Consider the following 72,089-nt stretch of genomic DNA (forward strand, 5'->3'; position numbering starts at 1 on the left):
CTCCATCCTTCCACCTCTCCACCGTTGTCCAGCTGCGTTGGACTGCACTCACCTGGTTCCATTCTTATCTATCTAATCGTAGCCACAGAATCACCTGCAATGGCTTCTCTTCCCGCTCCCGCATCGTTACCTCTGGTGTCCCCCAAGGATCTGTCCTTGGGCCCCTCCTATTCCTCATCTAAATGCTGCCCCTTGGTGACATCATCTGAAAACACAGCGTCAGTTTCCACATGTACGCAGACGACACCCAGCTCTACCTCGCCACCACTTCTCTCGACCCTCCATGGTCTCTAATCCAGTTCTGGGTGAGCAGAAATTTTCTCCAATTAAATATTGGGAAGACTAAAGCAATTGTTTTCAGTCCCTGCCACAAACTCTGTACCCTAGCCACTGACTCCATCCCTCTCCCTAACATCTCTCTGAGGCTGAACCAGACTGTTCACAACCTCGGTGTCATATCTGACCCTGAAATGAGCTTCCGACCGCATGTCCGCAGCGTAACAAAGACCGCCTATTTCCACCTCGGTAACATCGCCCTTCTCCGCCCCTGCCTCACCTCGTCCGCTGCTGAAACCCTCACCCGGGCCTTTGTTACCTCTGGACTCAACTATTCCAACGCACTCCTGGCTGGCCTCCCACATTCTACCTTATGTAAACTTGAGGTGATCCAAAACTACCCGTGTCGTAACTCAACGCCAAGTCCCGTTCACCCATCACTCCTGTGCTCACTGACCTACATTGGCTCCCGGTTAAGCAGTGCTTCGATTTCAAAATTCTCATCCTTGTTTTCAAATCCCTCCATGGCCTCGCCCCTCCCTATCTTAGTTATTCCCTTCAGCCTCACAACCACCCGTCCCCCGCAATAGAATCACAGAAAAATTACGACACAGAAGGAGGCCATTCGGCCCATCTTGTCCATGCCGGCCAATTAAGTGCTATCCACACTAATCCCACTTTCCAGCACTTGGTCCATAGCCTTGTAGGTTATGGCACTTCAAGTGCACATCCAAGTACTTTTAAAATGTGATGAGAGTTTCTGCCTCTACCACCCTGTCAGGCAGTGAGTTCCAGACCCCCACCACCCTCTGGGTGAAAACATTTCTCCTCAACTCCCCTCTAAGACTCCGACCAATTTCTTTAAATCTACGCCCCCTGCTTGTGGACCCCTCTGCCAAGGGAAATAGGTCCTTCCTATCTCGGCCCCTCAGCATTTTATACACCTCAATCAGGTCTCCCCTCAGCCTCCTCGGTTCCAAAGAAAACAACCTCCTCCCCCCCGAGACATCTGCGTTCCTCCAATTCTGCCCTCTTGAGCATCCCTGATTATACTCGCTGCACCATCAGTGGCCGTGTCTTCTGTTGCCTCGGCCCTAAGCTCTGGAATTCCCTCCCTGAACCTCTCTGCCTCTCTTTCATAGAAAATAGGAGCAGGAGTCGGCCATTCAGCCCCTTGAGCCTGCTCCGCCATTCAATGAGATCATGGCTGTTCAAAACCCACCTCTGTGACCAAGCTTTTGGCCATCTGCCCTAATTTCTCCTTCTGTGGCTCGGGGTCACATTTTTCAATGTCTTACAATACTCCTGTGCAGCACCATGGGACGTTTTCCTACATTAAAGGCGCTATAGAAATACAGGTTGTTGTTGTTCCCATTGTTGGAGGTGAGCTCTGAACAGGCCCCGCCCCCTCCACCACACGCGCCGCTCCAAGGTGAGCGCAGGCTCTGAACAGGCCCCGCCCCCTCCACCGCACGCGCCGCTCCAAGGTGAGCGCAGGCTCTGAACAGGCCCCGCCCCCTACTCCGCATGCGCCGCTCCAAGGTGAGCGCGGGCTCTGAACAGGCCCCGCCCCCACCCCTACTCCGCATCCACCGCTCCAAGGGGAGCGCGGGCTCTGAACAGGCCCCGCCTCCTCCCCCTACTCCGCATCCACCGCTCCAAGGGGAGCGCGGGCTCTGAACAGGCCCCGCCCCCTCCCCCTACTCCGCATGCGTCGCTCCAAGGTGAGCGCGGGCTCTGAACAGGCCCCGCCCCCTCCCCCTACTCCGCATGGGCCGCTCCAAGGTGAGCGCGGGCTCTGAACAAACCCCGCCCCCTCCCACTACTCCGCATGCACCGCTCCAAGGTGAGCGCGGGCTGTGAACAGGCCCCGACCCCTCCCCCTACTCCGCATGCACCGCTCCAAGGTGAGCGCGGGCTCTGAACAGGCCCCGCCCTCTCCCCCTACTCCGCATGCGCTGCTCCAAGGTGAGCGCGGGCTCTGAACAGGCCCCGACCCCTCCCCCTACTCCGCATGCACCGCTCCAAGGTGAGCGAGTGCTCTGAACAGGCCCTGCCCCCTCCCCCTACTCCGCATGCGCCGCTTCAAGGTGAGCGCGGGCTCTGAACAGGCCCCGCCCCCTCCCCTACTCCGCATGCACCGCTCCAAGGTGAGCGCGGGCTCTGAACAGGCCCTGCCCCCTCCCCCTACTCCGCATGCGCCGCTCCAAGGTGAGCGCGGGCTCTGAACAGGCCCCGCCCCCTCCCCATACTCCGCATGCACCGTTCCAAGGTGAGCGCGGGCTCTGAACAGGCCCCCGCCCCCTCCCCCTACTCCGCATGCGCTGCTCCAAGGTGAGCGCGGGCTCTGAACGGGCTCTGAACAGGCCCCGCCCCCTCCCCCTACTCCACATGCGTCGCTCCTGAGGATGAGCCGCTACCGCGCCTGCGCAGAGCCTCGCATTCTGGGTCGGCCCGGGCAACCGCGTGAGTCCAGATCACCGGTGGAAAGTGAGTTTTATCAGGGTTTTTTATATATAGCGGAGAGAAACGCGGGCGGGGAGATAAATAAAAAGAAAATACAAACCGCACCGTCCCAGCGCCCTCCCGGCACCCAGCAGAGGGTATTTAAAAATAATAAGAAGAAATGTAATTAATTACATAGAATGGGAGCGCAGGTGATGTGTTGCTGCTGCAATATGTGGGAGCTGGTGGACACCATTGATGCTCACGGTGATCACATTTGCAGTAAGTGTTGGCTGCTCGAGGAACTCTGGCTCCATGTTGAGACACTGAGACACATCAGGGAGGGGGAGAGTTACCTGGACTCTGTGTTCCAGGAAGTATTCACACCAATTAGATTAATTAATTCAGATGTAGTCCGTGGTCAGGGACAGGACGGTGTGACTACAAGTGAGGCAGGTACGGGGATCCAGGAGGTAGTGTTGGAGGAGCCGCAGCCCTTGCTCTTGTACAACAAGGTTTGAGGCTCTTACTCCCTGTGAGGACGGGAACGGGGACTGCGGGGAGGATGAGCAACCTGGCCACAGCACCGTGGAGCGGGGGAGCATTCAAGTGAGGGGAGTTAAAAGAAATGTTGTAGTGGTAGGGGATAGTATCGTTAGGGGGATAGATAGGGTTCTTTGCAGCCGAGAGCGAGAGTCCCGAAGGCTGTGTTGCCTGCCCGGTGCCAGGGTTAAGGACATCTCCTCTGGGCTGGAGAGAAACTTGGAGTGGGAGGGGGAGGATCCAGTTGTCGTGGTCCATGTTGGTACCAACGACATAGATAGGACAAGGAAAGAGGTTCTGCTGAGGGAGTTTGAGCAGCTAGGGGCCAAATTAAAAAGCAGAACCACAAGGGTAATAATCTCTGGATTACTACCTGAGCCACGTGCAAATTTGGCTAGGGTAAATAAAATTAGAGAGTTAAATGCGTGGCTCAAAGACTGGTGTGGGAGAAATGGGTTTTGCTTCTTGGGACACTGGCATCAGTACTGGGACAGGAGAGAGCTGTTCCGTTGGGACGGACTTCACTTGGCCAGTGCTGGGACTAGAGTCCTGGTGAATCAAATAACTAGGGCTGTAGAGAGGGCTTTAAACTAATTAATGGGGGGGAGGTTTTAAGAGAGCGAAAAATAAAAATGACAGCGGAGAAGGCAATAGAGCAAGGTAGCAGTGGGGGAATTAAAAACCAGAGCGTGTCAGGAAGGGACAGAATGTATATAATGATAAAGGTAAAGTAGTAAAAGGGGTAAAAGCAGGAATAAATTGTCAGAAAACATATCTGAAAGTTCTTTATCTGAATGCACGGAGCATTCGTAACAAAGTTGACGAGTTGACGGTACAAATAACTACACATGGGTATGATCTGGTGGCCATTACAGAAACATGGCTGCAAGATAATCATGACTGGGAACTAAACATACAAGGGTATTTGACAATTAGGAAGGACAGACAGGAAGGAAAGGGAGGTGGGGTTGCTATGTTATTCAAGGATGGAATCACTGCAATAGTCAGAAATGATATTGGGTCAAAGGATCAGGATAGTGAAACAGTTTGGGTGGAGGTAAGGAATCATAAGGGGAATAAGTCACTAGTGGGCATAGTCTATAGGCCTCCTAACAGTTGCAAATCTGTTGGTCGGAGTATAAATCAGGAAATAGTTGGGGCTTGTAATAAGGGAACAGCTATAATCATGGGGGATTTTAACTTTCATATTGATTGGACTAATCAAATTGAGCATGGCAGCATTGAGGAAGAGTTCATAGAGTGTATTAGGGACGGGTTCCTTCAGCAGTATGTAACTGAACCAACCAGGCGGCAGGCAATCTTAGATCTGGTCCTGTGTAATGAGACAGGATTAATAAAAAATGTCCTAGTAAAGGATCCCCTTGGAATGAGTGACCATAATATGGTTGAATTCCAAATTCAGTTTGAGGGTGAGAGAGTTGGATCTCAAACCAGCGTACTATGCTTAAATAAAGGCGACTATGAAGGTATGAGAGTAGAATTGACTAAAGTGGACTGGGAAAACAGATTAAAGTGTAAGACGGTACAAGAGCAGTGGTCTACATTCAAGGAGATATTTCACATCTTTCAAGATAAATATATTCCACTGAGGAAAAAGGGGAGTAAAAGAAAAGACAGCCATCCGTGGCTTAGTAAAGTAATAAAGGATAGTATTTGACTGAAAACAAGGGCATATAAAGTAGCCAAATCTAGTGGGAGGATAGAAGATTGGGAAGCATTTAAAAGCCAGCAAACAATAACTAAAAGATTAATTAAGAAAGGGAAGATAGATTATGAAAGTAAATTAGCAAAATATATAAAAACAGATAGCAAGAGTTTCTACAGCTATATAAAAAGAAAAAGGGTGGCTAAAGTGAACGTTGGTCCCTTAGAGGATGGGACCGGGAAACTAGTGGTGGGGAACATGGAGATGGCAAAGACGCTGAACGAATATTTTGTATCAGTCTTTACAGTAGAGGACACTAAAAATATCCCAACACTGGACAAACAGGGGGCAATGGGGGGGGAGGAGCTAAACACGATTAAAATCACTAAGGAGATGGTACTCAGTAAAATAATGGGACTTAAGATGGATAAATCCCCCAGACCTGATGGCCTACATCCTAAGGTCTTGAGAGAAGTGGCGGTAGGGATTGTGGATGCATTGGTGATCATTTTCCAGAACTCCCTGGACTCAGGAAAGGTCCCGACAGATTGGAAATCTGCTAATGTAACACCCTTATTTAAGAAGGGAAGTAGACAAAAAGCTGGAAACTATAGACCAGTTAGCCTAACATCTGTGGTTGGCAAAATGTTGGGGTCAATTATTAAGGAAACAGTAACAGAGCATTTGGATAAACATAATTTAATAGGACAGAGTCAGCATGGTTTTCTGAAGGGGAAGTCATGTTTGACAAATTTCCTCGAATTCTTTGAGCATGTAACATACAGGGTGGATAAAGTGGAACCAGTGGATGTCGTGTATTTGGACTTCCAAAAGGCATGTGACAAGGTTCCACACAAAAGATTACTGATCAAGATAAAAAATCACGGGATTGGGGGTAATATACTGGTATGGGTGGAAGATTGGCTATCTAACAGAAAACAAAGAGTTGGGATAAATGGTTCGTTCTCGGGCTGGCAATCAGTAACTAGTGGTGTTCCGCAGGGGTCAGTGCTGGGACCCCAACTCTTTACAATCTATATTAACGATTTGGAGGAAGGATTTGCCGACGATACAAAGATGGGAGGGAAAGCAGTGAGTGAGGAGGACATAAAAAACCTGCAAAAGGACATAGACAGGCTAAGTGAGTGGGCAGAGATTTGGCAGATGCAACATAATGTTGGAAAGTGTGAGGTTATGCACTTTGGCAGAAAAAATCAAAGAGCAAGTTATTATCTAAATGGAGAGAAACTGCAAAGTGCTACAGTGCAAAGGGATCTGGGGGTCCTGGTGCATTAAACACAAAAAGTTAGTATGCAGGTGCAGCAGGTGATCAGGAAGGCCAATGGAATCTTGGCTTTTATTGCAAGGGGGATGGAGTATAAAAACAGGGAGGTCTTGCTGCAGTTATACAGGGTATTGGTGAGGCCACACTTGGAATACTGCGTACAGTTTTGGTTTCCATATTTAAGAAAAGATATACTTGCTCTCGAGGTGGTTCAGAGAAGGTTCACTCGGTTGATTCCAGAGATGAGGGGGTTGACGTATGAGGAAAGGTTGAGTAGGTTGGGACTCTACTCATTGCAGTTCAGAAGAATGAGAGGCGATCTTATCGAAACATATAAGATGGTGAGGGGGCTTGATCGGGTGGATGCGGTGAGGATGTTTCCACTGATGGGTGAGACTAGAACTAGGGGGCATAATAAGAACATAAGAACAGAAGAAATAGGAGCAGGGTAGGCCAATCGGCCCCTCGAGCCTGCTCCGCCATTCAATAAGATCATGGCTGATCTGATCCTAACCGCCAATCTACTATCACAGAACCATCTCCTGAATCTAACAGAATTAGACACACGAAATAGGAGCAGGATCAGGCTACACGGCCCCTGGGCCCGCTACCCACAGGGCCATGTCCAATCCGAACCTAGATTCATGTCCAAATTCCTGCCCGCTCCCCGTAACCCTTAATTCCCTTTACTTCTTGGAAACTGTCTATTTCTGTTTTAAATTTATGTAATGATGTAGCTTCTACAGCTTTTTGGGGCAGCATATTCCATGGACCTACCACCCTCTGAGTGAAGTAGTTCCTCCTCATCTCAGTTTTGAAAGAGCAGCCCCTTATTCTAAGACTATGCCCCCTAGTTCTAGTTTCACCCATCATCGGGAACATCCTCCCCGCATCCACGCGATCCAACCCCTTCACTATCTTATATGTTTCAATAAGATCGCCTCTGATTCTTCTGAACTCCAATGAGTAGAGTCCCAATCTACTCAACCTCTCCTCATATGTCTATCCCCTCATCCCCGGGATTAACCAAGTGAACCTTCTTTGTACTGACTCGAGAGCAAGTATGTCTTTTCTTACGTATGGACACCAAAACTGTATGCAGTATTCCAGGTGCAGTCTCACCAATACCTTGTACAACTGAAGTAATACCTCCCTATTTTTATATTCTATCCCCCTAGCAATGAAAGCCAACATTCCATTGGCCTTCTTAATCACTTGCTGCACCTGCATACTAACCTTTTGAGTTTCGTGCACCAGGACCCCCAGATCCCTTTGTACTTCAGTACTTTCCAGTTTCTTGCCATTAAGATAATAACTTGCTCTACGATTTTTCCTGCCAAAGTGCATAACCTCACACTTTCCAGTATTGTATTCCATCTGCCAAATCTCTACCCACTTACTTAGCCTGTCTATGTCCCCTTGCAGGTTTTTTATGTCCTCCTCACTCACTACTTTCCCTCCCATCTTTGTATCATCTGCAAACTTTGATATGTTACACTCGGTCCCCTCCTCCAAATCGTTAATATAGATTGTAAAGAGTTGGGGACCCAGCACTGACCCCTGCGGAACACCACTAGTTACTGATTGCCAGTCTGAGAATGAACCATTAATCCCAACTCTCTGCCTTCTGTTAGATAGCCAATCCTCTATCCATGCCAGAATATTACCCCCAATCCCATGATTTTTTATCTTAAGCAATAATCTCTTGTGTGGCACCTTGTCAAATGCCTTTTGGAAGTCTAAATACACGACGTCCACTGGTTCCCCTTTATCCACCCTATATGTTACTTCCTCAAAGAACTCCAGCAAATTTGTCAAACATGACTTCCCCTTCATAAAACCATGCTGACTTTGTCCTATTAAATTATGATTATCCAAATGTCCTGTTACTGTCTCCTTAATAATAGACTCCAAAATTTTACCTACCACAGATGTTAGGCTAACCGGTCTATAGTTTCCAGCCTTCTGTCTACTGCCCTTTTTAAATAAGGGTGTTACATTAGCAGTTTTCCAGTCTGCCGGGACCTTTGCTGAGTGCAGGAAGTTTTGGAAAATTATTACCAATGCATCCACAATCCCTACCGCCACTTCCCTCAAGACCCTAGGATGTAAGCCATCAGGTCCAGGTGATTTATCTGCCTTGAGTCCCATTATTTTACCGAGTACCACTTCCTTAGTGATTTTGATCGTGTTTAGCTCCTCCCCCCCTATAGCCCCCTGTTTGTCCAGTGTTGGGATATTCTTAGTGTCCTCTACTGTAAAGACTGATACAAAATATTCATTCAGTGTTTTTGCCATCTCCATATTTCCCACCATTAATTTCCCGGTCTCATCCTCTAAGGGACCAACATTTACTTTAGCCACCCTTTTTCTTTTTATATATCTATAAAAACTCTTACTGTCTGTTTTTATATTTTTTGCTAATTTACTTTCATAATCTATCTTCCCTTTCTTAATCAATCTTCTTGTTATTTTTTGCTGTCTTTTAAAGTTTTCCCAATCCTCTATCCTCCCACTAGATTTGGCTACCTTATATGCCCTTGTTTTTAGTCGAATACTATCCTTAATTTCTTTACTTAGCCACGGATGGCTGTCTTTTCTTTTACACCCTTTTCTTCTCAGTGGAATATATATTTTTTGGAAGTTGTAAAATAACTCCTTAAATGTACACCACTGATCATGTATCGTCTTACCCTTTAATCTATTTTCCCAATCCACTCTACTCAATTCCGCTCTCATACCTTCATAGTCTCCTTTATTCAAGCTTAGCACGCTTGTTTGAGATCCAACCTTCTCACCCTCTAATTGAATATGGAATTCAACCATGTTATGGTCACTTGTTCCAAGGGGATCCTTTACTGGGACATTTTTAATTAATCCTGTCTCGTTACACAGGACCAGATCTAAGGTTGCTTGCCCCCTGGTCGGTTCAGTTACATACTGCTCAAGAAACCCATCCCTAATACACTCAATGAACTCATCCTCAAGGCAGCCCTGCCCAATTTGATTTGTCCAATTAATATGATAGTTAAAATCCCCCATAATTATAGATGTTCCCTTATTACAAGCCTCAACTATTTCCTGATTGATACTCCGTCCAACAGAGTTGCAACTGTTCGGAGACCTATAGTCTACGCCCACTAGTGTTTTTTTCCCCTTATTATTCCTTACCTCCACCCGAACTGTTTCATTATCCTGATCTTTTGACCCAATATCATTTCTCTGTATTACAGTGATTCATTCCTTTATTAACATAGCCACCCCACCTCCCCTTCCTTCCTGCCTGTCCTTCCTGATTGTGCTGTCTCTCCCTCTAACTTAACCTTACTGTATGTACATAACCTACTTATATATGTATAACTTACCTGTTAGGGCCGTTGCCCCTTTAACTTACCTTTTAGGGCCATTGCCCCTTTAAGACGCGCCTTAGCGTGCTGACGTCACGTCACGTATGACGTAGCGTGCTGACGTCATGGCACGTATGACGTGACGTGCGTGAGGCGGCTGCCGGCCCGACTCGGCCTTCCAGAAAGGCCGCCGGCACAGCCCGGCCTAGCGTCTTCGGCCGCATCTACCAGCCGCCGGGAGCGACGCGATCTTCTGCTCCCGCGGCAAGCACCGGCTCAGCCTGGCCTCCAGCTCCCGCTCCCGACTTCGGACTCAACGGCCAGAAACGCGACCACGCGCATCACGTGACACCCCAAGCGCGGACAACGCGACCGAGCGTGATGAGGTCATCACGCTCCCCACAGGACTGCTACGTAGTCCTCGTGGAGTCCTCGCTGGGACACAGACCTACACCACGGTGCTCCTACAGCAGCACAGGCTCCGGGCAGTTGTATTGTCCCCATGCTTGAGTCTTGGAAATTGTTTGTCTCTGTATCTAACCCGTGCTGTACCTGCCCTGGGAGTGTTTGATGGGACAGTGCAGAGGGAGAATTACTCTGTATCTAACCCGTGCTCTACCTGCCCTGGGAGTGTTTGATGGGACAGTGTACAGGAAGCTTATCTCTGTATCTAACCCGTGCTGTACCTGCCCTGGGAGTGTTTGATGGGACAGTGTAGAGGGAGCTTTACTCTGTATCTAACCCGTGCTGTACCTGCCGTGGGGGTGTTTGATGGGACAGTGTAGAGGGAGCTTTACTCTGTATCTAACCCGTGCTGTACCTGCCCTCACGAGCAAATAAGGCTAGGGTAAATAAAATCAGATAGTAAAATGCGTGGCTCAAAGACTGGTGTGGGAGAAATGGGTTTTGCTTCTTGGGACACTGGCACCAGTACTGGGACAGGAGAGAGCTGTTCCGTTGGGACGGACTTCACTTGGCCAGTGCTGGGACTAGAATCCTGGTGAATCGAATAACTAGGGCTGTAGAGAGGGCTTTAAACTAATTAGTGGGGGGGAGGTTTCAAGAGAGCGAAAAATAAAAATGTCAGCGGAGAAGGCAACAGAGCAAGATAGCAGTGGGGGAATTAAAAACCAGAGCGTGTCAGGAAGGGACAGAATATATAAAGATAAAGGTAAAGTAGTAAAGGGGGTAAAAGCAGGAATAAATTGTCACAAAACATATTTAAAAGTTCTTTATCTGAATGCACGCAGCATTCGTAACAAAATAGACGAGTTGACGGTACAAATAACTGCACATGGGTATGATCTGGTGGCCATTACGGAGACATGGCTGCAGGGTGACCATGACTGGGAACTAAACATCCAGGGGTATTTGACTATTAGGAAGGACAGACAGGAAGGAAAAGGAGGTGGGGTGGCTGTGTTAATAAAGGATGGAATCACTGCAATAGTGAGAAATGATATTCGGTCAAAGGATCAGGATAGTGAAATGGTTTGGGTGGAAATAAGGAATAATAAGGGGAAAAAGTCACTAGTGGGCGTAGTCTATAGGCCTCCTAACAGTTGCTACTCTATTGGTCAGAGTATAAATCAGGAAATAGTTGGGGCTTGTAATAAGGGAACAGCTATAATCATGGGAGATTTTAACTTTCATATTGACTGGACAAATCAAATTGGGCAGGGCAGCCTTGAGGAAGAGTTCATAGAGTGCATTAGGGACGGGTTCCTTGAGCAGTATGTTACTGAACCAACCAGGGGGCAGGCAATCTTAGATCTGGTCCTGTGTAATGAGACAGGATTAATAAAAAATGTCCTAGTAAAGGATCCCCTTGGAATGAGTGACCATAACATGGTTGAATTCCAAATTCAGTTGGAGGGTGAGAGAGCTGGATCTCAAACCAGCGTACTAAGCTTAAATAAAGGAGACTATGAAGGTATGAGAGCAGAGTTGACTAAAGTGGACTGGGAAAATAGATTAAGGTGTAAGACGGTACATGAGCAGTGGTGTACATTCAAGGAGATATTTCACAACTTTCAAGAAAAATATATTCCACTGAGGAAAAAGGGGCGTAAAAAAAAAGACAGCCATCCGTGGCTAAGTAAAGTAATAAAGGATAGTATCCGACTGAAAATAAGGGCATATAAAGTAGCCAAATCTAGTGGGAGGATAGAAGATTGGGAAGCATTTAAAAGCCAGCAAAGAATAACTAAAAGATTAATTAAGAAAGGGAAGATAGATTATGAAAGTAAACTAGCAAAAAATATAAAAACAGATAGCAAGAGTTTCTAAAGTTATATAAAAAGAAAAAGGGTGGCTAAAGTGAACATTGGTCCCTTAGAGGACGAGCCCGGGAAATTAGAAGTGGGGAACATGGAGATGGCAAAAATGCTGAACAAATATTTTGTATCTGTCTTTACAGTAGAGGACACTGAAAATATCCCAACACTGGACAAACAGGGGGCTATGGGGGGGAGGAGCTAAACACAATTAAAATCACTAAGGAGATGGTACTCGGTAAGATAATGGGACTTAAGGCGGATAAATCCCCTGGACCTGATGGCTTACATCCTAGGGTCTGGCGAGAGGTAGCGGTGGGGATTGCGGATGCATTGGTGGTAATTTTCCAAAACTCCCTGGATTCAGGCAAGGTCCCAGCAGATCAGAAAACTGCTAATGTAATGCCCTTATTTAAAAAGGGAGGTAGACAAAAGGCAGGAAACTATTGACCAGTTAGCCTAACATCTGTGGTTGGTAAAATGTTGGCGTCCATTATTAAGGAAGCAGTAACAGGACATTTGGATAAGCATAATTTAATCGGACAGAGTCAGCATGCTTTTATGAAGGGGACGTCATGTTTGACAAATTTGCTCGAATTCTTTGAGGATGTAACAAACAGGGTGAATAGAGGGGAACCAGTGAATGTGGTGTATTTGGACTTCCAAAAGGCATTTGACAAGGTGCCACACAAAAGATTACTGCACAAGATAAAATATCACGGGATTGGGGGTAATATACTGGCATGCGTGGAAGATTGGCTATCTAACAGAAATCAGAGAGTTGGGATAAATGGTTCATTCTCGGGTTGGCAATCAGTAACTAGTGGTGTTCCGCAGAGGTCAGTGCTGGGACCCCAACTCTTTACAATCTATATTAACGATTTGGAGGAGGGGACCGAGTGCAACATATCCAAGTTTGCCGATGATACAAAGATGGGAGGGAAGGCAGTGAGTGACGACATAAAAAACCTGCAAAAGGACATAGACAGGCTAAGTGAGTGGGCAGAAATTTGGCAGATGGAATATAATGTTGGAAAGTGTGAGGTTATGCACTTGGCAGAAAAAATCAAAGAGCAAGTTATTATCTAAATGGAGAGAAACTGCAAAGTGCTACAGTACACACGGATCTGGGGGTCCTGGTGCATGAAACACAGAAGGTTAGTATGCAGGTACAGCAGATGATCAGGAAGGCCAATGGAATCTTGGCTTTTATTGCAAGGGGGATGGAGTATAAAAGCAGGGAAGTCTTGCTTCAGCTATACAGGGTACTGGTGAGGCTACACCTGGAATATTGCAAACAGTTTTGGTTTCCATATTTAAGAAAAGATATACTTGCTCTCGAGGCAGTTTAGAGAAGGTTCACTCGGTTGATTCCAGAGATGAGGGGGTTGACTTATGAGGAAATGTTGAGTAGGTTGGGCCTCTACTCATTGGAATTCAGAAGAATGAGAGGCGATCTTATCGAAACATATAAGATTGTGAGGGGGCTTGATCGGGTGGATGCGGGGAGAAAGTTTCCACTAATGGGTGAGACTAGAACTAGGGGGCTTAATCTTAGAATAAGGGGCTGCCGTTTCAAAACTGAGATGAGGAGAAACTTCTTCACTCAGAGGGTGGTAAATCTATGGAATTTACTACCTCAGATAGCTGTGGAAGCTGCGACATTAAATAAATTTAAAACGGAGATAGACAGTTTCCTAACTGATAAGGGAATTAGGGGTTACGGGGAGAGGGCAGGGAAGTGGACGTGAGTCTAGGTTCGGATCAGCCACGATCCTATTGAATGGCGGAGCAGGTCCGAGGGGCCGTATGGCCTACTTCTGCTCCTACTTCTTTGTTCTTTTTCTCTTCACATATCTATAAAACCTTTTACAGTCAGTTTTTATGTTCCCTGCAAGCTTACTCACATATTCTATTTTCCCCTTCTTAATTAATCCCTTTGTCCTCCTTTGTTGAATCCTAAACTGCTCCCAATCCTCAGGTTTACTGCTTTTTCTGGCCAATTTATATGTCCTCTCCTTGGATCTTATGCTATCCCTAATTTCCCTTGTTAGCCACGGTTGAGTCACCTTTTTTGTTTTATTTTTATGCCAAACTGGGATGAACAAATTCTGTAGTTCATCCATGCGGTCTTTGAATGTTTGCCATTGCCTATCCACCGTCAACCCTTTGAGTGACATTCCCCAATCAATGCTACCCAACTTGCTCCTCAGACCATTGTAGTTTCCTTTATTTAAATTTAGGACCCTAGTCTCTGAGTCAACAACTTCATTCTCCATCTTAATGAAGAATTCAATCATATTATTATCACTCTGACCCAAGGGGCCTCGTACAACAAGATTGCTAATTAATCCTTTCTCGTTACATAATACCCAGTCTAAGATGGCCTGATCTCTGGTTGGTTCCTCGACATATTGGTCCAGGAAACCATCCCGTAAACACTCAAGGAATTCCTCCTCCAGAGTAGAGGACATGAGAGGGGGGGAGGGAGTCCCTTTAAATGTGGAGGAGGTGGGTGTCCCTTTAAATGTGGAGGGGGTGTGTGTCCCTTTAAATGTGGAGGGGGTGGGTGTCCCTTTAAATGTGCAGGGTGTGGGTGTCCCTTTAAATGTGGAGGAGGTGGGTTTCCCTTTAAATGTGGAGGGGGTGGGTTTCCCTTTAAATGTGGACGGGGTGGGTGTCCCTTTAAATGTGGAGAGGCGGGGCCGCGCATTCGGCCCCACCACAAAACGAGGCTGCCAGTGCGCCTGCGCGAGGCCTCCGGGGAGAAGGCAGAAGGCCGAGCCCGGGGAAGAGGCGAATTCAGCGGCCGGGGTAAAGTGTTTGGGGAATTGATTTAAATCGAGGTGAAGGGGGGAGCGATGAGCGAGATTATAAAGTAAAATACCAGAAAACCCAAACCTGAGAGAGCGGATTGAACCGCGCGGGGTGGCGGCGTGAGCCGGAATAATGTGATTCTGACTGACGGGAGCGCTGACCAATAGGAAGGGGGCTGAGCTGGGAGGACTGAACTGGGCGGCCTGGTCCTCCAACCAATGGCGGCGCGGCAAGGGGGCGGGACCTTCCTTCCTGAGGCTGGGGCCCGATTGTGACGTCATGCGGCTCCCTGCAGAAGACAAGGGGCTGCGGCCGCTTAATCCGCTCCGCGCTGGGACGGTGCGGTTTGTATTTTCTTTTTATTTATCTCCCCGCCCGCGCTTCTTTCCGCTATATAAAAAAAAAACTTTCATAAAACTCACTTTCCGCCGGTGATCCGGACTCTCGCGGTTGCCCGGGCCGACCCAGAATCCGAGGCCCTGCGCAGGCGCGGTAGCGGCTCATCCTCGGGAGAGGGGCCTGGCGGCGCACGCGGAATAGAGAGAGGGGCGGGGCCTGTTCAGTGGGGGGAGGATGATTGACAGGAGCCCAGGGTGTGTGCTGAGCATGCGCGGTGCGGGCCGGGCGCCTGTGGAGCAGGAGAGGGCGGGGTCATGGGGCGCATGCGCGGGGTCAGCTGCAACTTTAGCGTCACAAAGGGACCGAGTGTCTTCAAATCTCTCCCCTCCTCTTCTAATTTCCTGTAAAACCAGTTTATAAAAGTCATCACTGAAAGTACATAGAAGATAGGACCCGGGCCCAGGGCCTGATTGACGGGAGCTTCCGACCAATAGGCAGCGAGCGGGGCGGGGCTGGAGGAGCGAGCCGGCGGCGGGTCCTCCAACCAATCGGGGAGCCCGAGGGGCGGGACTTGCGCCGGCTGATTGGGACAGAGGAGCCTGACGGGAGATTTAATTTAAATGAATTTAATTTCCCGCCTGCTCCAACCGCCCACCCTGCAACGTCACGACGTCGCCGGCGTGCACTGACTGACACTGAGCTCTCCACCAATGAGCGAGGGGAGGCGGAGCCTGGAGGACCGACCGAGGGGCTTTGGTCCTCCAACCAATCGTGGCGAAGGAGGAGGCGGGACCTGGGATCGGCCCGCCGCCATTTTGTAAAGCGGCCTGGTCAGAATCTGTGATCCTGGGAAAGTTTATTTTTAATGTTCCTTTCCCATTTTACAGCTCAAACTAATTTTATTTTACAGAAGATACTTGTTTTAAACATAGAAACCTTGAAGATAGGAGCAGGAGTAGGCGATTCGGCCCTTCGAGCCTGCTCCGCCCTTCAATGCGATCATGGCTGATCTGATCCTAACCGCCAATCCACTATCACAGAACCATCTCCTGAATCTAACAGAATTAGACACATGAAATAGGAGCAGGATCAGGCTATTCGGCCCTTCGAGCCTGCTCCGCCATTCAATAAGATCATGGCTGATCTGATCCTAACCGCCAATCCACTATCGCAGAACCATCTCCTGAATCTAACAGAATTAGACACACGAAATAGGAGCAGGATCAGGCTACACGGCCCCTGGGCCCGCTCCGCTACCCACAGGGCCATGACCGATCCGAACCTAGACTCGTGTCCAAATTCCTGCCCGCTCCCCGTAACCCTTAATTCCGTTTACTTCTAGGAAACTGTCTATTTCTGTTTTAAATTTATGTAATGATGTAGCTTCTACAGCTTTTTGGGGCAGCATATTCCATGGACCTACCACCCTCTGAGTGAAGTAGTTCCTCCTCATCTCAGTTTTGAAAGAGCAGCCCCTTATTCTAAGACTATGCCCCCTAGTTCTAGTTTCACCCATCATCGGGAACATCTTCCCCCGCATCCACCCGATCCAACCCCTTCACAATCGTATATGTTTCAATAAGATCGCCTCTCATTCTTCTGAACTCCAAGGAGTAGAGTCCCAATCTACTTAACCTCTCCTCATATGTCCATCCCCTCATCCCCGGGATTAACCAAGTGAACCTTCTTTGTACTGACGCGAGAGCAAGTAAGTCCTTTCTTAAGTATTGAAACCAAAACTGTACACAGTCTCACCAATACCTTGTACAACTGAAGCAATACCTCCCTATTTTTATATTCTATCCCCCTAGCAATGAAAGCCAACATTCCATTGGCCTTCTTAATCACTTGCTGCACCTGCATACTAACCTTTTGAGTTTCGTGCACCAGGACCCCCAGATCCCTTTGTACTTCAGTACTTTCCAGTTTCTTGCCATTAAGATAATAACTTGCTCTACGATTTTTCCTGCCAAAGTGCATAACCTCACACTTTCCAGTATTGTATTCCATCTGCCAAATCTCTGCCCACTTACTTAGCCTGTCGATGTCCCCTTGCAGGTTTGTTATGTCCTCCTCACTCACTACTTTCCCTCCCATCTTAGTATCATCTGCAAACTTTGATATGTTACACTCGGTCCCCTCCTCCAAATCGTTAATATAGATTGTAAAGAGTTGGGGACCCAGCACTGACCCCTGCGGAACACCACTAGTTACTGATTGCCAGTCTGAGAATGAACCATTTATCCCAACTCTCTGCCTTCTGTTAGGTAGCCAATCCTCTATCCATGCCAGAATATTACCCCCAATCCTGTGATTTTTTATCTTAAGCAATAATCTTTTGTGTGGCACCTTGTCAAATGCCTTTTGGAAGTCTAAATACACTACGTCTACTGGTTCCCCTTTATCCACCCTGTATGTTACTTCCTCAAAGAACTCCAGCAAATTTGTCAAACATGACTTCCCCTTCATAAAACCATGCTGACTTTGCCCTATTAAATTATGATTATCCAAATGTCCTGTTACTGTCTCCTTAATAATGGACTCCAAAATTTTACCTACCACAGATGTTAGGCTAACCGGTCTATAGTTTTCAGCCTTCTGTCTACTGCCCTTTTTAAATAAGGGTGTTACATTAGCAGTTTTCCAGTCTGCTGGGACCTTTGCCGAGTCCAGGGAGTTTTGGAAAATTATTACCAATGTATCCACAATCCCTACTGTCACTTCCCTCAAGACCCTAGGATGTAAGCCATCAGGTCCAGGTGATTTATCCGCCTTGAGTCCCATTATTTTACCGAGTACCACTTCCTTAGTGATTTTGATCGTGTTTAGCTTCTCTTCCCCCCCCCCCCCCTTTAGCCCCCTGTTTGTCCAGTGTTGGGATATTCTTAGTGTCTTCTACTGTAAAGACTGATATAAAATATTCATTCAATGTTTTTGCCATCTCCATATTTCCCACCAGTAATTTCCCGGTCTCATCCTCTAAGGGACCAACATTTACTTTAGCCACCCTTTTCCTTTTTATATAACTATAAAACCTCTTACTACTGTATCTGTTTTTATATTTTTTGCTAATTTACTTTCATAATCTATCTTCCCTTTCTTAATCAATCTTTTTGTTATTTTTTGCTGTCTTTTAAAGTTTTCCCAATCCTCTATCCTCCCATTGGATTTGGCTACCTTATATGTCCTTGTTTTTAGTCGAATACTATCCTTAATTTCTTTACTTAGCCACGGATGGCTGTCTTTTCTTTTACACCCTTTTCTTCTCAGTGGAATATATATTTTTTGGAAGTTGTAAAATAACTCCTTAAATGTACACCACTGATCATGTATCGTCTTACCCTTTAATCTATTTTCCCAATCCACTCTACTCAATTCCGCTCTCATACCTTCATAGTCTCCTTTATTCAAGCTTAGCACGCTTGCTTGAGATCCAACCTTCTCACCCTCTAATTGAATATGGAATTCAACCATGTTATGGTCACTCATTCCAAGGGGATCCTTTACTAGGACATTTTTAATTAATCCTGTCAATGCGATCATGGCTAATCATAAAAAAAGCAGTTCGTTTTTAAATTGATGAAACAGAAACAAGAAACCCTGTGGAGCGAATGTGAGGAAAAAGATTTTTTCTCCGAATTAATTATTTAAATATTAATTTTCTGCGTTTTTAATTATTAATTTCAAGCACTTTAAGACAAATATGGGAGTGGTGGGGGTTCTCTTAAAGGGACAGGCGCTCTCTTTTTCTAGGAGATTTTCATTAAAGGGACCGCCTCCCCGTGGATGACCGATTTTAAAGGGACAGCGTCTCCCTTTTTATTAATGTATATGTAAGAATGACATTTAAAGTGGGGCTAATCCCCTGCTCCCCTGAGTCCTTGGCGAGAAATCAGGTGCTGTTTGCTCTCGCCCCCTCCCAATTTTCTGCCAAGGGACAGAAAGCAGAGAGTAGTGGTGAACGGTTTCTTTTCAGACTGGAGGGAGGTAAACAGTGATGTTCCCCAGGGGTCGGTATTAGGACCAATGTTCCCTCTTTTTTTTGAGGTGCGTGGCCCCTTTAACGGGCTGCATGGCCCATTCAAATTTCCGCGCATGCGCGATTTTTCCATTTATAGGGCGGTGAGCTGGCTGCACGGGACCTCCAGACCGCTGCGTGGCCGCGCAACTTAACGTGAACATTGATTCGGACGACTGCTTTTTTTGATATATATCAATGACCTGGACTTGGGGATCCAGGGCAAAATTTCAAAATTTACAGATGACACGATACTCGGAAATGTAGCAAAGAATGAGGATAGTAACAGACTTCAGGAGGATGTAGCCAGACTGGTGAAATGGGCAGAAACGTGGCAGATTAAATTTAATGTAGAGAAGTGTGAAGTGATTCATTTTGGTAGGAAGAATGAGGAGAGGCAATATAAACTAAATGGTCCAGTTTTAAAGAGGGTGCAGGAACAGAGAGGCCTCGGGGGGTATGTACACAAATCTTAGAAGGTGGCAGGACAAGTTGAGAAGGCTGTTAAAAAAGCATACAGGATCCTTGACTTTATTAATAGAGGAATAGAGTACAAAAGCAAGCAGGTTATGCTAAGCCTTTATAAAACACTGGCTAGGCTTCCGCTGGGCACCACACTTTAGGAAGGATGTCAAGGCCTTAGAGAGGGTGCAGAAGAAATTTACGAGAATGGGACCAGGGATGAGGGACTTGAGTTACGTGGAGAGACGGGAGAAGCTGGGGTTGTTCTCCTTAAGCATAGAAGATTAAGAGGAGATTTGATAGAGTTGTTCAAAATCAGGAGAATGGATTTTGAGAGAGTAAATAAGGAGAAACCGTTTCCAATGGCTGAAGGGACAGAAACCAGATTTAAGGCGATTGGCAAAAGAACCAGAGGTGACATGAGGAAACAGATTGTTACACCAAGTTGTTGTGACCTGGAATGCGCTGCCTGAAAGGGCGGTGGAAGCAGATTCGATATTATAATTCAAAAGAGATTGAGATAAATACTTGAAGGGAAAACATTTACAGGGCTTTGGGGAAAGAGCAGGGGGAGTGGGATTAATTGGATCGCTCTTTCAAAGAGCTGGCACAGGCACGATGGGCCGAATGGCCTCCTTCAGTGCTGTATCATTCTATGATGCTATTCTACACAGACACACACACATACAGTCAGACAGACACAGATACTCACAAAAATACAGTCAGACACACACTCACATTTTTTCTGCATGAACTTTTATTATTAATTTCAAAGACTTTAAGAAAAAGGTGGGAGTGGTGGGCAGCGGGCTCTTAAAGGGCCAGGGACTCTCCTTTTCAATGTGATTTTCATTAAAGGGACCGAGTCCCTCCTTGCCTGTGGAGGAGCAATTTTAAAAGGACAGCGTCTCGAAATCAGGTGCTGTCTGCGTGTGAACCACCTCCTCCCAATTTCCTGCCAAGCGATCCCTGCGGGCACCACTCCACTCCAGGAGTGGCTGCTAGAATCATACAGCACAGAAGGAGGCCATTCAGCCCATCGTGCCTGTGCCGGCTCTTTGAAAGAGCTCTCCATTTAGTCCCACTCCCCCTGCTCTTTCCCCATAGCCCTGAAAATGTTTCCCCTTCAAGTATTTATCCAATTCCCCAGTGAACGTTATTATTGACTCTGCTTCCACCGCCCTTTCAGGCAGCGCATTCCAGATCACAACAACTCGCTGCGTCAATAAAATTCTCCTCACCTCGCCTCTGGTTCTTTTGTCAATGACCTTATATCTGTGTCCTCTGGTTACCGACCCTCCTGCCACTGGAAACAGTTTCTCCTTATAAGCTACAGCTATACAAAGCCCTGGTTAGTCCCCAGAGAGTCATAACGGCACAGAAGGAGGCCATTCGTCCCATCGAATCCGTGCCGGCTCTCTGTAGAGCAATCCAGTCAGTCCCATTCCCCCGCTCTATCCCCGTAGCCCTGCAAGTTTATTTCCCTCAAGTGCCTATCCAGTCTCCCCTTGAAAACATTGAGTGTCTCCGCTTCCACCACTTCCGTCGGCAGCGAGTTCCAGGTCCTCACCATTCGCTGCGTAAAAAAGTTTTTCCTCACATCCCCCCTGTATCTCTTGCCCAAAACCTTAAATCTGTGTCTCCTAGTCCTTGTACCATCAACTAGTGGGAACAGCCTTTCCCCGTCTAGCCTATCCAAACCCGCCATAATCTTGTACACCTCTATCAAATCACCCCTCAACCTCCTTTGCTCTAATGAAAACAAATCCAGCTTCTCCAACCTGTCCTTGTAGCTAAGATCCCCCATCCCCGGAACCATTCTGGTAAATCTCCTCTGCACCCTCTCAAGGGCCTTCACATCCTTCCTAAAGTGTGGTGACCGGAACTGGATGCAATACTCCAGTTGTGGCCTAACCAGCGCTTTATAAAGGTTCAGCATAACTTCTCTACTTTTGTACTCGATACCTCTATTTATGAAGCCCAAGATCCCATATGCTTTGTTAACCACTCTCTGAATATGTCCCGCCACCTTCAGGGACCTATGCACAGTAACTCCCAGGAACTCCCTGGAGCACTGTGTACAGTTCTGGGCACCGCACCTCAGAAAGGATATATTGGCCTTGGAAGGAGTGCAGCACAGATTCACCAGAATGTTACCCGGGCTCCAAGGGTTAGATTATGAGGGAGAGATTACATAAACTAGGCTTGTGTTCCCTGGAATCTAGAAGGTTAAGGAGTGATTGAGGATTTTGGGATTTTGAAAGGAATTGGTAGAGTAGACAGAGAGAAACTTTTTCCGCCGGTGGGGCAGTCGAGGACAAGGACATCACCTTAAAATCAGAGCCAGGCCATTCAGGAGAGAATTTGGGAAACACTTCTTCACACAAAGGGTGGTAGAAGTGTGGAACCCTCTCCCACAGGAAGCAGTCGATGCCAGCTCAATTAATCATTTTAAATCCCAGAGCGATAGATTTTTGTTCGACAAGGGAGCAAAGGGATATGGAGCCAAGGCAGGTGGGTGGAGTTAAGACACAGATCAGCCATGATCTCATTGAATGGCGGAACAGGCTGGAGGGGCTGAATGGCCTCCTCCTGTTCCCATGCTCCTATTTACTCTATCAAAACCCTTCATGTTTTGAACACCTCTATTAAATCTCCACTGCACCTTCTCTGCTCCAAGGAGAACAATCCCAGCTTCTCCAGTCTCTCCACATAACTGAAATCCTCTGTGTATTTGTCATGGTGCAGCAGGCTATAGCAAACAGCTTTCTTAAGAACATAAGAAATAGGAGCAGGAGCAGGCCATTCGGCCCTTCGAGCCTGCTCCGCCATTCAATAAGATCATGGCTGATCTTCTTCCTCATCTCCACCTTCCCGCCCGATCCCCATATCCCTTGATTCCCCATGAGTCCAAAAATCTATCGATCTCAGCCTTGATTATACTCAATGACTGAGCCTCCACAGCCCTCTGGGGCAGAGAATTCCAAAGATTCACAACCCTCTGAGTGAAGACATTTCTCCTCATCTCAGTCCTAAATGGCCGACCCCTTATTCTGAGACTGTGACACCTGGTTCTAGACTCCCCAGCCAGGGGAAACAGTCTCCCAGCATCTACCCTGTCAAGCCCTGTAAGAATTGTAGATGTTTCAATGAGATCACCTCTCATTCTTCAAAATTCATGGGAATATAGGCCCAGTCTCCTCAATCTCCCCATCCCAGGAATCAGTCTGGTGAACCTTCGTTGCACTCCCTCTAAGGCAAGTATATCCTTCCTTAGGTAAGGAGACCAAAACTGTACACAATACTCCAGGTGTGGTCTCGCCAAGACCCTATATAATTGCGGTAAGACTTTACTCTTTTATACTCCAATCCTTTTGTAATAAAGACTAACGTACCATTTGCTTTCCTAATTGCTTGCTCCACCTGCGTGTTAAGATGAGAAATGATAAAGGCAAGAAGTCACTTGTGGGAGTGGTGTACAGGCCCCCTGACAGTAACCACACGGTAGGATGGAGGATAAAGGAAGAAATAATGGGAGCTTGTCAGAAAGGTATGGCAATAATCATGGGGGATTTTAATCTACATATAGACTGGAAAAATCAGATGGGCAAAGGTAGCCTAGATGAGGAGTTCATAGAATGTTTTGGGGATAGTTTCTTATAACAGCACGTTCTGGAGCCAACCAGACCTGGTATTGTGCAGTGAGATAGGATTAATTAATGACCTCATAGTGAAGGCGCCCCTAGGTAGCAGCGATCATAATATGATTGAATTTTACATTCAGTTTGAGGGAGCGACGAGTGGGTCCAAGACTAGTATTTTAAACTTAAATAAGGGCAATTATGAGGGCATGAAAGCAGAGCTAGCTAAAGTGAACAGGCAAATTAGGTTAAGGGATCGGTCAATAGAGTTGCAGTGGCAGACATTTAAGGGGATATTTCAGAATACACAGAATAGATACATTCCAACGAGAAAGAAAAATCCAAGGGGAGGACCCACCATCCGTGGTTAACTAAAAAAGTTAAAGATAGTATCAGACTTAAAGAAAAAGCATATAATTGTGCAAAGATGGCTGGCAGGTCAGAAGATTGGACAGAATATAAAAAACAGCAAAGAATGACTAAAAGATTAATAAGGAGAGAAAAATGAGAGTACCAGAGAAAGCTAGCTAGAAATATAAACACGGATAGTAAGAGTTTCTATAGATATTTTAAAAAGAAAAGAGTTAACAAAGTGAGCGTTGGTCCTATAAAAAGTGAGTCTGGGGAATTAATAATGGAAAATAAGGAGATGGCAGTTGAATTGAACAGGTATTTTGCATCGGTCTTCACTATAGAGGATTCAAGTAACATCTCAGAAATAGCTGTAAATCAGGAAATGGAAGGGAGGGAGGAACTCCAGAAAATTACAATCACCAGGGAAGTGGTACTGAGCAAATTGTTGGAGCTGTGGGCTGACAAGTCCCCGGGGCCTGATGGACTTCATCCTAGGGTCTTAAAAGAAGTGGCTAGTGAGATAGTTGATGCATTGGTTTTAATTTTCCACAATTCCCCAGATTCGGGGAAGGTTCCATTAGATTGGAAAATAGCGAATGTAACTCCTTTATTCAAAAAGGGAGGGAGACAGAAAGCAGGAAACTACAGGCCAGTTAGCTTAACATCTGTCATCGGGAAGATGATAGAAGCTATTATTAAAGACGTTATAGCAGGGCACTTGGAAAAGTTCAAGGTAATCAGGCAGAGTCAACATGGTTTTGTGAAAGGGAAATCATGTTTAACCAATTTATTGGCGTTCTTTGAGGAAGTAACATATGCTGTGGATAAAGGGGAACTGGTGGATGTACTGTACTTAGATTTCCAGAAGGCATTTGATAAGGTGCCACATCAAAGGTTATTGCGGAAAATAAAAGCTCATGGTGTAGGGAGTAACATGTTGGCATGGCTAGAAGATTGGCTAGCTAATAGGAAACAGAGAGTAGGCATAAATGGGTCATTTTCTGGTTGGCAAGATGTATCGAGTGGTGTGCCACAGGGATCAGTGCTGGGACCTCAACTTTTTACAATTTATATAAATGACTTGGATGAAGGGACCGAAGGCATGGTTGCTAAATTAGCTGATGACACAAAGATAGGTAAGAAAGTAAATTGTGAAGAGGACATAAGGAGGCTACAAAGGGATATAGATAAGTTAAGTGAGTGGGCAAAGATCTGGCAAATGGAGCATAATGTGGGAAAATGTGAAGTTGTCCATTTTGGCAGGAAGAATAAAAAAGCATATTATCTAAATGGTGAGAGATTGCAGAGCTCTGAGATGCAGAAGGATCTGGGTGTCCTAATGCATGAATCGCAAAAGGTTAGTATTCAGGTACAACAAGTAATCAGGAAAGCTAAGAATGTTATTGTTTATTGTGAGGGAAACTGAATACAAAAGTAGGGAGGTTATGCTTCAGTTATACAGGGCATTGGTGAGACCACATCTGGAGTACTGTGTACAGTATTGGTCTCCTTATTTAAGGAAGGATGTAAATGCATTGGAAGCAGTTCAGAGAAGGTTTACTAGACTAATACCTGGAATGGGCGGGTTGTCTTATGAGGAAAGGTTGGACAGGCTAGGCTTGTATCTACTGGAGTTTAGAAGAGTAAGAGGTGACTTGATTGAAACATATAAGATCCTGAGGGGTCTGGACAGGGTGGATGTGGAGAGGATGTTTCCTCTTGTGGGAGAATCTAGAACTAGGGGTCACTGTTTAAAAATAAGGGGTCGCCCATTTAAGACAGAGATGAGGAGAAATTTTTTCTTACAGACGGTCGTATTTCGAACTCTTCCTCAGAGGGCAGTGGAAGCAGAGTCTTTGAATATTTTTAAGGCAGAGGTAGATAGATTCTTGATAAGCAAGGGGGTGAAAGGTTATCGGGGTAGGTGGGAATGTGGAGTAATCAGATCAGCCATGACCTTATTGAATGGTGGAGCAGGCTCAAGGGGCCGAGTGGCCGACTCCTGCTGCTAATTCGTATGTTCATATGTAACCTGTGCAGCAGCTGGGACCTGAAAATCAGCTTCACTGCCCCTGTGCTGGGAAAGGGGGACATGAGGCAACTTTCTCCCTCTTACCCCTTTCTACACTTCTTTTACAGGGTTTTAGAAGTGGAGCATTTACAGACAGGAAGCTCAGACCGAACATCACGTCAAGAACAGACAGAGTCGCTCGATTCATCAGGACCTGATTCAGTCGCTCCTCCAATCTGCTGACACACCAGCGAGTTCACACTGATGCGAGACCTTTTAAATGTTCTGAGTGTGGGAAGAGCTTCAAAATCTACAAGTACCTGAAGCAACAGCAGTGGCGACACACTGGGGAGAGCCCGTTCACTGGCCCCGTGTTCCAGAAGAGATTCACTCAGTCAGCCGCTCCGATGATACACCAGCAAGATCACACTAGGGAGAGACCTTTAACCCGCTCCGTGTGTGGGAAGGGATTTATTGCACCCTCCGTGCTGCTGAGACACCAGCTTGTCCACACCAATGAGAGACCGTTGACCTGCTCTGTGTTTTTGAAGCGATTCTCTCATTCTGCCACCCTCCTGAGACACCAGCTTGTTCACATTAAATGTTCTGACTGTGGGAAGAGATTTAAAAGGTCCCAGGATCTGAAGAGACACCAGCTGGAGAGAGCAGGAGAGATTCTGTTCACCTGCTCCGTGTGTGGGAAGAGATTCACTCGGTCATCCCACCTCCTGACACACCAGCGAGTTCACACTGATGAGAGACTATTTAAATGTTCTGCCTGTGGGAAGAGCTTTAAAACCTCTGGGGATCTGAAGCAACATCAGCGAGTTCACTCCGATCAGAGACCATTTACATGTTCTGTCTGTGGGAAGAGCTTTAAAAGCTCTGGGAATCTGAACAGACACCAGCCAGTTCACACTGGGAAGAGGCCATTCACCTGCTCCATGTGTGGGAAGGGATTCACTCAGTCATCCAACCTGCTGAAACACCAGCAAGTTCACACTGATCAGAGACAATTTAAATGTTCTGACTGTGGGAAGAGCTTTAAAACCTCTGGAGATCTGAAGCAACATCAGCGAGTTCACTCCGATCAGAGACCATTTACATGTTCTGTCTGTGGGAAGAGCTTTAAAAGCTCTGGGAATCTGAACAGACACCAGCCAGTTCACACTGGGAAGAGGCCATTCACCTGCTCCATGTGTGGGAAGGGATTCACTCAGTCATCCAACCTGCTGAAACACCAGCAAGTTCACACTGATCAGAGACAATTTAAATGTTCTGACTGTGGGAAGAGCTTTAAAACCTCTGGGGATCTGAAGGGACACCAGTTGGTTCACAACGATGAGAGACCATTTAAATGCTCTGACTGTGGGAATAGCTTTAAAACCTCTGGCGATCTGAAGAAACACCAGCGATTTCACACTGGTGAGAGGGCGTTCACCTGCTCCGTGTGTGGGAAGGGATTCACTCAGTCATCCAACCTGCTGACACACCAACGAGTTCACACTGATCAGAGACCATTTAAATGTTCTGACTGTGGGAAGAGCTTTAAAACCTCTGAGAATCTGAAGGTACACCAGTTGGTTCACACTGGGGAGTGGCCGTTCACCTGCTCCGTGTGTGGGAAGGGATTCACTCGGTCATCCCACCTGCTGACACACCAGCTTGTTCACACTGATGAGAGACCATTTAAATGCCCTGACTGCGCTAAGAGCTTTAAAAGCTCCGGGGAGCTGAAGAGACACCAGCGAGTTCACACCGGGGAGAGGCCGTTCACCTGCTCCGTGTGTGGGAAGGGATTCACTCGGTCATCCCACCTGCTGACACACCAGCTTGTTCACACTGATGAGAGACCATTTAAATGCCCTGACTGTGCTAAGAGCTTTAAAAGCTCCAGGGAGCTGAAGAGACATCAGCGAGTTCACACTGTTCTGTAGCACAGGGCCCTGGAGACAGCTGGGGTGACATGAACATGGAATGGATGAATGTTTTATAAATTCTTGGACTGCTGTTTAATCTTTCAATCTGTTGTGCTGATGATTCTCTTCGATTGATTGTTGATGGTGTTACAAAGAATGTACAACACAGAAACAGGCCATTCGGCCCAACTGGTCCATACTGGTGTTTATGCCCCACACCCACCCTACTTCAATTAACCCGATCAACATCTCCTCCCATTCCTTTCTCCCTTGTGTGGCTTCCCCATAAATCCATCTGTGCTGTTCACCTCAACTACTCCCTGTGGTAGCGAGTTCCCCATTCTCACCATTCTCTGGGTAAAGACACTTCTCCTGAATTCATTACTGGATTTATTAGTGACTATTTTAAGTTTGTGGCCTCATAAATATGATGAGACTCTGTTAAGCTGACCAGTATGTTGTTGTACTTTATCTTTTTCTGATGAATTAAACATTACTGAGCCCTTGTACGCGTGTTATGGGATGAAGTTTTTTTAAATTCGTTCATGGGATGTGGGCGTCGCTGGGAAGGCCAGCATTTATTGCCCATGCCTAATTGCCCTTGAGAAGGTGGTGGTGAGCCGCCTTCTTGAACCGCTGCTGTCCGTGTGGTGAAGGTACTCCCACAGCGCTGTTAGGGAGGGAGTTCCAGGACTTTGACCCAGCGCCGATGAAGGAATGGCAATATACTTCCAAGTTAGAATGGTGTTTGACTTGGAGTTGGTGGTCATAGAGTCATAGAGTTATACAGCACAGAAAGAGGCCCTTCGGCCCATCGTATCTGCACTGGCCATCAAGCCCTGTCTATTCTAATCCCATTTTCCAGCACTTTGTCCGTAGCCTTGTATGCTATGGCGGTTCAAGTGCTCATCTGAAGGCTTCTTGAATGTTGTGAGGGCTCCTGCCTCTACCACCCTTTCAGGCAGTGAGTTCCAGATTCCAACCACCCTCTGGGGAAAAAGGTTTTTCCTCAAATCCCCTCTAAACCTCCTGCCCCTTACCTTGAAACTAATGGTTATTGACCCCTCTACTAAGGGGAAAGTTCCTTTCTATCTACCCTATCTATGCCCCTCATAATTTTGTACACCGCAATCAGGTCCCCCCTCAGCCTTCTCTGCTCTAAGGAAAACAACCCCAGCCTGTCCAGTCTCTCTTCATAGCTGAAGCGCTCCAGCCCAGGTAACATCCTCGTGAATCTCCTCTGCACCCTCTCCAATGCAATCACATCCTTCCTATAGTGTGGTGACCAGAACTGCACACAGTATTCCAGCTGTGGCCTAACTAGCGTTTTGTACAGCTCCATCATCACCTCCCTGCTCTTATATTCTATGCCTCGGCTAATGAAGGCAAGTATCCCATCAGCCTTTTTAACCACCTTTTCTGCCTGTCCTGCTGCCTTCAGGGATATATGTATTCTATCAGGTGTTCCCATGCGCTTGCTGTCCTTGTTCTTCCAGGTAGAAGAGGTTGTCGGTTTGGGAGGTGCTGCCGAAGAAGCTTTGGCGAGTTGCTGCTGTACATCTTGTAGATGGTACACACTGCAGCCACGGTATGCCAGTGGTGGAGGGAGTGAATGTTTAAGGTGGTGGATGGGATGCCAATCAAGCGGGCTGCTTTGTCTTGGGTGGTGTTGAGCTTCTTGAGTGTTGCTGGAGCTGCACTCATCCAGACAAGTGGAGAGTATTCCATCACACTCCTGACTTGTGCCTTGCAGAGGGTGGAAAGGCTTTGGGGAGTCAGGAGGGGAGTCAGGAGGTGAGACACTCGCCACAGAATACCTAGCCTGTGACCTGCTCTTGTAACCACAGTATTTATGTGGCTGGTCCAGTTAAGTTTCTGGTCAATGGTGACCCCCAGGATGTTGATGGTGGGGGATTCGGTGATGGGAATGCCGTTGAATGTCAAGGGGCGGTGATTAGATGCTTGCTTGTCGGAGATGGTGATTGCCTGGCCCTTGTGTAGTGCGAATGTTACCTGCCACTTATCAGCCCAAGCCTGAATGTTGTCCAGGTCTTGTTGCATGCAGGCATGGACTGCTTCATTATCTGAGGAGTTGCAAATGGAACTGAATACTGTGCAGTCACCAGCGAACATTCCTACTTCTGACCTTATGTTGGAGGGAAGGTCATTGATGAAGCAGTTGAAGAGGGTTGGGCCGAGGACACTGCCCTGAGGAACTCCTGCAGCAATGTCCTCGGGCTGTGATGATTGACCTCCAACCACCAAGAGCATCTTCCTTTGTGCTCGGTCTGACTCCAGCCAGTGGAGAGTTTCCCCCCGATTCATTAGCATTGAGGTAATAGAGTAATAGAAATATAGAAAATAGGAGCAGGAGTAGGTCATTCGGCCCCTCGAGCCTGCTCTGCCATTTAATGAGATCATGGCTGATCATCCAAATTCAGAACCCCGTCCCTGCCTTCTCCCCATAGCCCTTGATCACTTTAGCCTTAAAAAATATATCTAACTCCTTCTTTAATATATTTAATGAACTGGCCTCCACTGCCTTCTGTAGTAGAGAATTCCACAGGTTCACCACTCTCTGGGTGAAGAAATTCCTCCTCATCTCCGTCCTAAATGGCTTACCCCTAATCCTTAGACTGTGACCCCTGGTTCTGGACTCCCCGGCCATCGGGAACATCCTTCCTGCATCGAGTCTGTCTAATCCTGTTAGAATTTTATAAGTTTCAATGAGATCCCCTCTCATTCTTCTAAACTCCAGCGAGTACAAGTCCAATCGACCCAATCTCTCCCCATACGTCATTCCTGCCATCCCAGGTATCAGTCTGGTGAATCTTTGCTGCACTCCCTCCATGGCAAGAACATCCTTCCTCAGATAAGGTGATCAAAACTGCACACAATACTCAAGGTGTGGTCTCACCAAGGCCCTGTACAACTGCAGCAATACATCCTTGTTCCTGTACTCGAACCCTCTCGCTACGAAGGCCAACATACCATTTGCCTCCTTAAAATCGCCTGCTGCACCTGCATGCTTACTTTCAGCGACTGGTGCACATGGACGCCCAGGTCTCGTTGCACTTCCCCTTCTCCCAATCTATTGCCATTCAGATAATAATCTGTCTTCCTGTTTTTGCCACCAAAGTGGATAACCTCGCAGTTATCCACGTTATATTGCATCTGCCGTGCTTTTGCCCAATGACCTAACCTATCCAAATCATACTGGAGTTTCTCGGCATCCTCCTCACAGCACACACACCCACCCAGCTTTGTGTTGTCTGCAAATTTGGAGATATTACATCTAGTTCCCTTGTCTGGATCATTAATATATATTGTGAATAGCTGGGGTCCAAGGACCGATCCCTGCGGTACCCCACTAGTCACTGCCTGCCACTCGGAAAAAGACCCGTTTATTCCAACTCTTTTTGCTTTCTGTCTGCCAACCAGTTCTCTATCCAAGTTAATACCTTGCCCCCAATCCCACGTGCCTTAACTTTACACGCTAATCTCTTATGCGGGACAATATCAAAAGCCTTCTGAAAGTCCAAATACACCACATCCACTGGTTCTCCCTAATCTATTTTACCAGTTACATCCTCAAAAAATTCCAGTAGATTAGTCAAGCCATGGAATGAATTCAGCAAAGATTCACCAGGCTGACACCTGGGATGGCAGGAATGACGTATGAGGAGAGATTGGGATGATTGGGCTTGTACTCGCTGGAGTTTGGAAGAATGAGAGGGGATCTTATTGAAACTTATAAAATTCTGACAGGACTGGACAGACTAGATGCAGGAAGGATGTTCCTGATGGTCGGGGAGTCCAGAAACAGGGGTCACAGTCTAAGAATAAGGGGTAGGCCATTTAGGACTGAAATGAGGAGGAATTTCTTCACCCAGAGAGTGGTGAACCTGTGGAATTCTCTACCACAGAAGGCAGTAGAGGCCAATTCATTAAATATATTCAAGAAGGAGTTGGTTATATTTCTTAAGGCTAAAGGGATCAAGGGGTATGGGGAGAAGGCAGGGACCGGGTACTGAAATTGGATGATCAGCCATGATCGCATTGAATGGCGGAGCAGGCTCAAGGGGCCGAATGGCCTACTCCTGCTCCTATCTTCTATGTTTCTATGTTCTTGCATCTTTCTGTAATTTGCCTGCAAATCTGCTCCTCTATCTCCTTCCCACTATTTGGTGGCCTACAGTAAACACCCAGTAGTGTAATAGCTCCTCTATTGTTCCTGAATTCAAACCAATCTTTGCTCCCTCGACTACATCAGCCCTCTCCAATGCTGTAATAGTTTATTTGATCAATACTGCCACCCCATCTCTTTTTCCTTTCCTATCTTTCCTGAATACCTAGTAGCCAGGAATATTAAGATCCCAATCCTCCCTTTCTTTGAGTCTGGTCTCTGTTATTGCCCCTATATCATAGTCCCCTGTGGCACCTTGTGCCTGCAGCTCACCAACCTTATTTACCAGGCTATGTGCATTTACACACATACGCTCCAAACCCATCTTAGTCTGCCTTGCTATTGCCCCGTCTGATTCCTCCTATTTCTGAACTTTTCTTTACTCTGGTGCTATTTCCCTCTCTTATATCTGATATCTATGACTGCGAGTTCTGGTCTCCCCCGACAAGTAGAAACATTTTCTCCATGTCTACCCTATCAAACCCTTTCATAATCTTAATGACTTCTATCTGGTCACCCTTCAGCCTTCTCTTTTCCAGAGAAATGAGCCCCCAGCCTGTTCAGCCTTTCCTGATCGGTATATCCTCTCAGTTCTGGTGTCATTCTTGTGAATCTTTTTTGCACGTACCACTGATGTCAGGCTAACTGGCCCAGGGGTCCTTGTTTTCTCTCGCCCTCCTTTCTTGAACGGCGGGTTACATTTGATACCTTCCGATCCCCGGGGACCATTCTAGAATCTAAGGAATTCTGGAAGATCATAACCAAGACTCGAGGAGTTATTGGTAAACTCCTGGAGTCTGTAATATGGGATAAAGTTAATTACAAACTGGCAGAACAAGGAGAATCGCGGTCCCTTTAACCAGCACAAATCCCTGTGTGGAGGAGAGGGGGAGATACAGTCTGTCCCAGGAACTGTCGCACAGCAGAATGAGAGACCCTGTCCCTTTGATTCATGAATTTAAAAAGTCTGTATTGCAATCTGAGCCCGTGTGTTGTGAGCCAAAGAGCCTTGTGTCCAATGAGGGGAATAAAGGCCCACAGCCTCCCCTGGCCCCGGGCCCTGAACAAGGGACTGGAGAAACTCGCTGCCCTGCGGATCAGACAATCAGCCGGCGCAAGTCCCGCCCCTCAGGCTCCCCGATTGGTTGGAGGACCCGCCGCCAGCTCGCTCCTCCAGCCCCGCCCCGTTTGCTCCCTATTGGTCGGAAGCTCCCGTCAATCAGGCCCTGGGCCCGGGTCACGAGTCCCTCACAAAGAAAGCCCCGCACGGTCACCGGGCGGAGCTGCTGGTTGGCGGGAGTGGGGTCGGGAGATTAATAAACTGTGGGTAGTCCGTGCCGCAGGGTTTATAAAGCTGGAGAACGACCTCAGGCCCAAATGAGATCCAGCGGCCTGGTCTCTGTTCCACCGGACGACAGTTGTGAGGCTTTTTCTCGGTGACAGGCCCGGGTTACATGCCGCCATCTTGGTGCAGGAAAGACAGACCGGTTCCACTGGCAGCACGGCGCATGCGTGGCCATCTTGGTACAGGAACAAAGAGTGGGCGGGGCTTCAGGGTCCCTGTGACCAGGAGAGACAATCATTGACTCATTGATTTTATTCTCGCTCTGCACACAGCGGGTGTGGAACTGAACCCAACCAAAGTAGAGTGAGGGAGAAAACTGGGAGTGGAGGAAAGAAATGTTGGAGATGGTGCGATGGGTTTGGATTTCAGCACAGGGAGGAGGGAGAGTGTGTGGGACGGGGATTTACAGCTTTGGGGAAACGAGAGGAAAGAATGTTCCACAGAAACTAGAATTGTCTGTTCTGAATTTCTATCCTGTATTTACAGTGATGGCTTTTGTAAACTCCTTTTACAGGGTGTGAGAAGGGGAGGATTTACAGACGGGAAACTCAAACCAAACATCACATCAAGATCTGACAGAGTCACTCCATTCATCAGGACCTGAATATCACTGACCTTTGAATATGGAAGGACAAATGTTTGTTCTGTTCTGTCTGTGGGAAAAGATTTCAAACATCCGTGTGACTGGAAAACACACACCCGAGTGAGAGTGTTCCAGTGCATTGACTGTGGAAAGAGGTTTAACCAGTTACACAGCCTGAAAAACATCATACCATTCACAGCGGGGAGAAACCATACACGTGTTCTGGATAAACACAAGGACACCCGCACCACGGAAAAACAGTGGAAATGTGGGGATTGTGGGAAGAGATTCAATTATCCATCCAAGCTGGAAACTCATCAGCGCACTCACATCGGGGAGAGGCCGTTCACCTGCTCCGTGTGTGGGAAGGGATTCGCAGAGTTATCCAAGCTCCAGATACACCAGTGAGTTCATACTGGGGAGAGGCCGTTCACGTGTACTGAATGTGGGAAGGGATTCACTCAGTCATCCAGCCTCCATACACACCAGCAAGTTCACACTGGGGAGAAACCGTTCTCCTGCTCCGTGTGTGGGAAGGGATTTGCAGACTCATCCAAGCTCCAGATACACCAGAGAGTTCACACTGGGGAGAGGCAGTTCACCTGCTCCATGTGTGGGAAGGGATTCACTGGTTCATCCACCCTGCTGAGACACCAGCTTGCTCACACTGATAAGAGACCATTTAAATGTTCCCACTGTGGGATGAGCTTTAAAAGCTCTGGGGAGCTGAAGGGACACCAGCGAGCTCACACTGGGGAGAGACCATTCACCTGCTCTGTCTGTGGGAAGGGATTCGCTCGGTCCTCCAACCTGCTGGCACATCAGTGAGTTCACACTGACGAGAGACCCTTTAAATGTTCTGACTGTGGGAAAAGCTTTAAAAGCTCCCGGGAGCTGAATGGACACCAACGATTTCACACTGGGGAGAGACTGTTCACCTGCACTGTGTGTGGGAAGGGATTCACTCGGTCCTCCAACCTGCTGGCACACCAGCTTGTTCACACTGACAAGAGATCTGTGAAATGTTCTGACTGGGAAGAGCTTTAAAAGCTTGAAGAGCCTTAAGAGACACCAACGTCTTCACACTGATCATAGAATCTAACAGCACAGAAGGAGGTGATTCGACCCATCGTGTCTGTGCCGGCTCTTTGAAAGAGCTGTCCAATTTAGTCCCACACCCAGCTTTATCCCCAGAATTCTGCTAATTAGTCCTCTTCAAGTACATGTACAATTACCGTTTGAAAGTTGCTGTGGAACTTGATTCCAGCATCCTTTCAGATGGTGCGTTCCAGATCTTAACAACTATAGAAACTTAGAAACACAGAAGATAGGAGCAGGAGTAGGCCATTCGGCCCCTCGAGCCTGTTCCGCCATTCAATGCGATCATGGCTGATCATCCAAATTCAGTACCCGGTCCCTGCTTTCTCTCCATATCCCTTGATCCCTTTAGCCTTAAGAAATATATCCAACTCCTTGAATATATTATATGAATTGGCCTCTACTACCTTCTGTGGTAGAGAATTCCACAGGTTCACCACTCTCTGGGTGAAGAAATTCCTCCTTAACTCTGTCTAAATGGCTTACCCCTTATCTTTAGACTGTGACCCCTGGTTTTGGACTCCCCGACCATCGGAAACATAGTTCCTGCATCTAGTTGTCCAGTCCTGTCAGAATTTTATAAGTTTCAATGAGATCCCCTCTCATTCTTCTAAACTCCAGTGAGTACAAGCCCAATAATCCCAATCACTCCTCATGCATCATTTCTGCCATCCCAGGTATCAACCTGGTGAATCTTCGCTGAAATCCTTCCATGGCAAGAACATCCTTCTTCAGATAAGGCGACCAAAACTGCACACAATACTCAAGGAGTGGTCTCACCAAGGACCTGTACAACTGCAGCAAGACATCCTTGTTCCTGTACTCAAACCCTTTCGCTACAAAGGCCAACATGCCATTTTGCTTCTTAACCGCCTGCTGCACCTGCATGCTTACCTTCAGCGACTGGTGCACAAGGACACCCAGGTCTCGTTGCACTTCCCCTTCTCCCAACTATTGCCATTCAGATAATAATCTGCCTTCCTGTTTTTGCCACCAAAGTGGATAAGGTCACATTTATCCACATTATATTGCATCTGCCATGCTTCTGCCCAATCACCCAACCTGTCCAAATCATCCTGGAGTTTCTCAGCATCCTCCTCACAGCACACACGCCCACCCAGCTTTGTGTCGTCTGCAAATTTGGAGATATTACATCTAGTTCCCTTGTCTAGATCATTAATATATATTGTGAATAGTTGGGGTCCAAGGACCGATCCCTGCGGTACCCCACTAGTCACTGCCTGCCATTCAGAAAAAGACCCGTTTATTCCAACTCTTTGCTTTCTGTCTGCCAACCAGTTTTCTATCAAAGTCAATACCTTGCCCCCAATCCCATGTGCCTTAACTTTACACGCTAATCTCTTATGCGGGACCTTATCGAAAGCCTTCTGCAAGTCCAAATAAACCACATCCACTGGTTCTCCCTTATCTATTTTATCAGTTGCATCCTCAAAAAATTCCAGTAGATTAGTCAAGCACGATTTTACCTTTTGTAAATCCATGTTAACTTTGTCCGATCCTGTCACTGTTTTCCAAGTGCTCTGCTATTACATCTTTTATAATGGACTCTAGCATTTTCCCCACTACCGATGTCAGGCTTACCGGTCTGTAATTCCCCATTTTCTCTCTACCACCTTTTTTGAATAGTGGGGTAATATTAACTACCCTCCAATCCATGGGTTCTGTTCCAGATTCCATCAAATGTTGGAAGATGATAAGCAATGCATCTACTATTTCTAGGGCCACTTCCTTAAGTACCCTAGGATGTAGATTATCAGGCCCTGGGGATTTATCCGCCTTCAATCCCATCAATTTCCCTAACACCATTTCCCGACAAATACTGATTTCTTTCAGTTTCTCCCTTTCATCAAACTCTATGTTCCCCGACATCTCTGGGACGTTATTTGTGTCCTACTTTGTGAAGACAGAACCAAACTATGTATTTAATTGGTCTGCCATTTCTTTGTTTCCCATTATAAATTCCCCTGATTCTGACTGCAAGGGACCTATGCTTGACTTCACCAATCTTTTTCTCTTCACAAAGCTTTTACAGTCAGTTTTTATGTTCCCTGCAAGCTTACTCTCATATTCTATTTTCCCTTTCTTAATTAATCCATTTGTCCTCCTTTGTTGAATCCTAAACTGCTCCCAATCCTCAGGTTTACTGCTTTTTCTGGCCAATTTATATGTGCTCTCCTTGGATCTTATGCTATCCCTAAATTCCCTTCGTAGCCACAGTTGAGTCACCTTTTTTGTTTTATTTTTATGCCAAACTGGGATGAACAAATTCTGTAGTTCATCCATGCGGTCTTTGAATGTTTGCCATTGCCTATCCACCGTCAACCCTTTGAGTGACATTCTCCAATCAATCCTACCCAACTCGTGCCTCAGACCCTCATAGTTTCCTTTATTTAAATTCAGGACCCTAGTCTCTGAGTCAACTACTTCATTCTCCATCTTAATGAAGAATTCTATCGTATTATGATCGCTCCGACCCAAGGGGCCCCGTACAACAAGATTGCTAATTAATCCTTTCTCATTACATAATGCCCAGTCTAAGATCACCTGATCTCTGGTTGGTTCCTCAACATATTCAGGAAACCATCCTGTAAGCACCCCAGGAATTCCTCCTCCACAGTATTGTTACTAATTTGGTTAGTCCAATCTATACGTAGATTAAAGTCACCCATGATGACTGCTGTGCCCTTATTGCACGCTTCTCTAATTTCCCTTTTAATATATACCACGCCCACTAACGTTATCTGCCGCTTGGTATTTCTCAGTTCTACCCATACAGATTCCACATCATCAGAGCCAATATCCTTCCATACAATTGTGTTAATCCCTTCTTTCACCAGCAATTCTTCCCCACCTCCCTTTCCTTTTTGCCTATCTTTCCTGAATATTGAATACCCCTGGATGTTGAGTTCCCAGCATTGGGAGCTTTACTCTGTATCTAACCCACGCGTTACCTGCCCTGGCAGTGTTTGATGGGACAGTGTAGAGGGAGCTTTACTCTGTATATAACCTGCGCTGTACCTGCCCTGGGATTGTTTGATGGGGACAGTGTAGAGGGAGCATTACTCTGTACCTAACCCATGCTGTACCTGCCCTGGGAGTGTTTCATGGGACAGTGTAGAGGGAGCATTACTCTGTACCTAACCCATGTTGTACCTGCCCTGGGGGTGTTTGATGGGACAGTGTAGAGGGAGCTTTACTCTGTATCTAACCCACGCGTTACCTGCCCTGGCAGTGTTTGATGGGACAGTGTAGAGGGAGCTTTATTCTGTACCTAATCCGTGCTGTACCTGCCCTGGGAGTGTTTGATGGGATAGTGTAGAGGGAGCTTTACTCTGTATCTAACCCATGCTGTACCTGCCCTGGGAGTGTTTCATGGGACAGTGTAGAGGGAGCATTACTCTGTACCTAACCCATGTTGTACCTGCCCTGGGGGTGTTTGATGGGACAGTGTAGAGGGAGCTTTACTCTGTATCTAACATGTGCTGTACCTGCCCTGGGAGTGTTTGATGGGACAGTTTAGAGGGAGCTTTACTCTGTATCTAACACGTACTGTACCTGCCCTGGGAGTGTTTGATGGGACAGTGTACAGGGAGGTTTACTCTGTATCTAACTCATGCTGTACCTGCACTGGGAGTGTTTGATGGGACAATGTAAAGGCAGCTTTACTCTGTATCTAAACCATGCTGTTCCTGCCCTGGGAGTGTTTGATGGGACAGTGTAGAGGGAGCTTTACTCTGTATCTAACCCGTGCTGTACCTGCCCTGGGAGTGTTTGATGGGACAGTGTAGAGGGAGCATTACTCTGCATCTAACCCGTGCTGTGCCTGCCCTGGGAGTGTTTGATGGGACAGTGTAGAGGGAGCTTTACCCTGTATCTAACCCGTGCTGTACCTGCCCTAGGAGTGTTTGATGGGATAATACAGAGGGAGCCTATTGCCCATGATGCACCCTCCAATTAATGCTCTGATGGTCCCAGCACTTGATCCCCCTGAAGATTCCTCCACTTATTGCCTCTGATGCCCTTCCTGTTACACGGAATAGACTTGTTTCAGAGCACAAAGGAGGGAGAGCTGATATCCTTGCCATATCTCAAACACCATTCCCACAAACCGTCTCTCCCTGCCAAAGCAGGAGGGAGACACACTGATATAAAGGGAGGGGAGACTTTCTGGAGTATAAAGCAAGAGGTAGAAATGGGGGCCTTTAAATAGCGGGATCTCACATTCAGAGGATGGGAGGGAGAATTTATTAGTGGTAATTTTGGGAGTCAGTGCTCCCTGCCTGGAGTCTCAGTACTCGGGAGCAGGGCTGGAGACAGGACTGATTGTACTACCTGCGTTCATGCCCAGTGAGACTGCACACCAGGAGCAGAGCCTGGTCATGTGAGTCTGTAATACCTAGAGTGGGAGGGGTTTGGGCTGCTTTGTGACATGGTCCCTGGCTCCTTTCTGATGTCACCTGTAGACGGTTTACGCCCCTGGTTACACAGCATCAGTGGGAGTCAGTGTGGGTGGAGCTGGACATGGCAGCTGACACTGCCGGTGAGTCTAGTCCATATAAATAGGGGAAAGGAAAGAACAATTTAATATTAAGGTAAGTAATTCAACCTAATGTCATTAATTACAAATATATTCAAATTAAATCTAATCAGAGTCACAAAAATTGTATTCCAATTACAGATTCTAGAATTAATATGAATCAGTTTTATGTTAAAGGATTCTTGGACAGAACAGTATCTGTGAAAAGTGGAGAGAGGAGTCGAATCATCGTCACACTAACTGGGACTGGATGGAGGTCGCTGGATTCACAGAGCCGATCAGGTGGGACTAAGACCCCTCCATAGGTGAGAGTCTAACCAGCCACAGGGAGCTGTCTGACAGCTGCCAGAAGACTCGGTCTTTGATGCGACAAGTCGACCCGAGCTTAACTTGTGTGTGAAGCTACCTGGGAGTGCTTGACACTTACATGTAGAGGGATTTTTATTCTGCATTCTTACTATGCATTACCTGAGCTGGTGTGCATCATTGGATAGTGTCAGTGGAGCTGTACGCTGCATTTAACACATGCTGGATCTGAGTTGGCTGTGGTTGGTGAACCAATTCAGAGAGAGCTTTACTCTGTTTCTGACCCGTGCTGTACCTGCCCTGGGAGTGTTTGATGCGACAGTGTAAAGGGAGCTTTACTCTGTATCTAACCCGTGCTGTACCTGCCCTGGGAGTGTTTGATGAGACATTGTAGAGGGAGCTTTACTCTGTATCTAACCTGTGCTGTACCTGCCCTGGGAGTTTTGATGGGATAGTGTAGAGGGAGCTTTACTCTTATCTAACCCGTACTGTACCTGCCCTGGGAGTGGTTGATGAGATAGTGTAGAGGGAGCTTTACTCTGTATATAACCCATGCTCTACCTGCCCTGGGAGTGTTTGATGGGACAGTGTAGAGGGAGCTTTACTCTGTATATAACCCATGCTGTACCTGCCCTGGGAGTGTTTGATGGGACAGTGCAGAGGGAGATTTACTCTGTATCTAACCCGTGCTGTACCTGCCCTGGGAGTGTTTGATGGGACAGTGTAGAGGGAGCTTTACTCGGTATCTAACCCGTGCTATACCTACCCTCTGAGTGTTTGATGGGACAGTGTAGAGGGAGCTTTACTCTGTATCTAACCCGTGCTGTACCTGCCCTGGGAGTGTTTGATGGGACAATGTAGAGGGAGCTTTACGCTGTGTTTAACCCATGCTGTACCTGCCCTGGGAGTGTTTGATGGGACAGTGTAGAAGGAGCTTTACTCTGTATCTAACCCGTGCTGTACCTGCCCTGGGAGTGTTTGATGGGATAGTGTAGAGGGAGCTTTACGCTGTGTTTAACCTATGCTGTACCTGCCCTGGGAGTGTTTGATGGGACAGTGTAGAGGGAGTTTTACTGGGTATCTAACCCGTGCTGTACCTGCCCTGGGAGTGTTTGATGGGACAGTGTAGAGGGAGCTTTACGCTGTGTTTAACCGATGCTGTACCTGCCCTGGGAATGTTTGATGGGACAGTGTAGAGGGAATTTTACGCTGTGTTTAATCCGTGCTGTCCCTGCCCCAGGAGTTTTTGATGGGACAGTGTAGAGGGAGCTTTACTCTGTGTCTATCCCATGCTGTACCTGCCCTGGGAGTGTTTGATGGGACAGTGTAGAGGGAGCTTTACTCTGTATCTAACCCGTGCTGTACCTGCCCTGGGAGTGTTTGATGGGACAGTGTAGAGGTAGCTTTACTCTGTATCTAACCCATGCTGTACCTGCCCTGGGAGTGTTTGATGGGACAGTGTAGAGGGAGCTTTACTCTGTATCTAACCCATGCTGTACCTGCCCTTGGAGTGTTTGATGGGACAGTGTAGAGGGAGCTTTACTCTGTATCTAACCCATGCTGTACCTGCCCTGGGAGTGTTTGATGGGACAGTGTAGAGGCAGCTTTACTCTGTATCTAACCCGTGCTGGACCTGCCCTGGGAGTGTTTGATGGGACAGTGTAGAGGGAGCTTTACGCTGTGTCTAACCCGTGCTGTACCTGCCCTGGGAGTGTTTGATGGGACACTGTAGAGGGAGCTTTACTCTGTATCTAACCCGTGCTGTACCTGCCCTGGGAGTGTTTGATGGGACAGTGTAGAGGGAGCTTTACTCTGTATCTAACCCGTGCTGTACCTGCCCTGGGAGTGTTTGATGGGACAGTGTAGAGGGAGCTTTACGCTGTGTCTAACCCGTGCTGTACCTGCCCTGGGAGTGTTTGATGGGACAGTGTAGAGGGAGCTTTACTCTGTATCTAACCCATGCTGTACCTGCCCTGGGAGTGTTTGATGGGACAGTGTAGAGGGAGCTTTACTCTGTATCTAACCTGTGCTGTACCTGCCCTGGGAGTTTTGATGGGATAGTGTAGAGGGAGCTTTACTCTTATCTAACCCGTACTGTACCTGCCCTGGGAGTGGTTGATGAGATAGTGTAGAGGGAGCTTTACTCTGTATATAACCCATGCTGTACCTGCCCTGGGAGTGTTTGATGGGACAGTGTAGAGGGAGCTTTACTCTGTATATAACCCATGCTGTACCTGCCCTGGGAGTGTTTGATGGGACAGTGCAGAGGGAGCTTTACTCTGTATCTAACCCGTGCTGTACCTGCCCTGGGAGTGTTTGATGGGACAGTGTAGAGGGAGCTTTACTCGGTATCTAACCCGTGCTATACCTACCCTGTGAGTGTTTGATGGGACAGTGTAGAGGGAGCTTTACTCTGTATCTAACCCGTGCTGTACCTGCCCTGGGAGTGTTTGATGGGACAGTGTAGAGGGAGCTTTACGCTGTGTTTAACCCATGCTGTACCTGCCCTGGGAGTGTTTGATGGGACAGTGTAGAAGGAGCTTTACTCTGTATCTAACCCGTGCTGTACCTGCCCTGGGAGTGTTTGATGGGACAGTGTAGAGGGAGTTTTACTGGGTATCTAACCCGTGCTGTACCTGCCCTGGGAGTGTTTGATGGGACAGTGTAGAGGGAGCTTTACGCTGTGTTTAACCGATGCTGTACCTGCCCTGGGAATGTTTGATGGGACAGTGTAGAGGGAATTTTACGCTGTGTTTAATCCGTGCTGTCCCTGCCCCAGGAGTTTTTGATGGGACAGTGTAGAGGGAGCTTTACTCTGTGTCTATCCCATGCTGTACCTGCCCTGGGAGTGTTTGATGGGACAGTGTAGAGGGAGCTTTACTCTGTATCTAACCCGTGCTGTACCTGCCCTGGGAGTGTTTGATGGGACAGTGTAGAGGTAGCTTTACTCTGTATCTAACCCATGCTGTACCTGCCCTGGGAGTGTTTGATGGGACAGTGTAGAGGGAGCTTTACTCTGTGTCTAACCCATGCTGTACCTGCCCTTGGAGTGTTTGATGGGACAGTGTAGAGGGAGCTTTACTCTGTATCTAACCCATGCTGTACCTGCCCTGGGAGTGTTTGATGGGACAGTGTAGAGGCAGCTTTACTCTGTATCTAACCCGTGCTGGACCTGCCCTGGGAGTGTTTGATGGGACAGTGTAGAGGCAGCTTTACTCTGTATCTAACCCGTGCTGGACCTGCCCTGGGAGTGTTTGATGGGACAGTGTAGAGGCAGCTTTACTCTGTATCTAACCCATGCTGTACCTGCCCTGGGAGTGTTTGATGGGACAGTGTAGAGGGAGCTTTACTCTGTATCTAACCCGTGCTGTACCTGCCCTGGGAGTGTTTGATGGGACAGTGTAGAGGGAGCTTTACTCTGTATATAACCCATGCTGTACCTGCCCTGGGAGTGTTTGATGGGACACTGTAGAGGGAGCTTTACTCTGTATCTAACCCGTGCTGTACCTGCCCTGGGAGTGTTTGATGGGACAGTGTAGAGGGAGCTTTATGCTGTGTTTAACCCGTGCTGTACCTGCCCTGGGAGTGTTTGATGGGACAGTGTAGAGGGAGCTTTACTGGGTATCTAACCCGTGCTTTACCGACCCTGTGAGTGTTTGATGGGACAGTGTAGAGGGAGCTTTACTCTGTATCTAACCCGTGCTGTACCTGCCCTGGGAGTGTTTGATGGGACAGTGTAGAGGGAGCTTTACGCTGTGTTTAACCCATGCTGTACCTGCCCTGGGAGTGTTTGATGGGACAGTGTAGAAGGAGCTTTACTCTGTATCTAACCCGTGCTGTACCTGCCCTGGGAGTGTTTGATGGGATAGTGTAGAGGGAGCTTTACGCTGTGTTTAACCCATGCTGTACCTGCCCTGGGAGTGTTTGATGGGACAGTGTAGAGGGAGTTTTACTGGGTATCTAACCCGTGCTGTACCTACCCTGTGAGTGTTTGATGGGACAGTGTAGAGGGAGCTTTACTCTGTATCTAACACGTGCTGTACCTGCCCTGGGAGTGTTTGATGGGACAGTGTAGAGGGAGCTTTACGCTGTGTTTAACCCATGCTGTACCTGCCCTGGGAATGTTTGATGGGACAGTGTAGAGGGAATTTTACGCTGGTTTAATCCGTGCTGTACCTGCCCCAGGAGTTTTTGATGGGACAGTGTAGAGGGAGCTTTACTCTGTGTCTATCCCATGCTGTACCTGCCCTGGGAGTGTTTGATGGGACAGTGTAGAGGGAGCTTTACTCTGTATCTAACCCGTGCTGTACCTGCCCTGGGAGTGTTTGATGGGACAGTGTAGAGGTAGCTTTACTCTGTATCTAACCCATGCTGTACCTGCCCTGGGAGTGTTTGATGGGACAGTGTAGAGGGAGCTTTACTCTGTATCTAACCCATGCTGTACCTGCCCTTGGAGTGTTTGATGGGACAGTGTAGAGGCAGCTTTACTCTGTATCTAACCCGTGCTGTACCTGCCCTGGGAGTGTTTGATGGGACAGTGTAGAGGCAGCTTTACGCTGTGTCTAACCCGTGCTGTACCTGCCCTGGGAGTGTTTGATGGGACAGTGTAGAGGGAGCTTTACTCTGTATCTAACCCGTGCTGTACCTGCCCTGGGAGTGTTTGATGGGACAGTGTAGAGGGAGCTTTACTCTGTATCTAACCTGTGCTGCACCTGCCCTGGGAGTGTTTGATGCGACAGTGTAAAGGGAGCTTTACTCTGTATCTAACCCGTGCTGTACCTGCCCTGGGAGTGTTTGATGAGACAGTGTAGAGGGAGCTTTACTCTGTATCTAACCTGTGCTGTACCTGCCCTGGGAGTTTTGATGGGACAGTGTAGAGGGAGCTTTACTCTGTATCTAACCCGTGCTCCGCCATTCAATAACATCATGGCTGATCCGATCTCGGCCTCACCTCCACTTTTCTGCCTGTTCCCCATGACCCTCGACCCCCCTGTAGTTCAAACATCTGTCTGTCTCAGCCTTGAATATATTCAGTGACTCCGCCTCCACAGCTCTCTGGGGTAGAGAATTCCAAAGATTCACGACCCTCAGAGAAGAAATTCCTCCTCATCTCCGTCTTAAATGGGCGACCCCTTATTCTGAAACTATGCCCCGAGTTCTAGATTCCCCCACGAGGGGAAACATCCTCTCAGCATCTACCCTGTCGAGCCCCCTCAGAATCTTATGTTTCAATAAGATCACCTCTCATTCTTCTCAACTCCAATGAGTATCGGCCCAACCTGCTCAACCTTTCCTCATAAGACAACCCCTTCACCCCAGGAATTAACCTCGTGAACCTTCTCTGAACTGCCTCCAATGTAAGTATATCCCTCCTTAAATAAGGAGACCAACACTGTCCGCAGTACTCCAGGTGTGGTCTCACCAACGCCCTGTACAGTTGTAGCAGGACTTCCCTACTTTTAATCCCCCTGTAATAAAGGCCAACATTCCATTTCCCTTCCTAATTACTTGCTGTACCTCCATGTTAACTGTTTGTGTTTCATGTACGAGGACCCCCAGATCCCTCTGTACCGCAGCGTTCTGTAGTCTCTCTCCATTTAATAACAATTTGCTTTCCTATTTTTCCTACTGTGGAAATGTGAATAAAATGGACGATGAATTGGCTTACAAAAATGGCTTCGCACAAGGAAACTCTAGATTAGATTAAAGAGCAGCCCCAGCTTCGCAAAGTGCAAAGCTAGCAGAAAAGAGAGACACCTGCCCCAGCCTGCGGCCAAGTGTTAACGAGCAATAAAGGTCACTGAAAGGGCGTAACTGCTAGCTAGAAGATGATTGACTAGCTATTGTGCGGTGCCCAATCACGATCCGCTACTTCAGGAAGGCATATGCAGCAGTGAGACAAGTCAGGACTTGCCCGCCAGACTGAAGACCAGATCATGGCCAAACTGAAAGGGCTTAAGTGATCCCCATTGGAGAACGCTTGTTGCCAGGGAAGTGATGTAATGACCCTTGTCCCACTGTATAAAAGGGGCTTCCCTACCGGTATTCGCTCTTAGCCAGAAGACGTGTGGATCATCAAGAGAGTCAGACACCTCCCGGGGACGTAAATGCTGGCAACACGTGCCTAACCCGGTGTGACTCTCGGGACATGAATGTACTGTAAAAGACCTCAATATACTGTGTGACCACTGCGAACAGTTGGAAGTAATAAAATGTTGTTTTAACTCTCCGAACCCTCGAGCCTGAAATCATTCTTCGTACTACGGAACACAAGACGAGGACCAGGAAAACCTGGTTCTAACACTACCAAACTGGATAACCTCACATTTTCCCACATTATACTCCATCTGCCAATGTTTTGCCCACTCACTTAACCGATCTATATCCCTTTGCAGGCTCTGTGTCCTCCTCACAACTTACTTTCCCACCTATCTTTGTATTGTTAGCAAATTTGGCAACATCACACTCGGTCCCTTCATCCAAGTCATTGATATAAATTGTAAATAGTTGAGGCCCCAGCACTGATCCCTGTGGCACCCCACTAGTTACAGTTTGCCGACCTGAAAATGACCCATTTATCCCGACTCTCTGTTTTCTGTAAGTTAGCCAATCCTCTATCCATGCTAATATATAACCCCCAACCCCGTGAGCTCTTATCTTGTGCAGTAACCTTTTATGTGGCACCTTTTTTTTGAGGATGTAACTGGTAAAATAGATAAGGGAGAACCAGTGGATGTGGTGTATTTGGACTTTCAGAAGGCTTTTGATAAGGACCCGCATAAGAGATTAGCGTGTAAAATTAAGGCACATGGGATTGGGGGCAAGGTATTGACTTGGATAGAGAACCGGTTAGCAGACAGAAAGGAAAGAGTTGGAATAAATGGCTCTTTTTCTGAGTGGCAGGCAGTGACTAGTGGGGTACTGCAGGGATCGGTCCTTGGGCCCCAGCTATTCACAATATATATATAAATGATCTAGACGAGGGAACTAGATGTAATATCTCCAAGTTTGCAGACGACACAAAGCTGGGTGGGCGTGTGTGCTGTGAGGAGGATGCTGAGAAACTCCAGGATGATTTGGACAGGTTGGGTGATTGGGCAGAAGCATGGCAGATGCAGTATAACATGGATAAATGCGAGGTTATCCACTTTGGTGGCAAAAACAGAAAGGCAGATTATTATCTGAATGGCAATAGATTGGGAGAAGGGGAAGTGCAACGAGACCTGGGTGTCCTTGTGCACCAGTCGCTGAAGGTAAGCATGCAGGTGCAGCAGGCGGTTAAGAAGGCAAATGGCATGTTGGCCTTCATAGCGAGGGGGTTTGAGTACAGGAACAAGGATGTCTTGCTGCAGTAGTACAGGGCCTTGGTGAGACCACATCTTGAGTATTGTGTGCAGTTTTGGTCGCCTTATTTGAGGAAGGATGTTCCCGATGGTCGGGGAGTCCAGAACAAGGGGTCACAGTCTAAGGATAAGGGGTAGGCCATTTAGGACAGAAATGAGGAGGAATTTCTTCACCCAGAGAGTGGTGAACCTGTGGAATTCTCTACCACAGAAGGCAGTGGAGGCCAATTCATTAAATAGATTCAAGAAGGAGTTAGATATATTTCTTAGGGCTAAAGGGATCAAGGGATATGGGGAGAAAGCAGGGACAGGGCACTGAATTTGGATGATCAGCCATGATCGCATTGAATGGCGGAGCAGGCTCGAGGGGCCGAATGGCCTACTCCTGCTCCTATCTTCTATGTTGCTATGTTTACCTTCTCAAATGCCTTCTGGAAATCCAAATACACCACATCCACTGGTTCCCCTTTATCCACCCTGCTCGTTACATCCGCAAAGAACTCTAGCAAATTTGTCAAACCTGATTTCCTTTTCATAAAACCATGCTGACTCTGCTCGACTATATTATGATTTTCTAAATGCCCTGCTATCACTTCCTTAATGGGACAAGTTCAGAAACAAAAGATGACACGAGATGAAGTGTAAATGGAAATGGCAGCTGCCATGTGAGAGAGAGACAAACAATGAAAGAGAGAGATAGGGTCCGAGGTTATGGACTGAAATTGTTGAACTCGATGTTGAGTCCAGAAAGCTGTAAAGTGCCTAATCGAAAGAGGAGGTGCTGTTCCTCGAGCTTACATTGAGCTTCATTGGAACAGTGTAAGAGGGCGAGGACAGAGAGGTCAGAGTGGGAGTGGAGCGGAGAATTAGTGACAGGCGACCGGAAGCTCGGGGTCACCCTTAGCGACTGAACGGAGGTGATCTGCAAAGCGGTCGCCCAATCTGCGTTTGGTCTCCCCAATGTAGAGGAGAATTAAAGTGACAGACTAATCTAATTGAATTTTTTGATGAAGTAACAGGGAGGATTGATGAAGTGAATGCAGTGGATGTTGTCTACATGGATTTTAGGAAGGTGTTTGACAAAGTACCACATAAAAGGCTGGTTAACAAATTGAGGCTCATGGAATAGGTGGGTCAGTGGCAGCTTGGATAAGGAATTGGCTTAAGGACAGAAAACAGCAAGTTGTGGTAAATGGCTGTTTTTCAGACTGGAGGATTGTAGACAGTGGTGTTCCCCAAGGGTCAGTGCTGGGGCCACTGGAGGATTGTAGACAGTGGTGTTCCCCAAGGGTCAGTGCTGGGGTCACTGCTTTTTTTGATATATATAAATGACCTGGATATTGGAACACAGAGTAGAATTGCGAAATATGCCGATGACACCAAACTTGGGGGTGTGGCAAACAGTGAGGATGATACCAGTCGACTGCAACAGGACATAGAAAGGCTAATAGAATGGGCAGAGTGGCAGATGGAATTTAATACAGAGAAGTGTGAGGTGATGCATTTTGGCAGAAGGGCCAGGGAGAGGCAATATACACGTAATGGCACAGTTTTAAAGAGTGTGCAGGGACAGAGGGACCTGGGAGTTACTGTGCGTAGGTCCCTGAAGGTGGCAGGACATATTGAGAGAGTGGTTAACAAAGCATATGGGATCTTGGGCTTCATAAATAGAGGTATTGAGTACAAAAGTAGAGAAGTTATGCTGAACCTTTATAAAGCGCTGGTTAGGCCACAACTGGAGTATTGCGTCCAGTTCTGGTCACCACACTTTAGGAAGGATGTGAAGGCCCTTGAGAGGGTGCAGAGGAGATTTACCAGAATGGTTCTGAGGATGGGGGATCTTAGCTACAAGGACAGGTTGGAGAAGCTGGATTTGTTTTCATTAAAGCAAAGGAGGTTGAGGTGTGATTTGACAGAGGTGTACAGGATTATGACCGGTTTGGATAGGCTAGACGGGGAAAGGCTGTTCCCACTAGTTGATGGTACAAGGACTAGGGGACACAGATTTAAGGTTTTGGGCAAGAGATACAGGGGGGATGTGAGGAAAAACTTTTTTACGCAGCGAGTGGTGAGGACCTGGAACTTGCTGCCGACGGAAGTGGTGGAAGCGGAGACACTCAATGTTTTCAAGGGGAGACTGGATAGGCACTTGAGGGAAATAAACTTGCAGGGCTACGGGGATAGAGCGGGGGAGTGGGACTGACTGGATTGCTCTACAGAGAGCCGGCATGGACTCGATGGGCCGAATGGCCTCCTTCTGTGCCATTATGACTCTGAGAGGAGACCGCATCGTGAGCAGCGAACACAGTTTACTAAATTGCAAGAAGTACAAGTAAATCACTGTTTCACCTGGAAGGAGTGTTTGGGGCCCTGGACAGTGGGAAGGGGGGAGGTAAAAGGGCAGGTGTTGCATCTCCTGTGCTTGCATGGGAAGGTGCCGGGTGAAGGGGAAGGGGTGTTGGGGGTGATAGAGGAGTGGACCAGGGTGTCGCGGAGGGAGCGGTCCCTTCGGAATGCTGAAAGGGGAGGTGAGGGGAAGATGTGTTTGGTGGTGGGATCACGCTGGAGGTGGCGGAAATGGCGGAGGATGATCCGTTAAATGTGGAGGCTGGTGGGTGAAAGGTGAGGACAAGGGGAACCCTATCGTGGTTCTGGGAGGGAGGGGAAGGGGTGAGAGCAGAAGTGAGGGAAATAGAACGGACTAAACTACATCTACTGGTTCCTCTTCATCCACCCTGCTCGTTACATAACATAAGAACATAAGAAGTAGGAGCAGAAGTAGGCCATACGACCCCTCGGGCCTGCTCCGCCATTCAATAGGATCGTGGCTGATCCGAACCTAGACTCATGTCCACTTCCCTGCCTGCTCCCCGTAACCCCTAATTCCCTTATCAGCTAGGAAACTGTCTATCTCCGTTTTAAATGTATTTAATGTCGCAGCTTCCACAGCTCTCTGAGGTAGCAAATTCCATAGATTCACTACCCTCTGAGCGAAGAAGTTTCTCCTCATCTCAGTTTTGAAAGGGCAGCCCCTTATTCTAAGATGACTCCCCCAGTTCTAGTCTCACCCATCAGTGGAAACATCCTCCCCGCATCCACCTGACCAAGCCCCCTCACAATCTTATATGTTTCGATAAGATCGCCTCTCATTCTTCTGAATTCCAATGAGTAGAGGCCCAACCTACCAACCTTTCCTCATAAGTCAACCTCCTCATCTCCGGAATCAACCGAGTGAACCTTCTCTGAACTGCCTCGAGAGCAAGTATATCTTTTCTTAAATATGGAAACCAAAACTGTACGCAGTATTCCAGGTGTGGCCGCACCAGTACCCTGTATAACTGAAACAAGACTTCCCTGCTTTTATACTCCATCCCCCTTGCAATAAAAGCCAAGATTCCATTGGCCTTCCTGATCACCTGCTGTACCTGCATACTAACCTTCTGTGTTTCATGCACCAGGGCCCCCAGATCCCTTTGTACTGTAGCACTTTGCAGTTTCTTTCCATTTAGATAATAACTTGCTCTTTGATTTTTTCTGCCAAAGTGCATAACCTCACACTTTCCAACATTATATTCCACTGCCAAATTTCTGCCCACTCACTTAGCCTGTCTGTGTCCTTTTGCAGGTTTTTTATGTCCCCCTCACTCGCTGCTTTCCCTCCCATCTTTGTATCGTCGGCAAACTTGGATACATTGCACTCGGTCCCCTCCTCCAAATCATTAATATAGATTGTAAAGAGTTGGGGTCCCAGCACTGACCCCTGCGGAACACCACTAGTTACTGATTGCCAACCCGAGAATGAACCATTTATCCCCACTCTCTGTTTTCTGTTAGATAGCCAATCTTCCACCCATGCCAGTATATTACCCGCAATCCTGTGATTTTTTATCGTGTGCAGTAATCTTTTGTGTGGAACCTTGTCAAATGCCTTTTGGAAGTCCAAATACACCACATCGACTGGTTCCCCTTTATTCACCCTGTTTGTTACGTCCTCAAAGAATTCGAGCAAATTTGTCAAACATGACTTACCCTTCATAAAACCATGCTGACTCTGTCCGATTAAATTATGCTTATCCAAATGTCATGTTACTGCTTCCTTAATAATGGACTCCAACATTTTACCAACCACAGATGTTAGGCTAACTGGTCTATAGTTTCCAGCCTTTTGTCTACCTCCCTTTTTAAATAAGGGCGTTACATTAGCCCTTAGGTTGCGTGATTGGGCAGAAACATGGCAAATGCACTATAATGTGGATAAATGTGAGGTTATCCACTTTGGTGGTAAAAACAGGAAGGCAGATTATTATTTGAATGGCGATAGATTGGGAGAAGCGGAAGTGCAAAGAGACCTGGGTGTTCTTGTGCACCAGTCACTGAAGGTAAGCATGCAGGTGCAGCAGGCGGTTAAGAAGGCAAATGCTATGTTGGCCTTCGTAGCAAGAGGATTAGAGTACAAGAACAAGGATGTCTTGCTGCAGTTGTACAGGGCCTTGGTGAGACCGCACCTTGAGTATTGTGTGCAGTTTTGGTCACCTTACCTGAGGAAGGACGTTCTTGCCATGGAAGGAGTGCAGCGAAGATTCACCAGGCTGATACCTGGGATGGCAGGAATGACGTACGAGGAGAGATTGTGTCGATTGGGCTTATACTCACTGGAGTTTAGAAGATTGAGAGGGGATCTCATCGAAACCTATAAAATTCTGTCAGGTCTGGACGGACTAGCTGCAGAAAGGATGTTCCTGATGGTCGGGGAGTCCAGAACCTGGGGTCATAGTCTAAGGATAAGGGGTAAGCCATTTAGGACTGAAATGAGGAGGAATTTCTTCACCCAGAGAGTGGTGAACCTGTGGAATTCTCTGCCACAGAGGGCGGTGGAGGCCAGTTCATTAAATATATTTAAGAAAGAGTTGGATATATTTCTTGAGGCTAAAGGGATCAAGGGATATGGGGAGAAGGCAGGGACAAGGTACTGAATTTGGATGATCAGCCATGATCTCATTGAATGGCGGAGCAGGCTCGAAGGGCCAAATGGCCTACTCCTGCTCCTATCTTCTATGTTTCTATGTATCTGCTGGGACCTTTCTTGAATTCAGGGAGTTTTGGAAAATTACCAACAATGCATCCGCAATCCCTACCGCTACCTCTCTCAAGACCCTAGGATGTAAGCCATCAGGTCCAGGGGATTTATCCGCCTTAAGTCCCATTATCTTACTGAGTACCATCTCCTTAGTGATTTTAATTGTGTTTAGCTCCTCCCCCCCTATAGCCCCCTGTTTGTCCAGTGTTGGGATATTTTTAGTGTCCTCTACTGTAAAGACTGATACAAAATATTTGTTCAGCGTTTTTGCCATCTCCATGTTCCCCACTACTAATTTCCCAGTCTCGTCCTCTAAGGGACCAACATTCACTTTAGCCACCCTTTTTCTTTTTATATAACTGTAGAAACTCTCATAGTAAAGGATCCACTAGGGACCCTGCTCATAACATGATAGAATTTCATATTTAATTTGAGGGTGAGAAACTTGGGTCTGAAACTAGTGTCTTAAACTTAAATAAAGGCAATTACAAGGGTATGAAGACAGAGTTGGGTAAAGTGGACTGGGAAAATAGATTAAAAGTTAAGACGGTAGATAAGCAGTGGCAGACTTTTAAGGAGATATTTCATAACACTCCACAAAGATATATTCCAGTGAGAAAGACTCTGAGAAGGATGAACTAAGGAAGTTAAGGAGGGTATCAAATTGAACGAAAAGGCATACAATGTTGTGAAGATTAGTGGTAGGCCAGAAGATTGGGACATTTTTAAAAACTTGGAAAGGATGACTAAAAAAATAAAAAAGTGAGAGAAGATGAATTAGGAGAGTAAACTGGCAAGAAATATAAAAACAGACAGTAAGAGCTTCTACAAGTATATAAAAAGGAAGAGAGTAGCTAAAGTAAATGTTGATCCCTTAGAGGATGTGACTGGGCAATTAATAATGGGAAACAAGGAAATGGCAGAGACTTTGAACAAATATTTTGTATCTGTCTTCAAGGGAGAAGACACTAAAAGCATCCCAATAATAGTGGAAAATCAAGGGGCAAAAGGGAGGGAGGAACTTAAAACAATCACTATCACTAGAGAAAAAGTACTAGACAAACTAATGGGACTACAGGCTGACAAGTTCCCTGGACCTGATGGCCTGCATCCTGGGGTCTTAAAAGAAGTGGCTGCAGAGATAGTGGATACATTGGTTGTAATCTTCCAAAATTCCCTAGACCCTGGAAAGGTTCCAGCAGATTGGAAAACTGCAAATGTAATGCCCATATTCAAGAAAGGAGGGAGACAGATGGCAGGAAACTATAGGTCAGTTAGCTTAACATCTGTCATTGGGAAGATGCTGGAATCCATGATTCAGGAAGTAGTAGCAGGATATTTAGAAAATCATAATACAATCAAGCAGAGTCAACATGGTTTTATGAAAGGGAAATCGTGTTTGACAAATTTATTAGAATTCTTTGAGGAAAGGTTGAGTAGGTTGGCCCTCTACTCATTGGAATTCAGAAGAATGAGAGGCGATCTTATCGAAACATATAAGATTGTGAGGGGGCTTGATCGGGTGGATGCGGTGAGGATGTTTCCACTGAGGGGTGAGACTCGAACTAGGGGGCATCATCTTACAATAAGGGGCTGCCCTTTCAAAACTGAGATGAGGAGAAACTTCTTCACTCGGAGGGTAGTAAATCTATGGAATTTGCTACCTCAGATAGTTGTGGAAGCTGCAACATTAAATAAATTTAAAACGGAGATAGACAGTTTCCTAACTGATAAGGGAATTAGGGGTTACGGGGAGCGGGCAGGGAAGTGGACATGAGTCTAGGTTCGGATCAGCCATGATCCTATTGAATGGCGGAGCAGGCCCGAGGGGCCGTATGGCCGACTTCTGCTCCTACTTCTTATGTTCTTTTTCTCTTCACATATCTATAAAAGCTTTTACAGTCAGTTTTTATGTTCCCTGCAACCTTACTCTCATATTCTATTTTCCCCTTCTTAATTAATCCCTTTGTCCTCCTTTGTTGAATCCTAAACTGCTCCCAATCCTCAGGTTTACTGCTTTTTCTGGCCAATTTATCTCCTTGGATCTTATGCTATCCCTAATTTCCCTTGTTAGCTACGGTTGAGTCACCTTTTTTGTTTTATTTTTATGCCAAACTGGGACGAACAAATTCTGTAGTTCATCCATGCGGTCTTTGAATGTTTGCCAGTGCCTATCCACCGTCAACCCTTCGAGTGACATTCCCGAATCAATCCTACCCAACTCGCGCCTCAGACCATCGTAGTTTCCTTTATTTAAATTTAGGACCCTAGTCTCTGAGTCAACAACTTCATTCTCCATCTTAATGAAGAATTCGATCATATTATGATCACTCCGACCCAAGGGGCCTCGTACAACAAGATTGCTAATTAATCCTTTCTCATTACATAATACCCAGTCTAAGATGGCCTGATCTCTGGTTGGTTCTTCGACATATTGGTCCAGGAAACCATCCCGTAAACACTCTAGGAATTCCTCCTCCACAGTAGAGGACATGAGAGGGGGGGAGGGAGTCCCTTTAAATGTGGAGGAGGTGGGTGTCCCTTTAAATGTGGAGGGGGTGTGTGTCCCTTTAAATGTGGAGGGGGTGTGTGTCCCTTTAAATGTGGAGGGGGGTGTCCCTTTAAATGTGGAGGGGGTGTGTGTCCCTTTAAATGTGGAGGGGGTGTGTGTCCCTTTAAATGTGGAGGGGTGGGAGTCCCTTTAAATGTGGGGGGTGGGTGTCCCTTTAAATGTGGAGGGGGTGGGTGTCCCTTTAAATGTAGAGGGGGTGGTGTCCCTTTAAATGTGGAGAGGCGGGGCCGCGCATGCTCATTCGGCCCCGCCACAAAACGAAGCTGCCAGTGCGCCTGCGCGGGACCTTCGGGGAGCAGACGTTAGGCCGGGCCCGGGGAAGAGGCGGAATCAGCGGCCGGGGTAAAGTCAGGTGTTGGGGAATCGATTTAAATCGAGGTGAGGGGGGAGAGCGAGATTATAAAGTAAGAGACGAGAAAAACCAAACCTGAGAGTCGGGCGGGCGGGACCTCCGCGGACGCCGAACGGAGCGGATTGGGCCGCGCGGGGTGGCGGAGTGAGCCGGAGCAATGTGATTCTGAGTGACGGGAGCACTGACCAATAGGAAAAGGGCTGAGCTAGGAGGACTGAATTGGGCGGCCTGGTCCTCCAACCAATGGCGGCGCGGCTATGGGGCGGGACCTTCCCTCCCCGGGGCTGGTAGGCTGGGGCCCGATTGTGACATCATCAGAGGAAGAGGCACAATCAGGTGGATGGAGGCCTGGCACCGGGCCTGTGACTGACGGGAGCTCTGACCAATAGGAAGAGTGCAGAGCTGGGAGGACTGAACTGGGCGGCCTGGTCCTCCAACCAATGGCGGCGCGGGAAGGGGGCGGGGCCTCCTCTCCAGCTCAGGTGCGCTGGGGCCGATTGTGACGCGCTGTCCCCAGGTGAGAGCAGCTCAGTCAGCACAGAGCTGGGGCTGGAATCTGGGAGAGGGGCCGCAGGCAGCGGGCCTGGCAAAGGGGCACAAGCTTCACAATACAAGCTGCTTTCAAATGCACAATTGTTTCCTACAGACAGCCTTGGTCACTCTGCAAAAAATAACTGTTTAACAATTCATCATAACTCCGATGCTTTTGGAGAGGCGTAGAGTGCAAAAGCAAGGAAGTTATGATGAAACTGTGTAAAAGACTGGAGTCAGCTGTGGCTCAGTGGATAGCAGAGTCAGAAGGTTGTGGGTTCAAATCCCGCTCCAGGGACTTGAGCATATAAAGCGAGGCTGACACTCCAGTGCGGTGCTGAGGGAGCGCTGCACTGTCGGAGGGGCAGTACTGAGGGAGCGCCGCACTGTCGGAGGGGCAGTACTGAGGGAGCGCCGCACTGTCGGAGGGGCAGTGCTGAGGGAGCGCCGCACTGTCGGAGGGGCAGTACTGAGGGAGCACCGCACTGTCGGAGGGGCAGTACTGAGGGAGCACCGCACTGTCGGAGGGGCAGTGCTGAGGGAGCGCCACACTGTCGGAGGGGCAGTACTGAGGGAGAGCCGCACTGTCAGAGGTGCCATCCTACGGATGAGACGTTAAACCGAGGCCCCCGTCTGCCCCCTCAGGTGGATGTAAAAGATCCCGTGGTGCTATTTCGAAGAAGTTATCCCCGGTGTTTTGAGCCCAATATTTATCCCTCAATCAACATGACGAAAAAACAGATTATCTGGTCATTATCACATTGCTGTTTGTGGGAGCTTGCTGTGCGCAAATTGGCTGCTGCGTTTCCCACATTACAACAGTGACTACACTTCAAAAGTACTTCATTGGCTGTAAAGCGCTTTGGGACGTCCAGTGGTCGTGAAAGGCGGTTAAGAAAGCAAATGTTATGCTGGCCTTCATTACAAGAGGATTTGAGTACAGGAGTAAAAAAGTCTTACTCCAATTATATCTTCTTTCTTCTTAGGCAGTCCCTCGGAACCGAGGATGACTTGCTTCCACATTAAAAATGAGTTCTCAGGCGTAAGGGTAAACCGGGAGAGATTCTTCTCCCCGAGACTGTCTCTCTGATTTAAAGGGTCGACTGGATCCATGTTTATCTGTAATTTAAACAGAGGATCTGGTCGTGTTCCGAGCTCTTTCCCTTAGAGGAGAGGGTAGAATGGGGGTCTTTAGTGTTAAATGGTTTCACCTGGGTCCATTGCTTCCATCGCATACCCATCGGTCCCTGTAGACAAACACACGTATCACTTGTCATTAATACAGTACATGGCCCCATCCAACGGGCCCCATTCCCTTTCTTCCGATAACTTGCGTCATTACTTGTTGACCTATTCTGGGCAACTCGTCTGGTTTAAGTCCAGCATTCTGCCTTTCTAGATCTTTAATCTGTTGTTGGTTCCTCACTTCTTTATTTAGTGCTTGTACCTCCTGATTTCGTTGTACTAAGTATCGCCTTAATCTATCTTGTACTGTTCCTGGTTCTCCCACCCCTCCAGCCAAATCCTCTGGTAGTCTCATAGCTCGTCCTGTCATTAATTCATAGGGGGTCAGTCTGGTTGTTCGTCCTGGGGTGGCTCGCAGCCTCATTAGTATGCTGGGTAATAATTCCGACCATCCCTTCCCTGTTTCTTGGATGACTTTTGTCAGTGCGTTTTTCAGTGTCCTATTCATTCTTTCTACCATCCCCGGGCTCTGGGGGTGATATGGTATGTGATATTTTTGTGTCACATGTAGCAGCTTACAGATTTCTTGCATTATTTTACCGGTGAAATGAGTGCCATTGTTTGAGTCAATTTGCAGAGGCACTCCACTCTCGCTGTCTACTCTGTCCAGACCCCTCTTGATTTTGAACACCTCTATCGGGCCTGCGGACAATGTGACCCGTCCATCGGAGCTGATTGAGCATGGTCAGAGCTTCGATGCTGGGGATGTTGGCCTGAGTAAGAACACTGATGTTGGTGCGCCTATCCTGCCAATGGATTTGCAGGATCTTGCGGAGGCAGCGTTGGTGGTACCTCTCCAGTGCTTTGAGGTGCCTGCTGTACATGGTCCATGTCTCTGAGGCATACAGCAGGGCAGGTATCACTGCTGCCCTGTAGACCATGAGCTTAGTGCCGGGTTTGAGGTCCTGGTCTTCAAACACACTCTTCCTCAGGCGACCGAAGGCTGCACTGGCACACTGAAGGCGGTGTTGGACTTCGTCGTCGACGTCTGCCCTTGTTGACCGTAGGCTCCCGAGGTATGGAATGTGGTCCACGTTATCCAAGGCTTTGTCCTGGATTTTGATAATCGGGGGGCAGTACTGTGTGGTGGGGGCAGGTTGGTAGAGGACCTTTGTCTTATGGATGTTTAGTGTAAGGCCTATGCTCTCATACACTTCGGTGAAGGTGTTGACAATGGTTTGGAGTTCGACCTCCGAGTGAGCGCAGACGCAAGCATCGTCTGCATACTGTAATTCGATGAGAGAGGATGGGACAACCTTGGATCGGGACTGGAGGCGACGGAGGTTGAACAGTTTCCCGTTTGTCCTGTAAATTAGCTTCACTCCAGTGGGGAGCTTACTGAGGGTGAGATGGAGCATTGCAGCAAGGAATATTGATAAGAGCGTTGGTGCGATGACACAGCCTCGCACAGCCAGCCATACCCTCTCTTTGCCCCTCGTATTTTCTTTTTCACTTCTCCTCTGAACTTTCTATATTTAGCCTGATTCTCAGATGTATTCTCGACCTGACATCTGTCATACGCGCTCTTTTTCTGCTTCATCTTACTCTCTATCTCTTTCATCATCCAGGGAGCTCTGACTTTAGTTGCCCGACATTTCCCCTTAGTGGGAATGTACCTCGACTGTACCCGAATTATTTCCTCTTTAAAGGCAACCCATTGTTCCTCTACAGTTTTTCCTGCCAATCTTTGATTCCACTTTACCCGGGCCAGATCCATTCTCATCCCACTGAAATTGGCCTTGCCCCACAGTGCAGTGGATGCGCTCTAGACTACACTCTCCACCCGAGGTGTCGTCACCCTCACCGGGATTCAGCACTGAAAACCGGTTTGAGAGCGCCGCACTCCCGGGGGATTCCTGCACTGCCTCGCCTCCTCAAACCCTGCTGGACGGCCACCCAGTTAAATTGCATAGAAACATAGTAAATAGGAGCAGGAGTCGGCCATTCGGCCCCTCGAGCCTGCTCCGCCATTCAATGAGATCATGGCTGATCATCCAAATTCAGTACCCTGTCCCTGCCTTCTCCCCATATCCCTTGATCCCTTTAGCCTTAAGAAATATATCTAACTGCTTCTTGAATATATTTAATGAATTGGCCTCAACTGCCTTCTGTGGTAGAGAATTCCACAGGTTCACCACTCTCTGGGTGAAGAAATTCCTCCTCATCTCTGTCCTAAATGGCTTACCCCTTATCCTTAGACTGTGACCCCTGGTTCTGGACTCCCTCGCCATCGGGATCATTCTTCCTGCATCTAGTCTGTCCAGTCCTGTTAGAATTTTATAAGTTTCAATAAGATCCCCTCTCATTCTTCTAAACTCCAGCGAGTATAAGCCCAATCGTCCCAATCTCTCCTCATACATCATTCCTGCCATCCCAATTCCCACGAACTTGCTGCGGGGTGACCACCTCCTGGAACATGCGCTCCAGGAAACTCTCAGCCTCCCGTCTGCCCGGCAGTGACTCCAGCCGCTCCCCAAGCTCAGAGACCCCGAGCTCGAGTTCCAGCCACGGGAGGCGCTTCCTGCACACGCGGTTCACCAGGACACATGAAGCATCCTGGAGTTCCCACATGGCACAGGAATTGCAGCCTTCGGTCCCATCGTTTGGCTTAAAATCTATCTACTTAAGCTATAGATATATCTGATGTTAGGTTAGTGTCCCCTTACCCCTGTTTATTATTCAATCAGTGATTGCCCCTTTGCCAGGCCCGCTGCCTGCGGCCCCTCTCCCAGATTCCAGCCCCAGCTCTGTGCTGCCTGCGGCCCCTCTCCCAGATTCCAGCCCCAGCTCTGTGCTGCCTGCGGCCCCTCTCCCAGATTCCAGCCCCAGCTCTGTGCTGCCTGCGGCCCCTCTCCCAGATTCCAGCCCCAGCTCTGTGCTGACTGAGCTGCTCTCACCTGGGGACAGCAACTGGAGCCTGAAAATCAGCTTCACTGCCCCTGGGCTGGGAAAGAGCGACATGAAACAACATTCTCCCTCTTACTACTTTCTACACTCCTTTTACAGGGTTTTAGAAATGGAGCATTTACAGACAGGAAGCTCAAACCAAACACCACGTGAAGATCTGACAGAGTCACTCGATTCATCAGGACCTGAATATCATCGGCCTTTGCACATGGAAGGAGAGAGCAGCGATCGCAGCACAGACAAACCGCACACGTGTTCCGTGTGTGGACTCGCCTTCAGCCGATTGCCTGACCTGGCGAGACACGTGCACCGTCACACCGGGGAGAAACCGGGTAAAGGTGGGGACAGCGGGAAGAGATTCAGTTCCCCATCTGCGTCAGATGTTCATCGGCGCAGTCACACCGGGGACAGTCCATTCACCTGCTCCGTGTGTGGGAAGGGATTTGTTCATCCATCCCACCTGCTGAAACACCAGCAAGCTCACTCTGATGAGAGAGCGTTTAAATGTTCTGACTGCGGGAAGAGTTTTAAAAGCTCTGGGGTTCTGAAGGAACACCAGCGAGTTCACACTGGGGAGAGGCCATTTCCCTGCTCTGTGTGTGGGAAGCGATTCTCTGTTTCATCCAAATTGCTGAGACACCAGCTTGTTCACACTGATGAGAGAGCCTTTAAATGTTCTGTGTGTCAAAAGAGTTTTAAATACGCCGGGGACCTGAAGCGACACCATCTTGTTCACACTGATGAGAGACGATTTACATGTTCTGACTGTGGGAAGAGCTTTAAAAGCTCTGGGGCTCTGACCAGACACCAGCAAGTTCACACTGGGGAGAGGCAGTTCACCTGCTCTGTGTGTGGAAAGGGATTCTTGCAGTCCACCAACCTGCTGGCACACCAGCCTGTTCACACTGGGGAGAGAGCGTTTACATGTTCTGACTGTGGGAAGAGCTTTAAAAGCTCTGGGGCTCTGACCACACACCAGCAAGTTCACACTGGGGAGAAGCAGTTCACCTGCTCTGTGTGTGGGAAAGGATTCTTGCAGTCCACCAACCTGCTGAGACACCAGCTTGTTCACACTGATGAGAGAGCGTTTACATGTTCTGACTGTGGTAAGAGCTTTAAATGCTCCGGGGCTCTGACCAGACACCAGCTTGTTCACACTGATGAGAAACCATTTAAATGTTCTGTCTGTCAGAAGAGCTTTAAATACTCCGGGGCCCTGAAGCGACACCGTCTTGTTCACACTGATGAGAAATCATTTAAATGTTCTGACTGTGGGAAGAGCTTTAAAAGATCCGGGGACCTGAAGCAACACCAGCGAGTTCACACTGATGAGAGAGCGTTTACATGTTCTGACTGTGGGAAGAGCTTTAAAAGCTCCAATGACCTGCTGAGACACCAGCGAGTTCACACTGTTCTTTAGCGCAGGGTCCTGTAGACAGCTGGGGTGACAGGAACGTGGAATGGATGAATGTTTTATAAATTCTTGTACTGCTGTTTAATCTTTCAATCTGTTGTGCTGATGATTCCCTTGATTTGACTGTTAATGTTATTTTTGTTTTTCTCCTTATCACAGGCAATTGCCTATTAAAAGTCAACCATCACAACCAATAAAACCTGTAACATAACAAAAAAAAGTTTAAAGGAAACTTAAATGAAATTAAAATTCTATTTTCGGTGGTGATGATGCACGCCAGTCCCTCTGGTACCCACCGGTCACGGAAGGCCTCGAGCGCGCCGGTGGACTGTTCATGTTATTACATCGAATGTACAGCACAGAAACAGGCCATTCGGCCCAACTGGTCCATGCCGGGGTTTATGCTCCACACGAGCCTCCTCCAACATATCCTCCTATGTTTATCTGGCTTCGTCTTAAATACATCTATTCCATTCACCTCAACTACTCCCTGTGGTAGCGAGTTCCACATTCTCATCACTCACTGGGTAAAGAAGTTTCTCCTGAATTCCCTCCTGGATTTATCAATGACTATTATATTGATGGCCCCATAACTATGATGAGATTCTGTTAATCTGACCAGTATGTTGTTGTACTTTGTCTTTTTCTGATGAATGAAACATTACTGAGCCCCTGTACCCGTGTTATGGGATGAAGTGCCAGACAAGTGAAGGCACAACGTCTGGGTGTGAATCTAATAATAACCTCACGGACCATATAGGTGTGATAACCAGACGGGCTTGTGGTTATAGTCTGGTCACAGATGGACTAAATTCCCTGAATTAGCAAGAGTTCAGGAGGCGGTCAACAGACGGGTCCAAACATAAGAACATAAGAAGTAGGAGCAGGAGTAGGCCATACGGCCCCTTGGGCCTGCTCCGCCATTCAATAGGATCATGGCTGATCCGAACCTAGACTCACGTCCACTTCCCTGCCCTCTCCCCGTAACCCCTAATTCCCTTATCAGTTAGGAAACTGTCTATCTCTGTTTTAAATTTATTTAATGTCGCAGCTTCCACAGCTCTCTGGGGTAGCAAATTCCATAGATTTACTACCCTCCGAGTGAAGAAGTTTCTCCTCATCTCAGTTTTGAAAGGGCAGCCCCTTATTCTAAGATTATGCCCCCTAGTTCGAGTCTCACCCCTCAGTGGAAACATCCTCACCGCATCCACCCGATCAAGCCCCCTCACAATCTTATATGTTTCGATAAGATCGCCTCTCATTCTTCTGAATTCCAATGAGTAGAGGCCCAACCTACTCAACCTTTCCTCATAAGTCAACCCCCTCATCTCCGGAATCAACCGAGTGAACCTTCTCTGAACTACTGCGAGAGCAAGTATATGTTTTCTTAAATATGGAAAGCAAAACTGTACGCAATATTCCAGGTGTGGCCTCACCAGTACCCTGTATAACTGAAGCAAGACTTACCTGCTTTTATACTCCATCCCCCTTGCAATAAAAGCCAAGATTCCATTGGCCTTCCTGATCACCTGCTGTACCTGCATACTAACCTTCTGTGTTTCATGCACCAGGACCCCCAGATCCCTTTGTACTGTTGCACTTTGCAGTTTTTTTTCCATTTAGATAATAACTTGCTCTTTGATTTTTTCTGCCAAAGTGCATAACCTCACACTTTCCAACATTATACTCCATCTGCCAAATTTCTGCCCACTCACTAAGCCTGTCTATGTCCTTTTGCAGGTTTTTTATGTCCTCCTCACTCACTGCTTTCCCTCCCATCTTTGTATTGTTGGCAAATTTGGATACGTTGCACTTGGTCCCCTCCTCCAAATCGTTAATATAGATTGTAAAGAGTTGGGGTCCCAGCACTGACCCCTGCGGAACACCACCAGTTACTGATTGCCAACCCGAGAATGAACCATTTATCCCAACTCTCTGTTTTCTGTTAGATAGCCAATCTTCCACCCATGCCAGTATATTACCCCCAATCCTGTGATTTTTTACCTTGTGCAGTAATCTTTTGTGTGGCACCTTGTCAAATGCCTTTTGGAAGTCCAAATACACCACATCCATTGGTTCCCCTTTATCCACCCTGTTTGTTACGTCCTCAAAGAATACGAGCAAATTTGTCAAACATGATTTCCCCTTCATAAAACCATGCTGACTGTCAGATTAAATTATGCTTATCCAAATATCCTGTTACTGCTTCCTTAATAATGGACTCCAACATTTTACCAACCACAGGTGTTAGGCTAACTGGTCTATTGTTTCCAGCCTTTTGTCTACCTCCCTTTTTAAATAAGGGCATTACATTAGCAGTTTTCCAATCTGCTGGGACCTTTCCTGAATCCAGGGAGTTTTGGAAAATTACCACCAATGCATCCGCAATCCCTACCACTACTTCTTTCAAGACCCTAGGATGTAAGCCATCAGGTCCAGGGGACTTATCTGCCTTAAGTCCCATTATCTTACCGAGTACCACCTCCTTAGTGATTTTATTCGTGTTTAGCTCCTTCCCCCCTCCCCCCCATAGCCCCCTGTTTGTCCAGTATTGGGATATTTTTAGTGTCCTCTACTGTAAAGACTGATACAAAATATTTCTTCAGCGTATTTGCCATCTCCATGTTCCCCACTACTAATTTCCCGGTCTCGTCCTCTAAGGGACCAACATTCACTTTAGCCACCCTTTTTCTTTTTATATAACTGTAGAAACTCTTGCTATCTGTTTTTATATTTTTTGCTAGTTTACTTTCATAATCTATCTTCCCTTTCTTAATTAATCTTTTAGTTATTCTTTGCTGGCTTTTAAATGCTTCCCACTCTTCTATCCTCCCACTAGATTTGGCTACTTTATATGCTCTTGTTTTCAGTCAGATACTATCCTTTCTTACTTTACTTAGCCACGGATGGCTGTCTTTTCTTTTATGCCCCTTTTTCCTCAGTGGAATATATTTTTCTTGAAAGTTGTGAAATATCTCCTTGAATGTACACCACTGCTCCTGTACCGTTTTACACCTTAATCTATTTTCCCAGTCCACTTTAGTCAACTCTGCTCTCATACCTTCATAGTCTCCTTTTATTTAAGCTTAGTACGCTGGTTTGAGATCCAACTTTCTCACCCTCCAACTGAATTTGGAATTCAACCATGTTATGGTCACTCATTCCAAGGGGATCCTTTACTAGGACATTTTTTATTAATCCTGTCTCATTACACAGGACCAGATCTAAGATTGCCTGCCCCTGGTTGGTTCAGTAACATACTGCTCAAGGAACCCGTCCCTAATGCACTCTATGAACTCTTCCTCAATGCTGCCCTGCCCAATTTGATTTGTCCAGTCAATATGAAAGTTAAAATCTCCCATGATTATAGCTGTTCCCTTATTACAAGCCCCAACTATTTCCTGATTTATACTCCAACCAGTAGAGTTGCAACTGTTAGGAGGCCTATCGACTGCACCCACTAGTGACTTTTTCCCCTTATTATTCCTTATTTCCACCCAAACCGTTTCACTATCCTGATCCTTTGACCCAATATCATTTCTCACTATTGCAGTGATTCCATCCTTTATTAACACAGCCACCCCACCTCCTTTTCCTTCCTGTCTGTCCTTCCTAATAGTCAAATACCCCTGGATGTTTAGTTCCCAGTCATGTTCACCCTGCAGCCATGTCTCCGTAATGGCCACCAGATCATACCCATGTGTAGTTATTTGTATCGTCAACTCATCTATTTTGTTATCAATGCTGCGTGCATTCAGATAAAGAACTTTTAAATATGTTTTGTGACAATTTATTCCTGCTTTTACCCCCTTTGCTACTTTATCTTTATTATCTTTATATATTCTGTCCCTGACACGCTCTGGTTTTTAATTCCCCCACTGCTACCTTGCTCTATTGCCTTCTCCGCTGACATTTTTATTTTTTGTTCTCGTGAAACCTCCCCCCCCCCCCCCCGCCACTAATTAGTTTAAAGCCCTCTCTACAGCCCTAGTTATTTGATTCACCAGGATTCAAGTCCCAGCACTGGCCAAGTGAAGTCCATCCCAAAGGAACAGCTCTCTCCTGTCCCAGTACTGGTGCCAGTGTCCCAAGAAGCAAAACCCATTTCTCCCACACCAGTCTTTGAGCCACGCATTTAACTCTCTGATTTACTTACCCTAGCTAAATTTGCTCGTGAGGGCAGGTACAGCACGGGTTAGATACAGAGTAAAGCTCCCTCTACACTGTCCCATCAAACACTCCCAGGGCAGGTACAGCACAGGTTAGATATACAATAAAGCTCCCTCTACACTGTCCCATCAAACACTCTCAGGGCAGGTACAGCACAGGTCAGATACAGAGTAAAGCTCCCTCTACACTTTCCCATCAAACACTCCCAGGGCAGGTACAGCATGGGTTAGATACAGAGTAAAGCTCCCTCTAAACTGTCCCATCAAACACTCCCAGGGCAGGTACAGCACGGGTTAGATACAGAGTAAAGCTCCCTCTACACTTTCCCATCAAACACTCCCAGGGCAGGTACAGCACGGGTTAGATACAGAGTAAAGCGCCCTCTACACTGTCCCATCAAACACTCCCAGGGCAGGTACAGCACGGGTTAGATACAGAACATAAGAACATAAGAAATAGGAGCAGGAGTAGGCCAATCGGCCCCTCGAGCCTGCTCCGCCATTCAATAAGATCATGGCTGATCTGATCCTAACCGCCAATCTACTATCACAGAACCATCTCCTGAATCTAACAGAATTAGACACACGAAATAGGAGCAGGATCAGGCTACACGGCCCCTGGGCCCGCTCCGCTACCCACAGGGCCATGACCGATCCGAACCTAGACTCATGTCCAAATTCCTGCCCGCTCCCCGTAACCCTTAATTCCCTTTACTTCTAGGAAACTGTCTATTTCTGTTTTAAATTTATGTAATGATGTAGCTTCTACAGCTTTTTGGGGCAGCACATTCCATGGACCTACCACCCTCTGAGTGAAGTAGTTCCTCCTCATCTCAGTTTTGAAAGAGCAGCCCCTTATTCTAAGACTATGCCCCCTAGTTCTAGTTTCACCCATCATCGGGAACATCCTCCCCACATCCACCCAATCCAACCCCTTCACAATTGTAGTGTCTGTGTGTTGATGGAGACACAGAAGACAGGAGTTGGTTCATAGGTGTTTACTAAGCAAAGTCTGGAGGGGTACTAACGGATATAACACAATATACAGGCTTATATAGCCCGAGTGGCCATTACCGGCATTACAGCACACATGGGGCTCTTAAAGGCACATACACTACAATTCCTCCCCTTTTAGCTAACCAGTACATCATATTTTAAGTAATTATTAATTACATATTATAAGAAAAATAATATACACATTGCTGTAGTTAATTAATTATAAGTCAGTCTCTCTGGAGGCTTTCTGACTCGGTCTGGATAACGCCTCGGTGGTGTAGTAGGTTCTTTTGGCAAGGTTGATTCGGCTTGAATGCCAGTGTCGGGTTCATCGGGTTCCAGTATCACCGGATCGGAGGTAGATATGGGTATCTCTACTTCATCGTTAGGCGTATAGAGTTGTGGTGTAGGTTGTCCCTTTTCGGATGACTCTATGATTTGGTCAGCATGGCGCCTTATTATGCTTTCTCCGATGTCCACGGTATACATCAGTGGTCCTAGTCGTGTGCAGATTGTTCCAGGCTGCCATTTCTCGGTACGGTAGTCCCGGGCCAAAACTTGTTGACCTATCTGGAAGGTTCTAGTTGGCCTTTCATTCATGCCTTGAAACTGCCGGTTCTCCACGTCCCTTCTGATGTTGGGCTTGAACAAATCCAGCCGGCATCTTAGGTTTCTATTGAAGAACATCATGGCGGGAGTTTGGTTGGTAACCATATGTGTTGCATTCCTGTATGCGAACAAGAAGTTATCCACCTTGTGCTGAAGTTTTATGTCTTCATTACCCATGGCCTTTATGGCCTTCTTGAATGTCTGGACAAACCTTTCAGCCAATCCATTGCTGGCGGGATGTTATGGGGCGGACGTGTAGTGCTTAACCCCATTGTTTTTTTAAGAACTTCCTGAATTCTTTGGACACAAATTGCAGTCCATTATCAGAACAGATCTGTTCCGGCAGCCCATTCCTGGCAAATATGGTTGTTAATACTGTGATGGTTTTTTCCGTGGTGGTGGAGGACATCTTTATTACTTCCGGCCACTTGGAGTGTGCATCAACCGCGATTAAGAACATTGAGTCCATAAATGGACCAGCAAAGTCGATGTGTACCCTTTTCCAGAGAGATGAGGGCCACTCCCATGGATGTAGAGGGGCTTGTGGTGGAGCGTTTTGGACCTTCTGGCATCCTAGGCAGCTCTTGGTCATTTCTTCGATGTCTCCATCGATACCTGGCCACCATACAAACGCCCTGGCTAGGTTCTTCATTTTCACTCCACCCAGATGCCCCTCGTGAAGCACCTTTAGCACTTTATCCTGGAGTTTGGGTGGAATCACCACTCTGGATCCACACATCAAGGTTCCTCGGCATACTGACAGCTGTTCTCTTCTTTGCGAGAATGCTGACAACAGTAGTTCGCCATGTGCTGGCCATCCCTTCACTGTTAAATCGTAGACCCGTGAGAGAGTCGGGTCATTTCTCGTCTCCCTTTCAATGGCAGAATTTGTTACTAGTAGACATTCCACTATGGTAGAGTGGAACATCTCTACTGGGTCTACTGTAGGTGCCTCTTCTACCGTTGGCAACGGTAGGCGCGGTAAACTGTCAGCATTCCCATGCTGTTTTGATCCTTTGTATTCTATGTTGTATTGGTGTGCCCCTAGAAAAAGGGACCACCTCTGTAGCCTTTGCGCTGTCATAATGGGAACACCCTTTTTAGGGTTGAATATGGAGACGAGGGGTTGATGGTCAGTCAACAAGGTAAATTTTTGTCCGTGTAGGTAATGGTTGAATTTCTTCACTCCCCATACCAGGCTGAGTGCTTCCCTGTTGATTTGGGCATAGTTACGCTCAGCTGAGTTTAATGAGCGTGACGCAAAAGCTATCGGCCGTTCTGAGCCATCAGGGAATTTATGGGATAATACTGCTCCTATGCCGTAAGGGGATGCATCGCATGCCAGTCTGATTGGCAGTGATGGGTTGTAATGAGCCAAAACTTCTTCGGATGTGATTAAGTCTTTGCATTTATGGAAGGCATGTTTACAGTCTTCGTTCCATTTCCCAATCACTCCTGTTTGTAGAAGTTCATTAAGAGGGTGTAGAAGAGTTGATAAGTTCGGTAAAAATTTATGATTTATTAATCCCAGGAACGACCTTAATTGTGAAACATTTTCAGGTGCTGGGGCTTTTATGACCGCTTCAATTTTTTCAGGTGACTTATGCAACCCTTCATTATTAATTATGTGGCCACAATATGATATCTGATTTTGGAAAAATTCGCACTTGGGGCGATTTGCTCATAGGCCCCGTTCTTTCAGCCTAGTGAGCACCTGCTCCAAATTGGCAAGGTGCTCGTTGTCGTTTTCTCCTGTTACAAGGATGTCGTCTAGGTAGCATTGAGTCCCCAGAATCCCTTGCAGGACTTGCTCCATAGCTCTTTGCCAGATAGCTGGAACTGATGCTACTCCAAAAACCAGTCGATTGTACTGGTACATGCCTTTGTGTGTGTTTATCGTGAGATACTTTTTAGAGGCCTCCTCAACCTCCATCTGTAGATATGCCTGTGCCAAGTCAATTTTGGTGAAACGTTTCCCTCCGGATAGTGAGGCAAAAATATCTTCTATCCTTGGAAGAGGATACTGTACTGTGTGAAGGACCGGGTTTACAGTCACCTTGAAGTCTCCACAGATGCGAATTTTTCTCTGTTCTTCAGATTTATCATTATTCAATGCTTTTTTCATGACTGGAACGATGGGTGTTGCCCACTCGCTCCAATCTATTGTGGATAATACGCCTGCCTTTTCCAAATTCTCCAGCTCTGCCTCGACTGCTGGACGAATTGCGTATGGCACCGGTCTTGCCTTAAAAAAATTGGGAATTGCTGCATCTTCCACTTTTATTGAGGCGGTGATGCCTTTCAAGGTTCCTAGTTTCTCCTGAAACACTTCTTTGGCGTTGGCCAAGATGTCTTTTAATCATTCAGGTATGATGTCATCAGTTTTTTTTCTTACTGGTCACCGTCAGTGCCTGAATGGAGTGCCAGTCTAAACGTATCTTTCTGATCCATTCACGTCCCAACAACGGTGGACCACCATCTTGTAGAATGTATAAATACAGCTTTTGTATTTCTTTGCCGTTGTATACAACAGGCACCCTTATTTTTCCTTTGGGGTATACTTTCTGCCCCGTATATGTTTTTAAGATAATGGATGTGTCTTTTAGAGGTATATGTGAAAATAGCCTCTCGTAATCCCGTCGATTTATTATGGTTAGAGCTGATCCTGTATCTAGCTCCATTTTAACTGGGGACCCTGCTATCGTGAGGGTAACCCAAATGGTTTGGTAATCATCTTTGGCAAGTACATTATGTAATTTGAGACAGCTTAGTCTCTTGTTTTCGGAGTCGCGATCGCTCTTCTGGTCTTCGGAGCTACTGTCCGTCATCATTTGTACCTTCCTGTACTTTCCTTTATTGATTTTTTTTTTTCTGTCCGTGGATTTATTTTGCCCAGATCGGCATACCCGTGCAATGTGTCCAATCTTTCCGCATTGCCTGCATGCTTTGTCCTTGAACCAGCAGTCCTTCTGGTTATGGGTGGATCTGCCGCAGCGATAACATCTTTCGAAACGCTGTGTCATTTCATGGGTGCCGAAGTCGTGTGTGTTTTGTTGTATCTCTGCAGCTCCTCTTGCTGCTGCTTCGTATGATACAGCCATACTGAAAGCTTTGTCCAATGCTGAATCTTTTTCAGAAAGCAGCCTTTTTTGTGTTCCTTCACTTAAGAGACCGCAAACGAATTTGTCTCGAAGATAATCTGCTAGTCCTGCCCTGAATTGGCAGTACTTTGATAGCTTTCTTAATTCGGTCAGGTAATCAGCATTACTTTCATTCTTGTGTTGATTTCTCTTGAAGAATTTGAATCGTTCCGCTATCAGCAGCGGTGTTGGGTTTAAGTGCTCCTGCAGGGTATCAACAATTTATTTAAAATTCTTGTCCTTTGGTTTGGCTGGAGTGATTAAATTTCGTAACAGCCCGTATGTCTTTGCGCCCATTAGGTTCAGCAGTACTGAAGCTTTTTTTCATCTTCTATTCCATTTGCAGTGCAATATACCTCTACTCTTTCCACGTATGTGGTCCAATCCTCTATTTCACTATCAAAAGCATCAATATTGCCAGACTTAGGCATTTCAGAAAAGATATGGCGCTTCCCGCGCTTTTCTTTCTTTTCTGCAGCAAAGATATGGCGTTTCCCGCACTTTCCCGCCGCTGCTGCCGATGACAACGCTGTTTCCCGCGGTTCCCGTTCTTTTTTTAAAAATTTATTTACAGTTGGAGACTCGTTCCCGCCGGACTTTCTCTCCAGGTCTGAACGCTGACCTGCTTGCCGCGCCGGCCGTCTCCCGAGTGCTCCCTCCCAGTCCGTTATTGCTTGCCTCCGATTTTGCTGCCTGTCTCAGCTGTAGAGCCAGCTGCTGGAGCCCCAGCCTGACGCCCAGGAAGGATTAGCGCAGTACCTGACACCAGTTTGGTCCGCTGGTGAAACCACAGCTTCTCTCACTTTCTTGAGTCTTCTGGACGCCCGAGGAATCGATGTCCTTGAGGTGCTGCCGAATTGCAGGTAAGTCCGTTTCCACTTCGTCGCCACTGTAGTGTCCGTGTGTTGATAAAGACACTGAAGACAGGAGTTGGTTCATAGGTGTTTACTAAGCAAAGTCTGGGGGGGGGTTCTAACGGATATACACAATATACAGGCTTATATAGCCCGAGTGGCCATTACCGGCATTACAGCACACCTGGGGCTCTTAAAGGCACATACACTACACCAACTTGATCGAGTTTTTTGATGAGGTAACAGAGAGGGTTGATGAGGGCAATGCTGTTGACGTGGTGTGCATGAGTTTCCAAAAGGCGTTCGACAAAGTGCCACATAATAGGCTTACCAGCAAAGTTGAAGCCCATGGAGTAAAAGGGACAGTGGCTGCATGGATAGGGAATTGGCTAAGTGACAGGAAACAGTGAGTAGTGGTGAACGGTTGTTTTTCAGACTGGAGGAAGGTACACAGTGGTGTTCCCCAGGGGTTGGTTCTAGGACCACGACTTTTCTTGATCTATATTAAAGACTTGGATGTGGGTGTACAAGGCACAATTTCAAAATTTGCAGATGACACAGAACTTGGAAGTATAGTGAACAGTGAGGAAGATAGTGATAGACTTCAAGTGGACATAGACAGGCTGGTGGAATGGGCGGACACGTGACAGATTAAATTTAATACAGAAAAGTGTGAAGTGATACATTTTGGTAGAAAGAATGAGGAGAGGAAATCTAAACTAAAGGGTACAATCCTAAAGTGGGTGCACGAACAGAGAGACCTGGGGGTATATGTGCACAAATCATTGAAGGTGGCAGGGCAGGTTGAGAAAACAGTTAAAAAAGCCTACGGGAACCTGGGCTTCATGAATAGAGGTATAGAGTACAAAAGTGTTGAAATTATGATGAAACTGTATAAAACACTAGTTTGGCCTCAACTGGAGTATTGTGTCCAATCCTGGGCACCGCACTTTAGGAAGGATGTGAAGGGCTTAGAGAGGGTGCAGAAAAGATTTACGAGAATGATTCCAGGGATGAGGGGCTTCAGTTACATTGATAGATTGGAGAAGCTGGTGTTGTTCTCCTTGGAGCAGAGAAGATTGAGAGGAGATTTGACAGAGGAGTTCAAAATCAAGAGGGGTCTGGACAGAGTAGATAGAGAGAAACTCTTCCAATTGGCAGAGGGGTCGAGAACCAGAGGACACAGATTTAAGGTGATTGACAAAAGGACCAAAGGCGACATGAGGAAAAACTTTTTTACGCAGCGAGTGGTTAGGATCTGGAATGCACTGCCTGAGAGGGTGGTGGAGGCAGATTCAATCACCGCTTTCAAAAGGGAATTGGATAAGTACCTGAAAGAGAAATATTGCAGGACTTCAGATTCCTGGGGCAGGAGGGACCAGTTCTGGGGCAGGAGGGACCTGTC

This window comes from Somniosus microcephalus, unplaced genomic scaffold, assembly GCF_052327205.1.
Source record: "Somniosus microcephalus isolate GS21.2 unplaced genomic scaffold, FLI_Smic_1.0 scaffold10, whole genome shotgun sequence".
NCBI lineage: Eukaryota > Metazoa > Chordata > Chondrichthyes > Squaliformes > Somniosidae > Somniosus > Somniosus microcephalus.